Source organism: Microcaecilia unicolor, chromosome 7 (assembly GCF_901765095.1).
Source record: "Microcaecilia unicolor chromosome 7, aMicUni1.1, whole genome shotgun sequence".
Classification (NCBI taxonomy): domain Eukaryota; kingdom Metazoa; phylum Chordata; class Amphibia; order Gymnophiona; family Siphonopidae; genus Microcaecilia; species Microcaecilia unicolor.
The window spans coordinates 258,173,498-258,245,586 of NC_044037.1; the positions used below are offsets into that span (position 1 = coordinate 258,173,498).

At 41.5% G+C, this 72,089-nt stretch overlaps 1 long non-coding RNA gene across 1 annotated transcript; it reads right to left on the reverse strand.

Moving 5' to 3' along the window:
• Window positions 1-29,376: 29,376 nt before the first annotated feature.
• On the reverse strand, window positions 29,377-38,655 carry LOC115474761. Its single transcript, XR_003942903.1, has 3 exons — window positions 38,576-38,655; window positions 34,515-34,517; window positions 29,377-29,386 (listed from the first exon to the last, which is right to left on the reverse strand). It is a non-coding gene; the product is annotated as an uncharacterized LOC115474761 (long non-coding RNA).
• Window positions 38,656-72,089: the final 33,434 nt, after the last annotated feature.

The following is a 72,089-nucleotide window of genomic DNA, read 5'->3' on the forward strand; positions in this document are numbered from 1 at the left end:
CCTGGTGCAGTTGGAACTAATCCTATAGACAGGACCAGGACATCAGGAAATGCAATATCCTCTCGCACCAAGGATGTGTCTCCAGGAGCTACTGCCTAGATGGGAAGGGTTAGGACGGCTGTTGTAGTTGGTGATTCAATTATTAAGCATGTAGATAACTGGGTGGCTGGTGGACATGAGGATCACCTGGTCGCTTACCTGCCTGGTGCAAAGGTGGCAGACCTCACATATCACCTAGATAGGATTTTAGATAGTGCTGGGGAGGTGCCATCTATACATGTGGGAACCAATGACATAGGAAAATGTGGGAGAGAGGTTCTGGAACCCAAATTTAGGCTCTTAGGTAGAAAGCTCAAATCCAGAACATCTAAGGTATCATTTTCTGAAGTGCTACCCGTTCCACACGCAGAGCCCAAGAGACAAGCAGAGCTCCAGAGTCTTAATGCATGGATGAGACATTGGTGCAGGGAGGAGGGTTTTAGATTTGTTAGGAACTGAGCAACATTCTGGGGAAGAGGGCGCCTATTCTGAGAGGATGGGCTCCACCTTATCCAGGGTGGAACCAGGCTGCTGGCATCAGCATGTAAAAAGGAGACAGAACAGCTGTGAGGGTCAAAAATTTACATCCCTAAGTGAAATGGGAAATATATATTTGGATTGTAGGCACACCCTGGACACTCCCTGATGTCTAGACATAGGAAGCATCACCACTTGTGAATGGCCCATGTTCTGAAGTGGCATTTAAATGTGTGGGCCACTCCAAATGATTCACTGCTTCCATTTACACATGGGGATATGTCTGAAATAAGGACCAAAGTCACCCATTTGGGGTATTAGAACACTCCAGTTAAATCCCTTTTTGTGCATCCTTTATTGCATAGGCGAATACTGACCTAAACATTTCAATCTATTTTCAGAGATTATGCTACCTGTTGGGTTTTGCTATTAAAATCAGTAGGCTTTGAAGGAGTACCTAGGAAACTATGATTTTAGCTAGGTTTTTGATTGATATGTCTTTGGCTAGTCTGAGCAGTGAAACTCTATTACCTGCTGTTATTCAGAAGGACTGAATGTGTAAAACATTTTTACAGCAAGAAGATTACATCGGAAAAATGCTGATTCACTTATCACTGTAATGTGCTTTTGGTGACCAGTTGAAGAAGGGTACTTATAAGAATTATGTCACAGAAGACAACAAAAACTGTCTAGGGTAACAAATCATGTCTTACTGGCAGCTATGCTATATGATCTGCAGCTAGGATATATCCTTTGTACTGTGGAAACAAGTCAGACTAGTGGACAGGTTGGTCTTTTTCTATCATTCACTGTTACTATGTTACAGTGCTGGAATAGAGATTCTGAAAGTATAATACAAATGTCCTATAGCTATATGAGGGATAAATGAAAAGTAGTGCCTCCACTTCTATAACTTTGTTTAAATGAAAATAATGTAATATTTAAAAAAAATTAAATGCTTGGAACTCGCTCTTTGCATTTATTTCTCTACATAGCCAATACCATTAGCCACACATTCTGCCAACAACAGCCAAGTTTTTAAAAACTGTCATAAAAGAAATATCTTGAGGCATTTTTTCAAAGCACAGACTTACAAAGTTCCTTAGAGGGGCATAATCGAACGAAAACGTCTATCTCCATGGGCGTTTATCTCCGAGAACGGGTCCGTGAAGGGGCGGACCAAACCGTATTTTCGCAAAAAAATAGACGTCCATGTTTTATTCGACAATTTGTGAGCTGGGTGTTTTTGTTTTTCAGCGATAATGGAAAATGAAAGCGCCCAGCTCAAAAACGAATAAATCCAAGGCATTTGTTCATGGGAGGGGCCAGGATTCGTAGTGCACTGGTCCCCCTCACATGCCAGGACACCAACCGGGCACCCTAGGGGGCACTTTTACAAAAACGAAAAAAAAGGTAAAAGAGCTCCCAGGTGCATAGCACCCTTCCCTTGTGTGTTGAGTCCCCCAAATCCCCCTCAAAACCCACTGCCCACAAGTCTACACCATTACTATAGCCCTAAGGGGTGAAGGGGGGCACCTACATGTGGGTACAGTGGGTTTGGGGGGTTGGACGACTAATAAGCATTAAGCAGCACAATTGTAACAGGTAGGGGGGGATGGGCCTGGGTCCACCTGCCTGAAGTCCACTGCACCCCCTAACAACTGCTCCAGGGACCTGCATACTGCTGCCAGGGAGGTGGGTATGACATTTGAGGGTGAAAATAAAAAGTTGTGAAACATCATTTTTTTTGGTGGGAGGGGGTTAGTGACCACTGGGGGAGTCAGGGGAGGTCATCCCCGATTCCCTCTGGGGGTAATCTGGTCATTTAGGGCACTTTTTGGGGCCTTATTTGTGAAAAAACAGGGTCCAGGAAAAGTGCCCTAAATTCTAGCTACAAACGCATACTTTTTTTCCATTATCGGCGAAAGGCGCCCATCTCTGTTCGGGTGATAACCATGTCCCAGTCCCGCCTTCACCATGCCTCCGACACGCCCCCGTCAACTTTGTACGCTTCCGCGATGGAGTGCAGTTGAAAACGTCCAAGTTCGGCTTTCGATTATACCGCGTTATTCGTTTTGGTGAGATAAACGTCCATCTCCCGATTTAGGTCGGAACTTGGGCGTTTTTCTCGTTCGATTATAAGCAGGATAGTAAGCTGTGAAACATTATAAGTGCTTTGAAAATGAGCCCCCTTGTCTCTTAAACCAGTTGCTCATAGTCCTTTTCACCACTTCATTCGAATCAAACAAATGCCCCTTCAATTTTGGAAAAAAACTAGAACTCACATGGGGCTAAGTCTGGACTGTAAGGAGGATGAGGTAAGACTGTGAGACCCATCTTTGCACATACCTCTGTGCTGTTTGCTGGTGTGTGAGGCCTAGCATTGTCAGGTTACAACAACATTTCCTTCTTGTGCTTCTGAACTCTTCAAAGTTTTCGGGATTGAAAAGTAATGGTTTGAGTGATCCTCCGACTGTCCTTTATGAGTTTATCAACCTTTCTTGTGCGAGACTAATCCACTGCTGTTACAGATCATCTACTTCATTTTTGAACACACAAATCAACCCTTCCCATTCCACAATATTTACATTTTTTGGCCCAGCGGCACACAGTACTCACATCAACAGGGCCATCAATATAAACACCTGCACGCAGCAATGAATTTCAATTGTAGAGAGTTCTTCAACAGTCAAAAATTCTCTCTCAGCATATTGCTTACATTTCACCAAGTTGTCACTGCATGCTTCTATTTCACAAGCAATAGCAAAACTTCCTCTTCACATGGACACTTCTCACCAACTGAGGTGAAGGAAGAAATTTCAAAGAACAAGTGAACACATGTAGTGCATCAGTGTTGCCATCTGTTGATGAATTATGGCGGTAGAGCCATTAGTTTTCATTTAACCTCATAGAAAGCATACTCCAGTCTTCAAGTTACAACTAAGATAAGGCTGCCAACTGGATCCAAATTCACAGGACAGGGCTAATCCAGTCCTGGGTTTACCCTAGTGTGCTGGGACTTGTGGTCTTGCTTTTCATAGGGAATGCAGTGAGGAAATCTACAACCCTGTGCATGCAAAGGGGTATACCCAGAACTGGATCAACCCTGTCCTGTGAATCTGAATCAGTTGGCAGTCTTAAAGTACGGATTAAAATATACAAGAACAAAAGCAGAACATCATAAAGGAAACTATTATGCTGCTGCTATAGATTCATATATTATTGCTGTAGCCAAATATATGTCCAACCAGATAATGACAAAAAAGAAATGAACTTCAAACAGTCCAAAGGTGCTTGAAAAGTGCAAACAGCACAAAATGATAACTACCAAATTACTGTCAGGTGGTGAACTTGACCTTTTACTGCTCTACATTGTTGCATGCTGTGATTTTGTATATTTGCATCAAAGATTTAAAAAGTGTACAATTTTATAATCCTTCATTATGTGGTGGTTAATGGATAGATGTAGCGCTGTGTAACCCTAGTAGCGCTCTAGAAATGTTAAGTAGTAGTAGTAGTAGTAAAGACATCATCAGCACTTGTGGAAAACAAAGTAATAATGAATTCTTGTAAGAAACTCAACTAGATTGCAGGGAATATTAAACATATAGTTACACTGCCTTCTATATTGAAAAAGGATTAATTTAAATCAATTTGTCTACATCTGCTGCAAAGTGTAAGCATTTGAACTGCTGGACAAAATTCTTTTGAATATTTTTCATTAACGATCACTGAATAGTGATCTGGTATTTCAAACACTTCAAGATCAGTCCAGAATCAGACTTATAATAGTCAACTGTTTGAACTGTAATTTCATGTAAAAGGCCATGACTGCAAGTCATACAGAAACAATGAAAAATCTGTGACTTATCAGAGAAATGTACCTTTGTAGCTGCAACAGCTCATTCTTCAATCAGCAACTAGTGCAAACTAGTTCAATAGAGGCAATTAAGAAAAGAAAAGAAAGTGGGCAAATTTATATAATTCAAATGAGAAGTCATATGCATATCTTTATGTTATGGGATTTAAATGATTAACAAGAACTGCAGTTCTAATTGGTCATAATCAGTGACATAGTGCAGTCTGCTAAAAATCTATTGATTTCTGCTGTCAGGTCTAGAGGTGACCATAGGAAACTTCCTACCTTCACACGAATTTGCTTGATCTCCTGCAGGTTTCCACAGACTCTTTGGTCCATACCAAGTAACCCCTGGAGCTATCTTCATATTTATAAAGCACTTTTTATCAGATAAGTGTAGCCTCTTCATATGGAATAGATGATTTTTTTTGCACAACGTTTCATTGAAACATTAACAAAGCTGCATCTAGGTATATTAGGGGTCTTTTTTGCTAAGTTGTGTTAAGCAGAAAAATGAGGTTTACCATGTGGTAGACAGTAGCATGAACTTGCACTACTTTCTTCTGTGCTAATTAGGCAGCCACATTAGCTGCCTAATGTGGAAGTGGGTAGGATCAGGGGTCTGCTATTACTGTAAATGGGAGGCCCAGGTGGTAGCAATTAACCTCCATTGCCACCCAGGTCAACACCGTCATCCAAAATGGCACCCTCCTGTCATGTTTTCCGAAAACAGGAACTAGGTTTGTAAGCCCTTGGGCCACTGCCGAGGAGCGGCAGCGGCAGGCAAAACAACCCCCAAACCAGGGACAGGGCAGAACAGGGCTGGAACCCCGGACTGGAGTGCAGCAGAGGTTGACAAACTGGAACAGGCAAGGCAGGAACCCTAGTCTTCACCTGCGCTTAGCCGCTTTTCCCCAGGAGTTGAGCCCCTGGGTGCAGGCGGCCGGCAGGGTTTTGCAGGACAGGGCAGGGGCAGGATATCAACAGGCAACACACAACAGAGAAGGACTAAAAGCTGTCAGAGCAGCCACTAAACAAGAAACACAAACAGATAAGAAATAGGACTGAAAGCTGCCAGGCAGCCATTAAACAAGACACACAGAGAACCAAGAACAAGACACAGAAATACAAACAAGAATCAAGACTAGGACAGTACAAGCTAAACTACACAAAGACTAAACAAGAATCAGACAGGGAACTTGAACCAGAAACTAGACTAGGCAGAAGTTCCACAAGCACCGACATACCAGGGCCTTGGGCGATGCAAAGGCAAAGCAGAGAGTTTCAAAATGGCTAATAAGCCCAGCAGCAGCTGAGGCTCAGATGCAGCAATCACCAGGCAACTATGGGTGCTGTGCAGGCTGAAGTCTGGAACGGGCAACAGCACACAGACACTCCAGTGCAGCCAGCACACAGAGACAGAGACAGAACTAACACAAGAACAGACAGGAGCCAGCTCAGAAGCCGACCGCCGGAAATACGGTGAGTCTGAGAGGGGTCACAGCCATAGACGTGACACCTCCCCCTAGCAGTAGTCTCTCTGGGTCTTATTCTATAAAGATTATGCTCCTAAATGTATGAGCTTAATTTACCCTCATAAATATATTCTAAATCTATGAGTGTAATAGGCCCAATATCTGGAACATAAATTTAGGAGCATATATTACGCTGGCAATTTAAGAGCATAAATTTAAAAGTGTAAATTTGAGAGTATAAATTTATGCTCCTAATTTATGAGCATAATTTTTGCTCCTAAATTACGAGCATAATCTATTTTACAGAATAGAGTATGCTCATAGTTTAGGAGCATAACCTTTACAGAATAAGGCCTTCTATGTCTAATTTAGTAATAATAATGCAATATTTCAAATTAACTGATCAAGCTAGCACTGAAGCTTTATAGAAATACATATACTAGATATTAGCCTCTCATTTTGTAACAGGGCATCTAAAATTAGGCATTATGGGATGGATTCAGTAAATGGCGCTCAAAATTCGGCACCCATAAAAATTGGTGCTGAACAATATTCTATAATGGGTGTTCTGGGATTGGTGCCCTTTATAGAATAGGAGATCCACACTCAACTTTGGGCATGAGTTATACCAACTGAAACCAGGTGTAAATCCCAGCACACAAGTTGGGCGTGGATCTGCTCTATTCTATAGCACTGCACATGTTTTAAGGGAATGTCCCTGAGCCACCCATGCCCCTCCCATGGACACGGCCCCTCCGCAGGTCTGCACAGAAACACTTAGGTGCTATTCTATAAATGGGTACATAAATGTGTTTTCAGACAGCTCTGCTGTTTCTGCCTTGTTTTGGCACCTTGCATCCATTAGAATGCTTTTCCGCACCAAAAATTTGGCATGGAAGTAGCACCTAACATTCGGCACCATATATAGAATTTCCCCTTATGTGTTCATATATGTTACAGAATACTAGCACATACTGTAGTTATATGTGCAGAAGTGCGAGCTGTGTGGATAGTGATATTCTATAACATATCTGCCTAACTGCAATAGCGGCTGTTTCGCGGCAATGCTGACACAGCCCATTCAAAGTGAATGGGCTGTATCAGCATTAGCGCACAGTTTGGTAAAAGGGGGGTGGGGTTAGTGTGTAGATTCAAGTGAGAAGTGCTGATGAGCGGAGCACAGCAGAACATGGGAGTGTCTCCCACTCATACACACAACAAACATAGTAACATAGTAACATAGTAAATGACGGCAGAAAAAGACCTGCATGGTCCATCCAGTCTGCCCTACAAGATAAACTCATATGTGCTACTTTTTGTGTATACCTTACCTTGATTTGTACCTGTCCTTTTCAGGGCACAGACCATGTAAGTCTGCCCAGCACTGTCCCCGCCTCCCAACCACCAGCCCCGCCTCCCACTACCGGCTCTGGCACAGACCGTATAAGTCTGCCCAGCACTATCCCCGCCTCCTGCCACCAGCTCTGCCACCCAATCTCGGCTAAGCTCCTTAGGATCCATTCCTTTGGAGCTTAGCCGAGATTGGGTGGCAGAGCTGGTGGCAGGAGGCGGGGATAGTGCTGGGCAGACATATACGGTCTGTGCCAGAGCTGGTGGTGGGAGGCGGGGCTGGTGGTTGGGAGGCAGGGACAGTGCTGGGCAGACTTACACGGTCTGTGCCCTGAAAAGGACAGGTACAAATCAAGGTAAGGTATACACAAAAAGTAGCACATATGAGTTTATCTTGTAGGGCAGACTGGATGGACCATGCAGGTCTTTTTCTGCCGTCATTACACACAACAAACAGAATACTTGTGTGCTCATTTTAACCTGACTTAGACCTGGCGTATGTGGGTGTACATTTCTGCTTACTTAACACTAGTTTCTATAATGGAATCTGTGAGCCCAGATGACTTTATAGAATATGCACTCCCCACACTGTATTGGGGTGCTCAAATAGAGGTACCCAGTCATTATGGAGATGATTTCATAAAACATTTTCCATATGTAAAGCATGTTATAGAGATATCAAAGCACTTTCTTTTATAAAAATGCACAGCAGAATACATGCATGTAATAAAACTAAAATTAAAATGAACAAAAAGGGGATAGCCCAGTGAGAATCAAAAAAATGAATAATATACAACCATAGTTTCTTTTGAGTCGATTCCAGACTCTGCAGTTGGCACTTCATTTAAATACCAGTTGTGGCATTCAAATTTACACCTCAATATTCAAGGCTGCCTGCTATTCAAATATTGGTTTTGAAGTTCTGGGTGTAATGGACAAAGCTACAATTATTTGGATAACCATGATGTTCAGCACAGTTACCCCAGATAACCAAATAAGGACAGCTTTTAAGCTGTCTATAGTTATCAGGATACCAGCGCTGAATATCGCCTGTTTCTTGGTAACTCCTGGCTCTACCAAAGACCAATCCAATCCTATCTAGATAGTGCTGAGATGGTCTGCAAAGATTTGTAGTGGCATTGTCTGAATATTGCTGCTGAAAATCCAGGTATAACTCAGTCAACACATTTATCTGAGTAGCAGCACTTGCACTCAGGGTAAGTGCATTTGAATGTTGAGCCATTTATTTCTTTACTTCACAAAATTTCTAGCTCATCAATAAAAAAAGGCAAAAAAATACATAGAAAATATACCTGAGGACACCAGCCTACCGAAATACGCAGTCTTGTAGAGACTAATGGAAAGATTGAGACACCAATCACAAACCTCTGAATTGGAATCTCCTGCACACATAAACGTTTTTCAGCTAACATACGAATTGTGAGCTTGTATTCACATTCACACATGAAGTCCTGATTTAGCGGGCACAGTGCAACAAGTATATCAAATTCAACACCATCAACTGAAAGCGTTTGTGGTGATATGAAGATCATTTAAGAAGAATGTGCCAGTAGTGACTTTTCATGTGAAGGACTCATTTTGGAATGACTGCTAATGAGACATTTTAGAATAGCTTATGTAGATTGTGAACTAGTTAGGGTAATCAACATTGCCAGGATAATCACCATCAGAAGCTTGGATTGGGTGATATGTATTGTTAAATGATTGTTTAGTATATCATTAAATTTTGAATAAGAAAAGATTAGTATATTGTGCCTAAACCTTGCAACACAACAAAACCAAAGCTTGTAACAGACTCTGCATAACTCTTCCGCTTCACGACTCCCCATTATGTTTATAACACATGAACCTTATTCGACCACAACAACTATTTGTTTCTGTACCGGAGTTGGCGAATGCCTCTACGGTACAATGTAAGCCACATTGAGCCTGCAAATAGGTGGGAAAATGTGAGATACAAATGTAACAAATAAATAAATAAAATGAGTACTTAATTTAGCTGTTAAGAGAATCATTGTACTAGGATTATAACCCTATTTTGTAACATAGAAATGGAACGCGATGCCCATGGATTGCATTAGGACTGTTAAGAGACAAAGAACTGTACACCGTCTTGAGTGAATTCTTTCAAAAAGGCGGTAAATAAACCCTAATAAATAAATAAATACATTGAAATGGAGAGAAGCGAGGATGGAGCCTTGTGACCGGGGGATGCTCTAGATGAGGAAGTTATTATGGTGATTATTTTAGAAGTCATATGATAATTTTCTTGTAGAAATACTGGCATTTATCAGGAGAAACAGGTGCCTACTTTTCTTTATAAAACAACACCTATGTTGGTGCTTCTCCATAGGTTCCCGTTATAGAATTACCACCCACATGTCCATATCTGAGAGGATATTAAAATGTTTATTAAATTCTCATGGACACAGTTTGATTTTTCATTTACAATCTGTTTGTCCTCAAGGTATGAATGTGGAAATCAAATGAATGAACCTTGTGTGATGATATTACTTTGCCAAACAGAATATTAGATTTGGTTGATTTTCATTGCTTAAGCTTGATCTAAGTGCATATTTTTATTTTTTTTTAGTTCAAACTAAATTAAGGCCTGATATTCAGTGCCAGCACCTATACAGGTACTAACAATAAATATCTGGGGCTTTCCGGGCATGTGTTGGTTACCAGCTCTTATGCAGCTACTTAAGGGGGTGTCAAGTCCCCATCCTAACCCCCACCATGTTCTGATCCCCTCACATAACAAGCCCTGCCCTCCCATTCTGATCCCCCCAACATAACAAGAACCACCCCTATTTTGACACCTCGATGCTCCAGCTGTAAGATATTGCATCTTCACCTAGCATGAGACTGCTACTAGAGGGAAAGATGGCATTTTCACTGTCAGAACAGCAAGGGGCAGAAGCGAGTGGGCTGTGTTCCTGTCCCAGTGACCCACTGGCTCACCAGGGATGATCAAGTGGGGGTGGCTACTAGAAAGTGGGGAGAGCTTGTTATACTACGGGAGGTCCAGGTGGGCACTTGGAACAGAGAACTGTCATTGCATTTTCAGCTGAAACTGAAACTCTCTCCCTCACCCCCTTTCGATCACTGTCAGCCCCCTATCCCAGCATAAAAGGAGCCCCTTGGTGGCAGCTCTCCCCTCCTAAGTATGCCCCATGGTAGCACCCTCCCAAGCTTGCCCCCACCCCTGGTGGCAGCCCCATCTTGGGTCTACCTTTTCGTTGGTGTGTAATGGATACAGGAGCATCCCCACTCGCTCCTGCTCCTGCACACACACCCAGCCCAAAAAATGGCTTCCAGTATTTCTAGCAGCAGTCTTGAAAGATCCCACAAGCCATCTTGAAAATGGAAATGCCACGGTCAAGATCCTCTGGAAGTCATTTTCTGGGATGGGCATGTGCAGGAGCAAGTGGAGATGCTCCTGCGCCCACTACACACCAACAAAAAAGTAGTACCAGGAAGGGGGCTGCCATGAAGGGAGGGGCTTGAGAGGTAGAAGCTGCTGTCGGGGGGGGGGGTGCTTGGGAGGGGGAATTTTGTTTTCAGCTTTGGTTTCTGCCAAAGTGAGTGGCCAATTTCAGTCGCGGATTTGGTTTCAGCAGAACCTGAAAATCCTGGTTTTGGTCAGTCATTGCTCCTAAATGTTTAGGCTCTAGACACTTGCTTGGTCTGCTTATGCTTGCCTTATTGTACCCTAGAACCAGGAGTCTATGCGAAGTAAAGGATTTCCTGGGGAGAGATACCTCTGTTGCATCAGGTACTAAAGAAGATCCTTGGGAGTCATAGCACTGAGTAAAAGTCCAGAGGGAGCCTCAGTTTCAAAGGAAGTGCCTAAAGGTATTGGATATAGAGAATCTAACTCCTCTACTTAATTGTATGTTTGTTTGCTGTACATTTGTTTTTGGAGTCTGTCACCATTGACTCTTTGCTTTGAAGAAAGGTATCAGACCTGCCAAGTTACCTATTTCCAGAAGGGAGATTCTTTGGTCGGTTCTGTTTTTGAACTTATATCCCATAAAGTACTGTTCAATTGGTAGTCCTGGATTCTACCCTTTCAAATAAGGGTTAAACATCCCATAATACATCACAACAGGGTTGTCACAAATCCTGACTATCATAAAATATCCCTCTAGGAATTGGGTAACTTGGCAGTTCTCTTGTATTTAGTAAATACCTTTATTTTATTTATTTATTTATTTATTTATTTATGACATTTATATCCCACAGAATTCCCACCCAAGGGCAGGCTCAATGTGGCGTACAATAGTTAATAAGCAAACAACAGTACAATATACAAGGTCACCAAAGGAAGAAAGAAATAACAGTGGAGCATCACTACTTTGTCTGGAGTGTTTTCTTAAACTAAAACTAGTACACAGTTGGCCTTGAAGTGGATAATACTACTACTTAACTACTACTACTTAACATTTCTAGAGCGCTACTAGGGTTACGCAGCGCTGTACAAAATAAACAAAGAAGGACAGTCCCTGCTCAAAGGAGCTTACAATCTAATCTCTTCCCCCATTATAAAATCCATCCCGTGTCTTTCCGGGAGTCCATGGGACAGAAACCTGAAGGCCAGTGATCCCTTCTCTCTTATATTTAAACTCATAAGAGAGGCTATAGTAATGATGACTTACTGAGGTAGCCGTGACTGCTCATTCAAGAATGAGGTTGTAAAAACAACAAGAATATAGCTCTTGAACAAAACACAAATGGCAATCCAAGAAGATATGGCAAACAACACAAACATTAGTAAACAGGATTCTTCATTTTAAATGTAATCATTTCTGGAAATGTCAAGTTCTGATGAGGTTGCTGTTTCCTGTAGATTTTTGTGCCACTTTTCTTGGTTTACTAAACTTAAGTTAAAACCAGCATGACTATGCAGAGGAATACCACAACACCACTAAAATTATCCTTCTCTTTCCTTTTTTCTTTGTTCATATCTAGACATGTGTATCCAGCAGCTTTCCTGACCAGCATAAAGGCCAAATTCTGGTGTATAGTGCTGGGCTACATTATTTACTAGGCTCTCTCTTAGTTATCTGCATTAAACTAGAGTTTGGTGAAAGTCAGTCTAAAAGAAGAAAACAAAACAGTTCACATAGTACTTACTGTTCCTATCAGTCGAAAGTCTGCATATTATTATGTAAAAAAACAAGTATCTTCTTAAGATCTAGCCATGAATAGCTATTAAAAATAAAAACTTATTTGTGATTTGATGCACCGGAAAAACTGTTTTCACTTTCAGTGCCTGGCACTGTTGTAAGCTGTGGGAGATTTCAAATACCATGTTGGGAATGAGTCACTGTGGCATTCTAAAAAACATTATAAAAATCAAAAAGTAGGAAAAAATGGAATATGTGTCCTTAGGATGCAGTAGCTACCAACAAGAGATGATGTAGTAGGAACCAGTGGACTGGAGAGGATCATTGAACAGCACTCTCAACAATGCACTATTAGAGATATACGTGTACCATATTTATTTATTGGGCTCTATTAACCGCCTTTATGAAGAGATTTACCCAAGGCGGAAAGTAGAGTAAGCTATACTTACACCGCAAAAATCATATGTCTATACAATTTTCTTTTTGGAATAATGTTGAGTAGGGAATTAAAACAAACAATACTTTTTCTGTCACTATATGGTGTACCAAAAAGATTTCAAAAATAGCCTCTGAATGCACATCATCTTACCAGCTGTCTCATTCATTTCCTCTATCAAATTAGAAGGTATTGTTCTGATTCTGAAATGTAGAATGAACACATATGTATTGCGCTCATGATATGTCTTACAAAAAAAAATACACAGACTAAAGGACCCACTTATTAAAGTGCTTTAAGCAGTTAGCATTTAAATAAGTTTGTGGTAACTATTAATACATGACTGCATTAACCATTATGGCGCTGACATGACTGGATGCACTAAATCATGTGCTAACTGTTATGTGGGAAATGGATGGGTTACGGGCAGAGAATGCACATGGACTGAGCATTAGAAATAGCATAAATCACCTACCCCCTGCAATCTATATAGTGCGACTTAAGTTGCAAGTACAAATCAGGTTGTATTCTGGATTTTCGTGTGCAACTTAATTACTTAACAAGCCAATCAGTGCCAATAATTGCCAATTAACAATCAACATGATGCATGTAAATTCTAAGTTGCATAGTTGAAAAGGAGGCATGGCCATGGGCGTGGAATGGGCATTTTTCAAATCTATGTGCGTTGTTATAGAATACACCTGATCCATGCTTAATTTAGGCGTCGGGAATTACATCAAGTTTTACTTGGCATAACTGCCCATGACTAAATTTAGTTATGTGGATGAGTGCTCAGCGTATTCCATAATCCACATGGAAATTTAGGCTTATTCTAAAAAGTACACCTAAATGTAGGCGCACTTTATAGAAAAAGCGTAGGCTTTTTTTTTGTGTGCAGATTTTTCAGACAACATATATCTAGACCTTAGAGAGAAATTTTATAACTGGATACCTGCTATTAAGCACTGTGACATTCTCTCCTTCTGCCAGGAAGTAACATCTGGGGTTCCTCTGGTCAGGGCCCCAAGGCAGAAACTCCCACAGGTCCCTCCTCCTTTCAATCAGGAGGTGGCCTTGTTAGCTCCTACTCCTTTTCAACAGGTGGTGCTAAGGAGCCAAAACTTCACTCCAACAAAAGAAGTCCATAGGGAGGTTCTCTTTCCAGTGTTTCCTTTCACAATCAATTTTGAGGGCTTTCTTTTACTTCAGGGTATATATATATATAATTATTTGTTGCATTTGTATCCCCATTTTCCCACCTATTTGCAGGCTCAATGTGACTTACAATGTTCTGCCCTGGCTATTGCCATGGCTGAGTAGAGATACAAGTAATAATAACACAAGAATATGAGTAACATAGTGGAATAAAACATTGGGTATAACGAGATTGATAATGAAATACTGTATATATATATTATCTCCCAGTTCACATCCTTCCTTTCTCCTCTCAAGAAGGAAGAAAAAAACCCCCAGAAATAACCTTCATCATAGATTGGGAGAAGCGTTATACAAATTCAACTGCTATGTCCATCACAATCAGACCAGTTTCTCAGCTCATGGTTCTAGGCAGTCTTAACACAGTCTTTCAGGAGTTAGGCTAATCTCCTCTGGGCTTTTCGCATAAACAAGTTTGACCCCCCCCCCACCCCCCCCACACACACATTTGTCTTAAGAAAAGGGCATGTCAGAAATCCAAACACCAAGCAACCCCCCCCCCCCCCCCAAAAAAAAAAAACCCACAATTACAACCCAAGAAAACACCACTCAGTTTAAGCATCAAATGAAAGGCATACTTCCAAAATGGAAGAGTTTGAGCCCCTTTTCTATAAGCCTAGGGCTCAAGCTACTGACAGACCCAAAACCCTTATCAGCCACAATTAAGCAGGCTTAAGCTTCATTGTGTTACCCTCCCCATTTCTGCCAGAAAAACATAAAGAACAAAGGTAAGTTATCTCTTCATATTCTTATTCCCAGAGTTTCTTTACAGAGGCACTATTTGTTTGCCACTACCTTATATGCTGCTATATATACTGGACTTCCATCATGTCATCTAAATCTTGGAGCACAAGTGCAGTTTCCTTGTTAGGCTCCACAGCTCTCGGTTCTTCCTTCCCGTCCATGCTTTCTAGTTTAACCTGAGGCTTTATATAGCTCTTCTCTGTCACAGGAAGCCTCTCCCCTACTGGGCGGTACAACCAGGGTTTCCTGGATCTTTCTTCCTCAATCTGGAGTCCCCTCCCCCACTTGGCTTAACTGAGTTCCAATGCCCTCTGCTGGGGAAACCTTTAGTTGCATCAAAGTTTCTCTGCTTATCTATTTTCTCTGATGAAATAAGAGGGGAAGGTAGTGGGGATAGCGGTGTTCCTCCATTAGCTCCTCTTCAACTCTTACAGCACCCAGAGAGCCCCTAGTAAGAGCCTAGTCAATCAAGGAGCATAGGTGTCAAGGTTTGGGCAAGTACCTAGAGGAAAAGTCCATAGTCTGCTATTAAGATAGACATGGGGGAAGCCACTGCTTGCGCAGCAATTGGTAGTGTGGAATGTTGCTACTCTTTGGGATTCTTTCAGTTATTTGTGACCTGGATTGGCCACTGTTGGAAGCAGGATACTGGACTAGATGGACCATTGGTCTGACCCAGTATGGTTATTCTTATATTCTTATGTTCTTTTATAGAATTCAAGTTTAACTGCTTAAATATATGCATAAAAGTTTGTTTATATGCGCAAGCACTTGTATCAGCCATAGAGTTGGTGACCTAAATGACAGAGATATGCATGAAACTTAAAATATTCTATGTTATATGTAAAAGTGTAAGTTCCTCATATGTTCCAACCAAGTTTTGCCCGTATGTATCCCACCCCATGCAAATATGCAGTATATAAGTTAAGTGAGTAATTACAGAATAACAGATGGAATTTTGGCAGTTACATAATACATGGAATCAGTAAACCTGTGTTTATATGCCTAAGAGTCAGCCATGTCTGCCATACCAGGGGTAGATGTTTAGGCTTTGACTCACTTGCAGGCTTATTTTTGAAAGAGAAGGGCGCCCATCTTTCGACACAAATTGGGAGATGGGCGTCCTTTTCCTAGGGTCGCCCAAATCGGCATAATCGAAAGCCGATTTTGGGCATCCTCAACTGCTTTCTGTCACGGGGACGACCAAAGTTCACGGGGACATGTCGGAAGCATAGCGCAGGTGGGACTGGGGCGTGCCTAACACATGGGTGTCCTCGACCGATAATGGAAAAAAGAAGGGCGTCCCTGACGAGCACTTGGGCGACTTTACTTGGTCCATTTTTTTTTATGACCAAGCCTCAAAAAGATGCCCGAACTGACGAGATGACCACTTGAGGGAATAGGGGATGACCTCCCCTTACTCCACCAGTGGTCACCAACCCCCTCCCACCCTAAAAACTTTTTAAATATTTTTTGCCTGCCTCAAATGTCATACCCAGCTCCATCACAGCAGTATGCAGGTCCCTGGAGCAGTTTTAGTGGGTACTGCAGTGCACTTCAGGCAGGCAGACCCAGGCCCACACCCCCCCACCTGTTAAATTTGTGGTGGTAAATGTGAGCCCTCCAAAACCCACCACAAACCCACTGTACCCACATGTAGGTGCCCCCTTCATCCCTAAGGGCTATGGTAGTGGTGTACAGTTGTGGGGAGTGGGTTTTGAGGGGCTCAGCATCCAAGGTAAGGGAGCTATGCACATGGGAGCTTTTTCTGAAGTCCACTGCAGTGCCCCCTAGGGTGCCCGGTTGGTGTCCTGGCATGTCAGGTGGACCAGTGCACTATGAATGCTGGCTCCTCTCATGACCAAAGGGCTTACATTTGGTCGTTTCTGAGATAGGCGTCCTCGGGTTCCATTATCGCCGAAAATCGGGGACGACCATTTCTAGGGACAACCATCTCTAAGGTCGACCTAAATGTTGAGATTTGGACGTCCCCGACCGTATTATCGAAACGAAAGATGGCCGCCCATCTTGTTTTGATAATACGAGTTTCCTTGCCCCTTCGCCGGGACGTCCTGCGAAGACGCCCTCAGGAAAACTTGGGCGCCCCATTCGATTAAGCCCCTCTCTGTGTAATAAAGGCACTTATTTAACACAGCTCTTACTTCAGAGCGGCCAAGTTACCCATTTCAGGAGGGAGACTTTTTGGCCGGACCTGGAGTTCTGCCAACAACATCCTTGTGCATTATGGGACCTGCAGCACTGATTTCAATGTCTACAATCATGGACTTTGGGATGTAAGTTTAAAACTAGGCCTGGCCAAAAAGTCTCCCTCCTGGAATGGGTAACTTGACAGCTCTGGCTGTGCAACAGTACTTGGTGCTCCACTTCCTGAAAGTCCAGTCCAGCTCCTTCCCTGTATTGATCCCTCATTGCAGGATCCCAGTGTGCCATCAGCAGGGGACAACAATATGTAGATTTAATCAGCTTCTGTGTCCAACTCAAAAATGAAATCAGTATTCTTAATTTGGAAAATTGTTGCCAATATGCATATATAAATTTTGTTAAGTAGCACAGACAAGAAAAAATCAGCTTCCATTCTGTTCACAAATTATTCATAACTTTTCGTTGTGATTTTTTTTTAGTCAGTTTCACATATTCAATGTAATAATTTTTAGTGCATGCTAAATTGATTTAATGCACATTGATGAATAGAGGTGTGATAAGTAGTTTAGTACTTGTTAAATCAGTTTAGCATACACTACAGTTTTTAAGACAGACTAATGAATCAAATGCACTAACAAATGCACACCCTACTGCTTTGAATGGATACCTGAGACCTTGCTAAGTGGTAAGTACAAACTTTTACTGTACATTCCTAAAGGACTCCTAATGACCTTATTCAAAAATAAATTTTTTCTTCTATGTCCACAGAAAAATCTTACATTTCATATTAATTCTGTTTTCATCTGTAATTCCTTACACTGTGAAAGTTCAAAATATTTGCAAAAACTAGAAAATAGTTTATTGCTTCTTAATGATCTTCTGTTTTGATTTTCTTTCTATTCTCTGATTATGTTTCTCTATGATCTGCCTCATTACCCTGCTTTCACTTACTTTTTTTCTCTTTCAAGAGAAATTAGAGGCAGGGTGGAATGAATGCTTAGGCAAAATAAGGCACACATGTTTAGGTTGTAAAGCCAAGAAACGGGTTGTAGACCTGACAAGTCTCCTGCTTGAAACACAGAAGCATAGAAAAATGTAGGCAGATAAAGACCATATGCCCTATCCAATCTGCCAATCCATGCATCTGCTTTCCTTATCACTTCCTTACCGATCATATGTACTTGTCCCAAGAGCTCTTGACTTCAGATACTGTTTTCTTCTCCACCGGGAGGCCATTCCACAATTTCACCACACTTTCCATGACGAACTGTTTCCTCAGGTTACTTCTGAGTCTATCCCCTTTCACATTCATACTATGCCCCCTCATTCCACAGTATCCTTTCAACTGAAAGAGATTCACCTCCTGTCCATTTATGCTGCATAAGTATTTAAATGACTCTATCATATCTCTCTTCTCCTGCTTTTCTTCCAATATTCATATATTGAGACCTTTAAGTCCATCCCCATATACTTTATGATGAAGACCACTGGCCATTTTAATAACTGCCCTCTGGACCAACTCCATCCTGTTTATATCTTTTTGAAGGTGTGGTCTCCGGAATTAGAAGAAACATAGAAACATGATGGCAGATAAAGGCCAAATGACCCATTCAGTCTGCCCATTCTCTGTAACCCCCAATTCTACTTGTTCCTAAGCGATCCCACATGCTTATCCCAAGCCTTTTTAAATACTGGAACAGTCCTAGACTCCACCACCTCCACCGGGAAGCCATTCCACGCCTCCACCACCCTTTCTGTGAAATAAAACTTCCTTAGGTTACTCCTAAGCCTATTCCCTCTTATCTTTGTCATATGACCCCTCATTCCAGAGTTCTCCTTTAATTGAAAAAGGCTCTCTTCCTGTACATAAATGCCCTTGAGATATTTAAACGTTTCAATCATGTCTCCTCTCTCCCTCCTCTCTTCCAGCGTATATATGTTGAGGTTCATAAGCCCGTCCCTATAATGTTTGCATTCAAGACTGTTTACTAATTTCGTAGCCGCCCACTGGACCAACTCCATCTTGTTTATATCAATTGTACACAATATTCTAAATGAGGTCTCACCAGAGTCTTATACAGGGACATCAATTCCTTTTTTCTACTGGCCATTCTTCTCCCTATGCAGTCAGGCATCCTCCTAGATTTTGCTTTCAACTTTTATACCAATTTGGCCATCTTAAAATCATCACATATGATCACTCCCAAGTCCAGCTCCTCTTTCCTGCACAAAAGTTCTTCACCCCCTAAACTGTACTGTTCCCTTGGATTTTTGTAACCCAAATGCATGACCCTGCATTTTTTAGCATTAAATCTTAGCTGCCAAATTCCAGACCATTTCTCTAGCTTCACTAAGTCCTTCCTCATGTTATCCACACTATCAGGGTTGTCTACCCTATTGCTGATTTTTTTTAACATTTGTACCCCGTGCTTTCCCACTCATGGCAGGCTCAATGCGGCTTACATGGGACAATGGAGGGTTAAGTGACTTGCCCAGAGTCACAAGGAGATGCCTGTGCCTGAAGTGGGAATCAAACTCAGTTCCTCAGTTCCCCAGGACCAAAGTCCACCACCCTAACTACCCCAGGACCAAAGTCCACCACCCTAACTACTAGGCCACTCATCCATAAAAAAGTGACCCTTACCAGACAACCCTTCAGCAATATTTCTTTATAAACTGTTGAAAAGAACTTGCCCAAGAACTGAAGCTTGTAGCATACCACTAGCAGCATCCTTTTCCTCAGAATGAGCTCCATTTACTACTACTCCCTGTCACCTTTCATTCAACCAGCTCCCAACCCAGTCAGTCACTTTAGGGCCCATACCAAGGGCACTCAGTTTATGTATTAGTCATCCATGCAGAACCGTATCAAAAGCTTTGCTAAAATCTAAATATACCACATCTAGCACTCTCCTTCGATCCAACTCTTTGGAGACCTAATCAAATTAACCAAATTTGTCTGACAAGACCTACCTCTAGTGAAACCATTTGGGTCCTGTAATCCATTGGATTCCAAAAAACTTTACTATTCTCTGTTTTAAAAGTGTTTCCATTTTATTTACTTGTCACAGAAGTCAGACTTACTGGTTTGTAGTTCCCAACCTCTTCTTTACTTCCACTTTTATAGAAAGGGACCACATCTGCTCTTCTCAAGTCCTCTGGGACCACTCCCAACTCTAGAGAAGCATTGAAAAGGTCAACTAGTGGAGTCGCTAGAACTTTTTAAGTTCCTTCTATACTCTCAGATGTATGCCATCCAACCCCATCGTTTTGTCCACCTTTAGTTTAGCCAGCTCCTCACGAACACAGTCCTCTGAAAATCGTTGAGGGACTACTACCCCTTCATTCCTATTTGTGCTTGTGTTCTGCAGTGCTGTTCCAAGCCATTCAGCAGTGAACACAAAACAGAAATATTTGTTAAGAAATTCTGCCTTGTTTTTATTGGCTTCTATATATTCTTCCCCTTCATCTTTGAGTCTCTCAATACCACTTTTGCACTTCCTTCTATCACCAACATCTCGCACCCATACTGACTTCATTCACTACAAATTCATGCTATCCTCCTTCCAGTCCTCCCTATTCCTCGCCAAACAGGACTACTACACTCACTTGACTAATTCCCTCAGTTCTAACCCTCGTTGTCTCTTCGCCACCCTCAACTCCCTCCTCAAAGTGCCCTCCGCTCCCAACCCCCCCTCACTCTCTCCTCAATCACTAGCTGACTACTTCTGCGACAAGGTCCAGAAGATCAACCTCGAATTCACCACTAAACCTTCTCCTCCTCTTCATCCTATCACCCACTCCCTCAACCAATCAACCCAAGCCTCCTTCTCCTCTTTTCCTGATATCACCGAAGAGGAAACCGCCCATCTTCTCTCCTCCTCAAAATGCACCACCTGTTCCTCAGACCCCATCCCCACCAACTTACTTATCACCATCTCTCCTACTATCACTTCTCCCATCTGTCATATCCTCAACCTCTCTCTCTCCACCGCAACTGTCCCTGACACCTTCAAGCATGCTGTTGTCACACCTCTCCTCAAAAAACCTTCACTTGACCCTACCTGTCCCTCCAACTACCGCCCCATCTCCCTCCTACCCTTCCTCTCCAAAATACTTGAATGCGCCGTTCACAGCCGTTGCATTGATTTTCTCGCCTCTCATACCATCCTCGATCCGCTTCAATCTGGCTTTCACCCACTTCACTCGACAGAAACGGCATTATCCAAAGTCTGTAATGACCTGTTCCCCACCAAATCCAAAGGTCATTACTCCATCCTCATTCTCCTCGACCTATCCACCGCTTTTGACACTGTCAATCACAACTTACTTCTTGACACACTGTCCTCTTTTGGTTTCCAAGGCTCTGTCCTCTCCTGGTTCTCCTCTTATCTCTCCCATCATACCTTCAGAGTACACTCTCATGGCTCTTCCTCCACCCCTACCCGCTCTCTGTTGGAGTCCCTCAGGGTTCTGTCCTTGGACCCCTTCTTTACTCTATCTACACCTCTTCCCTGGGCTCCCTGATCTCATCTCATGGCTTCCAGTATCATCTTTATGCTGACGACACCCAGCTTTATCTCTCCACACCTGACATCACTGCGGAAACCCAGGCCAAAGTATCGGCCTGCTTATCCAACATTGCTGCCTGGATGTCCAACCGCCACCTGAAACTGAACATGGCCAAGACCGAACTTCTTGTCTTCCCACCCAAACCCACTTCTCCTCTACCTCCACTCTCTATCTCAGTTGATAACACCCTCATCGTCCCCGTCTCATCTGCCCGTAACCTCGGTGTCATCTTCAACTCCTCCCTCTCCTTCTCTCCGCACATCCAGCAGATAGCCAAGACCTGTCGCTTCTTCCTCTACAACATTAGCAAAATCCACCCTTTCCTCTCCGAGCACACCACCTGAACTCTCATCCACTCTCTCGTTACCTCTCGCCTTGACTACTGCAACCTACTCCTCACTGGTCTCCCACTTAGCCACCTATCCCCCCTTCAGTCTGTTCAGAACTCTGCTGCACGTCTTATCTTCTGCCTGAACCGATACACTCATATCACCCCTCTCCTCAAGTCACTTCACTGGCTTCCGATCAGGTACCGCATTCAATTCAAGCTTCTGCTACTAACCTACAAATGTACTCGATCTGCAGCCCCTCCTTACCTCTCAACCCTCATCTCCCCTTACGTTCCTACCCGTAACCTCCGCTCTCAAGACAAATCCCTCCTTTCAGTACCCTTCTCCACCACCGCCAACTCCAGGCTCCGCCCTTTCTGCCTCGCCTCACCCCACGCGTGGAACAAACTCCCTGAGCCCATAAGTCAGTCCCCCTCCCTGCCCATCTTCAAATCTCTGCTTAAAGCCCACCTCTTCAATGTCGCCTTCGGCACCTAACCTCTACACCTCTACTCAAGAAATCTAGACTGCCCAACTTGACATTTCGTTCTTTAGATTGTAAGCTCATTTGAGCAGGGACTGTCCTTCTTTGTTTATTTTGTACAGCGCTGCGTAACCCTAGTAGCGCTCTAGAAATGTTAAGTAGTAGTAGTAGTAACATCTAAAAAATGCCTTGTCTACCATTATACCATATTAGCTATTTTTTTTCTTCCATTTGCATCTTTGCTTTCCTGACTTCTCAACCAGGTTCTCTTAGCTTTTTTAGATATTGTAACCTGCCTTCCTCTTTCTATAATCTCTTATAGTTTATAAAGGCTAACCTTTTTCCTTACCTTTTCAGTTACTACTTTTGAGAACCAAAGTGGCCCCCTTTCCTCTTTCTTTTATTTACTTTCCTTTCCTTACAAAAAGGTCTGTTGCCCTTACAATAGGTGCTTTTAGTTTTACTCACTGCTTTCCAGCTTCTTCCAGATGTCTCCATCCAGATAACAATTCCTTGAGGTAATCCCCCATCTGAACAAACTTAGTTTGTTTGTTTTTTCAAGTCTAGAACCTTCTCTTTTGAATGAATCCTTTCCATATCTATCTTAATATTAAACCACACCATCTGGGACATCATGTCTGGTCTGTACATGGACACCACTGTACCCCTCAGAAGAGAATCACCAACCACCATTACCTTTTGCCTCTTAGTTGTCAATGATCCAGGAACTCTGGGGATTACAAGCTCTGATTCCACCTCTCTCTCTGGGATGCTTGAAAATGAAAACCTCTGACTGATGTCAGGATTGGAGAAGTAGCCTAGTGGTTAGTGCAGTGGCCTGAGAACTTGGGGAACTGGTTTCATTTGCCACTGCAGCTCTTTGTGACTCTGAGCAACCCTCCATTGCCCCAATACCTGTATATAATATATATTAATCATTTTGATTGTAACCACAGAAAGGTGGTATATCAAGTCCCATCCCCTTTCCCTTCAGGGATGCCTGGAATGGGAGATGGTGGAGATGAAAATGGAAAGAGGGTAGTAGATACCTGGAATTCCCTTCCCTCAGGAGGTGGTGGAGATGAAAACAGTAACAGAATTCAAAAATGCATGAGATAAATACAAAGGAATCCTGTTTAGAAGGAATGGATCCAAAGAAGCTTAGTAGAGATTAGGTAGCAACACCAGTGTGTCATTGGTCAGTTTCTGACAATATTTCGATCTTCATGGTGTGTTCTGGTGTTTTTTATTGTGTGGTATCATCGAATAGCAATGAAGTATCCCATTATACCTTATGTAATGAGTTTATCTTGTTGGACAGACTAGAAGGACTATACAGGTCTTTTTCTGCCATCATCTACTATGTTACTATATAGGGGCTTATTTTCAAAGCAACTTTGTAAGTCTAAGGGGGTCTTTTACTAAAGCTTAGCTCAAGTTATCTGCAGCAGGGCCCATAGGAATAAAATGGGAACAGTTGCAGATAACGAGAGCTAAGCTTTAGTAAAAGACCCCCTAAGTGCTTTGAAAATACGCTTCCACACTACTTGGAGTCAGAGTAGGGTTGTCATGCAGCATTTGTTAACTAAGGGAGGCCAGTGGCTAGCAAATCCTTTGCATCATCAATATAATTTCCAGTAATTAGCCAATAGTCTCATCTCTAGTAGTAGATAGGCACTGCTCACCTCTTCCACTCTACGGGGACAATTACATACCTGGGTGACTTTGAGTAGGTGTCTGGAGGGTAAAATAGCACAAGTTAGTGGTAAAATAACACATCTTAACTGTAGCCCACATTGATAATTTTCACCCTAAGTTTTTAAAAATAGACTCAAAGAAAATGTGAGTGAGGACAAGGAATAACTGTATGGGCACATCTGTATAATAAACTGGCAATGCTTCATTTGATAGTTTTTTACAATCCTGTAGCCCAAATAAAGAGGTTACAGATCTTCCAACTACTAGCTGGCATGAACCCGGGTTATGATTTTTATAGTTATAATTAAACAGTAATATTGGCTTGTGCTAATTTTGTTCTACAAGTTCAGACATACAAGATAACAACATTGGTTAAAATACATTTAAATATTATTTAACAATTTGTCAATATCACTACATTTAGATATGAAAAATGAAAATTATATTATTCCTTACTTATTTTTATCTTTTCATAATTAAAAATATTCAGGTTTTCATGACTGTCAACTGTTTTTCTTTTAAGGACATAATCAACAAAATAACAGGAGATATTTGTTTCATCTTGAAACAAAAAAATATATAGCAGTATTCACCTAGTGGTTAGAGCAACAGTCTACAGTCAGGGAAGCCAGGTTTCAAATCTCACTGGCACACCATGTAACTTTGGGCGAGTTGCTTGACTCTCTGATACTTCAGTTACAAATTTCCAGCTAGAGTTACTGATGTATGCTAACGCATTTAACAAATATTATTTTACCTCAGATCCCATTTTATGCAATAGAATCTAGTTCAGAGTTGACCAAACTGTTGGTCTGGACCCAAAATGGGGTCATAAAACCCATGGTTAGAGGTCATGAACTGAGGGGCCGCAACCATGAGGTCACAGTCACAAAAGACTGGTAATCACTGACCTAGTAAGAGTGTTAGTGTGTGCAAATGTGATAGGACATATTAGTAACTCAGCCTTCTGGGGACCTAAATGTGGTCTGCCTTGAACTATTATTGAAAAGATATGAGTTAAATTCAAAAACATCTATGCTTTCTATACTGGCCACAGGCACATAGAAATACACATATTCCTTTAATTCAAGTCCTGAAGCCCTTACACAGGAATATATTTACATCTGCTTGAAGCTGGGACAAATCCAATCCAAAGAGCAACCACGACCTCATAGTTTCCATGACTTTCTACAGGAGTGAATTTGACAGCTAGAAACTTTACTATGCCTAGATTTAAAAAAAAAAGGGGGGGGGGAAGCTATATGTTACAAAAGCTTTACCTCTAATACAGTGACCTCTAGAAACATTTTAGCAATCTTCTCCTATTCTTGAGCAAAGGCTAAATCTTTTCGACAAAAAGATGCTTTGAAAAGATTGAAGTATCAAGGGTTGAGAAGGGTAGGAATGGGACTTGATATACTGCCTTTCTGTGTTTTTTTTACAGCTACAATGGAGGGTTAAGTGACTTGCCCAGTCACAAGGAGCTGTGGGGGGAGGGGGGGGGAAATCAAACTCACTTCCTCAGGATCAAGGTCTGCTGTACTAACCACTAGGCTACTCCTCCACTCAATCTTAGTTTCATGTTGAAACAAAAAAATATATAGCAGCATTCACCTAGTGGTTAGAGCAACAACTCTAATCCACAAAAATATTACACAAAAGAAATAGGAAAACAATAACTCAGAGCTTTCCAAACTGTGGATCACAACCCCAGACAGGGTCACGAAACCCACATTTGAGGTCAGAATCTGGACAGGGACTCCATAAGGCATCATTTCCTGCACCAAGTGTCACATGCTTCATGTGGCCACACAAATTGGAGTTGTAACCACTGTTCCCTCTCAGGCCCAGATGCATCAACCAAATGTAAAAAAATCTAAAACGTAAAAGTGCTTACCAAATTTGAAGAAACAAAGAATGCACCAAAAAAACAAGTCACACATGTTCAGTGCGGTATTGTAAAGTACAATGCATTACAGATTCGTAATCCCCGTCGGTAATCGGCTCCTAAAATATGCGCAGAGCCACAAACTTCAACACAAATGTATTAAACCTACTTAGGTTGCTTACGTCAGATGGGGCGTGCGAGGGGGGGATCGGGACATGCGAGCATTTAGCTCTGTGATCCTAGCAGGAGAGTGCAGTTGAAGCGGTCCTCCTCAAGGCTCCAAAAGGACGTCCTTCATAAATCCCCCTTTCTAACAAAAGACCTCTTTCACTGTGATTCCCTTTAGCTCAGCAGAGAGACCTGGGCCCCGCCCCCGGCTGGGGGAAACAGGAAGGGAGGGAGACCTGACATGAGCAGCTTAAAGTTGTTTTCAGAACCGGGGAAATTGGCTTCAGAGGAGAGCAGAGAAGCGGGGAGGTGTTGTTTATCTCACTTTTGTTTTTAAACATGCCAGCTTGGAATTTTAAGGTGCAGGGGGAAGTGGGGAGATGACAGCTCAGGCCTTTACGACTGCTCTGACCATACGTTTAATATGTCCCGGTAAATGATTTGGTGTAATCCTCGGTATTGTTAGTGCATCCCGAATCGTCCACATTACAATGGTAGTTACTCTTTTGTATTCCGTTTTCGTTAGCTGTTTGCTTCATAGGAAAAAGGCCTTTAATGCATGCAACGGTTAGGAATTTCCTTCGTTAAAGGGTTGTTAGAGGGTTGTTAAGGTTTAGTGCATCTGGCCCTCAGTTGGGTAGGAGTCCTCCAACTGCATTGTTGCCAATGAGGGATGGTGCTACAATATTGTGCTGTCAATCATTGTTTCTATCACTGTTTCCCTGGAGTCCTGTTGAGCTTCTTTGTCCTTCACTATTGGAAATGTGATAGTGAAACAGCACCTCCCCCCCCCCAACACACACACACACACAAATATTGTGGAGGACCCCCACTCAGAGGGAGCAGTGGTTGTAACTGCAAAGATTGGTAAGTACTACAATAACTTAAACTGTTGGCAAATTTGTAAACAATATATTATGGACTATGAAGGTCGAAGAAAAGCATAGACTAGACAGAGAAATGACAACTAGATGCCACTTCTCTTTGGCAGTATTGACACCAGGAATCCAGTAGGAGAGGAGTAGCATTAAGCAAAGGACAGAAGCATCACCATTAAAACTGTCCTATGTCTTTTGCACTTTCAATAGAGTACTATTGATTTCTTTTGTTATTATTGTTCTCATAAAACCTCAAATTAATTATTGAAATTCTTGGCATCTGGAAATCCATCTTTTTCATCTAAAGCAGCTGTTTTCAACCCAGTCCTCAGGAATATGCATGAGATAAATTTGCATACAAAGGAGGTAGTGCATGCAAATGTATCTCTTGCATATTCATTGCAGGTATCCTGCAAACCTGTTTAGCTAGGTGTGTCCCAAGGACTGAGTTGAGAACCCCTGATCTAGAGGCTCTTATTCCCTCCTTCAGTGCTTATCGCCTTGTTGGTATCATAAAGGTCAATATTAGTATGGTAATGTGTGTTGTGTATGACATTATTTTTAAACATAAATAAAGTATGATGAAATCCATGCTGCAAAATATTCAAAATATTGAAAATGCATGAAGGAATTTGGACAAATGAACTATCAGGTGAATTAAATTAATATCACAGTATATACCAAGGATGTAAACATTTTCCATACTCTCTCATATTTTCTCATCAATGCTGGAAATACAGTTGATGCACATGTCCCCACTGCAAGTCTGCTCAGGCAAACAGTTTACTAATTTGTGGCACAATAAACCCTTCACTGCACTGAGCACCTTGAGGTTAGCACATCTCTAATCATTATTTGATAACAGAAATCTGTAAGCATCACATCCCTAGTAACAAGAACATTGTATCTTAGCAACGAGCCTTGATATTCAAACAATTTCATTAAAGCGTAGCACCTCTTAGCAGGTGGGTGAGTGCGGGTGTTGATAAACATTTATAACATGATCATCCATTGTGTTTGCCAACACTGCAATCAGCATAGCAAATTTATGAATGTGTTTACAGGGTCTAAGGTAGTCAATCTAAGTAGGTAAGCTACCTAGCATAATTCTTATATATGTATAACTTAGATAATTCAGCAGTATTTACTCTGTAAGAATAAAGTAACATTTACAATTCAGTACATAATTAATCGTCTTTAACCACAAAATTATAGGTTCCAATGTGGAATAAATTCAGTATTCTCATCTAGGGAAATTGTAGCCATTGTAGATTAAAAAAAAAAAATATATATATATATATATATAAAACTATTCCACCACCTTAAATAATTAACAAACAAAATAGAATACTGTTTTCTATAAGCCATCATTCTCTATTTATCTGCATTTTTATAGAAAAATTGTGGAATAAGAGTTTTGCAGTGGTTGATTTAAAATTAAGATCAAAATATAAGCCAAGTCCCATATGGCATCATTTGAAGCACAGGGTCATAGAGAAGGAGTTTATAAAAGACATTCAAATTGGAATTGAGATGTCTAAGTTGGGATATCTCAGATTCCACTAGTATTTTAAAACAGGATCTGTTGATGGAGAGCCTGTGCTAAAATACATGGAGAGATGGGCATTTAGGTGGCAGGAACATCCATTTTAAAATCATAAAATCTAAAATATCAGCGGGTCAAAACAGATACACAGGTCCCGATTTTCAGACCGCAGGAGATAGCCAGGCTGCCTCCCACAGTCAGCGCTGACCAGCGTTGAATATCTGTTTTAAGTTTGGCTGGTCTGACTTTCACCAGCCAAGCATGCTGGTTGGTTAAAGTCAGACCGGCCAAAGATATTCCAGGGTTTCTGGTGGCCAAATGTGCTCACAAAACTTGGCCGGTCTCACTTTAAAAATTGGCAGACAGCCAGTTATATCGCCCAATATAACTGGCTATCTTTTAATCACTAACCAGCAATATTCAGTGTGGGAAAGCCACTGAATGTTGCTGGATAACTGGCTACACGCTGTTTTAGTGGCCAAATCATTCTGAATATCGGCCTGATAATGTTTATTTGCTGGCACATAAACCTTTCTGTTGTGGAAGAGAAACATAAATGTTTATTTGCCTGAACAAAAACTTTAACTTAGCCATTTTAGAAACATAGACATTTATTTTTTTCCAGATGCTGTCACTGCCAGTTTGTCTTTCAGGGAGACATTAAGCACTGGAGGCATAAGGTGGCAACCTCCCCTAATTTCTCTAGGAGAGCACTGTTTAATAGGAGTACATTTCTGAAACTTAGATGTCCTAGGTGGCAGATGTTAATTTTTACATTATTCTGTTAGAACAGTGGTGGGCAACTTCCAGTCTGTGGGCTGAATGCGACCCGCAAAACCTTGGGAAAACATCATTAACAAGAGTTTTGTTGATTTTAAATACTGTATTTTGCAAATAATTACAGAATGCCCACTCTAACAGTATGCTTCCATCATTTTTAGTTACATTTCTAGGTTTTTTTGTCTTCGAAAATCTATAGAAGCTCTCTTAATTTCTGGGTTTTGACGTTATATAATGTTCCAGCCTGCCAGGGATAGTATTGACATTGATGTGGCCTTCTGTGTATAAAGGTTGCTGGTTGCTGGGAAATAGGCCTGCGCTAATATTAAAACTATAGTGTGCCTATTTATGGCTTGAGCCTTTACTGCGATACCCATTGACCTAACGATAAGGGCTCATGTGCTACCCACGCCGTAACCATGTAGCATGCGCTAATGTGGGAAAATCATTTTCTACCATGGGATTCAGTACGCGCCAAAATTGGAATTACCACCAGGCGCACATGCTATCCCAGCTGTAATGCCAATTGGGCGCAGGATACTTACATGTTAGCCCTCCCTTGCCTTTGTAAAATGGTCTCTAGAATAGGTTTGGGGATTTGGGAAGAACTATCAGGTGATGCACATAAAGAAAATTAAACCTAACTATGGGGGATGATTTTATAACAGGGCACCTAGGCTGTAAAGTCCATTTAGGTGCTTATGCTGTCTTTTCAATGAAAACTGTTACATTCTTCTTGCTTTTGCAAGCAAATATTTTAAGAAAGCAGTGTTCCATACAAATTAGTTCAAGGAGTATAAGATCACCTTTTACCTTAAGTGATTAAAATTTATCCAAGGTATGAGTGAGACTGTAGGTAAAAGAAAAACAAAGAACTTTTGCAATCAGTGAAGTTTGTACCTTGTACCTATGGCATCCAAGGTAACACCACCGCATCACTGACTTCAGACTGGACATACTTCAGCAAGCTATTAATCTACCTGAAATACCTGAGTTTTAGTGAAGCATCACCCAATAGGTAACTGAAACTCCCTCCCTAGAAATGAAAACCAACCACTATGAAAAACACTTTTACTTTGTTCCCTGTTTGCATACCTTACCTCCCATGGTAAGCTTTGATAGTTGATTCAACTAGGAGTAAACACACCAATGGGGTAAAGCTTAAATTGAATTAATTGTCTTTTAAACTGTTTCAGTGTTGGTGCACTTATTGTAATACTAATGGATATGAATTTCCAGCTATAAACTCTTAGGGGCCTTTTACTAAGGTGCATCTAGGTTATTAATGCACAATTTAGTTAACATAAGAACGTAAGTGTTGCCATACTGGAACAGACCAAAGATCCATCAAGCCCAGTATCCTGTTTCCAACAATGGTCAATCCAGGTCACAAGTACCTGACAATATCCCAGAACAGTAAAACAGATTTTATGTTGTTTGTCCTAGAAATAAGCAGTGGATTTTCCCAAGTCCATCTTAATAATGGTGTATGAACGTTTATTTTAGGAAATTATCCAAACCTTTTTAAACCCTGCTAAGCTAACTGCATATCACATGCTAAATTGTGCATTAATGGCACTTTCTGCTAAGGGGTGTAACTAGATGGGATATGGGTGGAGAAAGAGCATGGAGAGTGTAGCGCAGTTAACATGCTGCACTTACTGCAAGATAATGAACTCAAACTCTGTTAATGAGGGACCACTTATCTCTTCCTAAATAGGAGGTGCTAAATGCCTCTGCACTGACATTAACTGGAGTAGATGTGCTAATGCCATTGTTAACTTGGGTCCTATATAGGAAAATGCTGGACATCCCCTCCTCCCAATAGTTTCCATATTAGATTTGCAGCTACCGTTTGTTAATTTCCTGTGTTTGCCACGGGAACTGCAAAATCTAATGCAATTTAGTCAAAGGGCCCTCAGTAATCTCCAGCACAACGGAGAAGTGCTGAAGTTTCCTTTTTTTTTTCCTGAGATGTACAGAAACAATATCTAAGATTGGTGAGAGAAGTCAGCCAGCCTCACCTTTAACACCTTGCTGACTCTTTGGAAAAGCTGATACCTTTTAGCTAATGAACAAACATGAAAAAGCAATAATCAGATCACACCAATGCTAATTTGAAACAAGAATATTAAATATCTCTTTTTTAAAAGCCCAGAAGTACTTATAATATTTCATTTATATTAAGTTATGGTTTATACTTGTATATCTTTAAGCATTCTAGTGAAGTTTTCAGTATATTAAACATATCAGGAAAGTTATTTGTGTTCTGCACATTCTGAATTATTCCATATAAAAAAAAGAGAGAATATTCAATCTTTGTTACAGGGGATAGAACACCTTTGATTTTCAGAACATCCTTCTTCCATTTTATTTGCAGACATTGCAGCATAGCTCTGTATTTATTAGAGAAATTCTACATTTATTTTTGTAGCCTATGAAAATACAGGACCAAATATTCAAAGGGGTTTAACCGGGTAAAAAAGGCTCCAGATCGCCATACGCCATTGCAGCAGTAGCCCTACCAAAGTATGATAAAAACATAGTAACATAGTAGATGACGGCAGAAAAAGACCTGCATGGTCCATCCAGTCTGCCCAACAAGATAAACTCATATGTGCTACTTTTTGTGTATACCTTATCTTGATTTGTACCTGTCCTTTTCAGGGCACAGACCGTGTAAGCCTGCCCAGCACTATCCCCGCCTCCCAACCACCAGCCCCGCTTCCCACCACCGGTTCTGGCACAGACCGTATAAGTCTGCCCAGCACTATCCTCGCCTCCCGCCACCGGCTCTGCCACCCAATCTCGGCTAAGCTCCTTAGGATCCATTCCTTCTGAACAGGATTCCTTTATGTTTATCCCACGCGTGCTTGAATTCTGTTACCATTTTCATTTCCACCATCTCCCGCGGGAGGGCATTCCAAGCATCCACTACTCTCTCCGTGAAAAAATACTTCCTGACATTTTTCTTGAATCTGCCCCCCTTCAATCTCATTTCATGTCCTCTCGTTCTACCTCCTTCGCATCTCCGGAAAAGGTTCGTTTGCGGATTAATACTTTTCAAACATTTGAACGTCTGTATCATATTTACTACTACTACTATTTAACATTTCTAAAGCGCTACTAGGGTTACGCAGTGCTGTACAATTTAACATATAAGGACAGTCCCTGCTCAAATAGCTTACAATCTAATGGACAAATGTACAGTCAGTCAAGTAGGGGCAGTCAAATTGGGCAGTCTAGATTTCCTGAAAGGTATAAAGGTTAGGTGCCGAAAGCAACATTGAAGAGGTGGGCTTTGAGCAAGGATTTGAAGATGAGTAGGGAGGGGGCTTGGCGTAGGGGCTCAGGAAGTTTATTCCAAGCATAGGGTGAGGCGAGGCAGAATGGGCGGAGTCTGGAGTTGGCGGTGGTGGAGAAGGGTACTGAGAGGAGGGATTTGTCCTGTGAGCGGAAGTTTCGGGCGGGAACGTAAGGGGAGATGAAGGTAGAGAGGTAACGAGGGGCTGCAGACTGAGTGCATTTGTAGGTAAGAAGGAGAAGCTTGAACTGTATGTGGTATCTGATCGGAAGCCAGTGAAGTGACCTGAGGAGAGGGGTGATATGAGTATATCGGTTCAGGCGGAATATAAGACGTGCAGCAGAGTTCTGAACGGATTGAAGGGGGGATAGATGGTTAAGTGAGAGACCAGTGAGGAGTAGGTTGCAGTAGTCAAGGTGAGAGGTAATGAGAGCGTGGATGAGAGTTCGGGTGGTGTGCTCACCCTGTTTCTCCTTTCTTCCAGAGTATACATGTTCAGGTCATCAAGTCTCTCCTCATACGTCTTGTAATGCAAATCCCTTACCATTCTCGTAGCTTTTCTTTGCACCGCTTCAATTCTTTTTACATCCTTCGCAAGGTACGGCCTCCAAAACTGAACACAATACTATAGGTGGGGCCTCACCAATGACTTATACAGGGGCATCAACACCCCCTTTCTTCTGCTGGTCACACCTCTCTCTATACAGCCTAACAACCTTCTAGCTACGGCCACCACCTTGTCACACTGTTTCGTCGCCTTCAGATCCTCAGATACTATCACCCCAAGATCCCTCTCCCCGTCCGTTCCTATCAGACTTCTATTCCCTAAGTGCATCACTTTGCATTTCTTCGCATTGAATTTTAATTGCCAAACCTTAGACCATTCTTCTAGCTTCCTCAGATCCTTTTTCATGTTTTCCACTCCCTCCCGGGTGTCCACTCTGTTACAGATCTTAGTATCATCCGCAAATAGGCAAACTTTACCTTCTAACCCTTCGGCAATGTCACTCACAAATATATTGAACAGAATCGGTCCCAGCACTGATCCTTGAGGCACACCACTACTCACCTTTCCCTCCTCCGAGCAAATTCCATTCACCACCACCCTCTGGCTTCTGTCCATCAACCAGTTCCTAATCCAGTTCACCACTTCGGGTCCTATCTTCAGTCCATCCAGTTTATTTAAGAGCCTCCTGTGGGGAACCGTGTCAAAAGCTTTGCTGAAATCTAAGTAGATTACATCTATAGCTCGTCCCTGATTCAATTCTCCTGTCACCCAATCAAAGAATTCAATGAGATTCGTTTGGCACAATTTCCCTTTGGTAAAACCATGTTGTCTCGGATCTTGCAACTTATTGGCTTCCATGAAATTCACTATCCTTTCCTTCAGCATCGCTTCCATTACTTTTCCAATAATTGAAATGAGGCTTACCAGCCTGTAGTTTTCAGCTTCTTCCCTATCACCACTTTTGTGAAGAGGAACCACCTCCGCCGTTCTCTAATCCCTCGGAAACTCTCCCGTCTGCAAAAAGTCTCCTTAATGCACATTAGAATTTTCAAATGTGTGCAAATCAATTATGCACACATTATTTTATAACTTAATATGCCCTAAATTATTTTTGTGTTTACCAAAGGGTGTTAAACCCTTAACGTGGGGTTCATGCACAAAAACAGGCTACCGCATGACCATGTTAAGGGGATTTGCAGTATTTTGCCTTTTTCTGCAAGTTAAACTGTGCTTTATTGAATTTTACAAACTTTTTCATTCAAAGGGCATGGCATAGAGTGACAGTGAATGTGGTAGCGATAGCAAGCTAGCATGTTATACTTTTGGTGTGCTTACTAGCTAACCCACTGTTAATGCAGGAACAATTAACACCTCCTAAATAGGAGGCAGTAAGTGCTCCTGCATTAATTCAGAGCAAGTAGTGCATGCTAATTCAAATGTTAACACACAAACTTCAATAAAATGTTGTAGGAATGTCCCTTCTTGATGTAACATTAATTTTGAGCTTTCTACATGTTAAAATTCAGCATTTTAGTAAAAGATCCCCTAAATGTAGTTAGGTATGCTAACATACCAAGGCAGATGTTTACTAAGATTTGCAAAGCAGCTAGAATGGATGTTAGTGTGTGCTAGCCATTAGCATTACCACCTGCTAAAACCAATCAGCACAGTAAAAATCCCAATCTGCTTTGTGGAAACCAGGCAGAACATGGATTGCACTGACAGCTGGCATATCAGATGGTGCCATGTGCCATGGTTTTTTCACTTAAGTTAATTAAAAAATGTTTCCACCCTGTGTGACGTGGTATTAAAAGCAGAGCCTTTTGAGAGCACAGCTTTTCATCCATTTGGATACAGAAAGTGAAAGTGCCTTGGTGCTTTGTAGCTTTTACTACATGAGACGTGGGGACCCCTGAAGCAGGTGCTAGTCACCGAAACACGGCCCGTGTCGGGTCTTTTTGTCAAGGCTCATTCATTAAAGAACTGTGTTCCATTTTTAAAGGCCTGTGGTGCTGTTTTTTTTTTTGTTTGTTTGTTTGGACTTTAGTTTGTACTTCGTTCCCTCTCTTTTGTTATAGCCATGTGCTAACTGTCATGGCTACTGATAGCACAGCCACTGTCCATGATAGGCATCCCTCCAACTTCCACAATATAAAGCCTCATCTTCTGATCCATTCCATCCTACACAAGCACTCCCAATCTGATCCCTGCCTTTGCTATACCCCTTGACGTAAACCCCACCCAATAAAACTCTCTGATAAGCAGATCACCCTCCAAGATAAACCTCCCTAGCTTCTCAACAGGAAGGCCTCTGAGCAGAATCCCACCCCTGCTCCATACCCTGAGGGCTCAGGAGAATGATGTAGGTTTGTGGTATGATGGCAGGGGCAGGGTGGTACTGAGAGTGAGACTTATCTGGAAAGAGTCTGTTGGGGGGGGCTAGATTCAGGGGATCTGGGGGGAATGGCTAGGAAGAAGGGAGCCTGTGAGGAGGCTCATTTGGGATGCAGTGTCAGAAAGAGGATCCAACCAGAGGTGCTTGTTGGGGGGGGGGGGGGGGTGCTTGTGGAGGGATGCTGTTCAGGAGTACAGTTGAGTAGTGTCATCACAGCTTCTTCATTTCATTGTATTTTTACACCAAGGTCCACATTCCATTCTTTAGCTAGAAGCTGTTTGTTTTCTGGCAAAGCATCTAATACAGTTGCTTTTTTGTTTGTTTGTTTATTTATTTTTTTGTAGTGACCTTATTAAGAAGGCATGAGCATATTGCTGTTGGAAATGCAAAAACACTAAGGCACCATGTTGGATATTTAAGCAGGCAGTACTTTTTTTTAAATTCTTTATTTATAATTTTAATTCCTAATAATCAAGGATCCCCTTGTTCAGAAATACAGGTGGAATTAGTGTTACAATACTCCAAATACTCATACAGTTTGAAAAATAAATATAAAAAAAAAATAAAGAGAAAAATCTCTAAAGATTTAGAGTCTAATTACATCAACATAATTATATAAACCTTTCTTAGACCTCAAACTTGAATTGTGTGTGTGTGTGGGGGGGGGGGGGGGGGGGGGGAAGAATCAGAGAAGTTATACAAACACATGAAAGATTAAAGGCAAAAAGCTGCTATAAGTCCAAGTTATACATTATTTAATCTGTTTCGAATCTACAAACGTTTTAAGTGTTCCGGTGAAAAGAAAGTGTATTCAGTTTGACCTAATTTAACTATACACTTGCATGGGTATGCTAGAAAGAAGGAAGCACCTATATCTAAAGTCTTTTGTTTTAACGCAAGAAACATCTTCCTTTTTTGTTGAGTTGATTTAGTGACGTCAGGGAGCCACAAAATAAAGTTTTGGAATTTCTGAAGTACAATCTTAGAATAGTATTATAGTCTTGTTCGAACACCATGGAAACAATCATTGTAGCTCTGTTCATTATGATATCAGAGGATTGTTCTAATATATCAGAAATATTTTGTAAATCAGGAGTATCTTTTTCAAGATCTTGTACGCCTCCTCTGGGTTTAGGAATAAAATATATCTTGTTTACCGGGGGGGAAGGGGGTTGCCTCAGCAGGAATATTCAAAATTTCTGACAAATATCTGCGAAAAGTATCTATTAAAGTTACCCCCGTGATAATCGGAAAATTCAAAAAACGTAAATTAAGGCATTGATTAAAATTCTCAAAGCAGGCAGTACTACTAACATAGTGATCAGCCTCAGGATTCAACATAAGTATTTGTTACATCATGGTTGAGTTTCCCCAGCCCCTGAAACAATGACAGTGAAATGCAGCACGGAGTCAGGTTGTGGGGACCACTTGGTAAATTGCTTCAGACAATTTGGGACATATGAGCTGCATCAGATAAGTTGCTTGTTATGAACTGCTTACAATTGCACTCAATAAGCTGTTTCACAAGGACACAAAAAAAATTATACATATTGCTTTGTTAGCAGAGTAATCATAAAGGGTCCAATATTCAGCCAGTGGCAGAGAGTGTTTTGCTCCTCACCAGCGGCATTACGCCCGAACATTCAAAGCTGGGACCTGTGCAGGCTTTGGCTTTGAATATTTTGAATATCCAGTATTTTTAAGCCAGCTAACACATAGCTGCTTGTCGAAATTCAACACTTAAGCGGCCATTGGTTACCACATAAAAATAGGACAGACTTTTATGTGGTTCCATTTATGCAGTAAACCTGACCACTTAAGGGCTGACTATCAGAACTTAAGTGGCCAAGTGCTGACTTGACTTCTGGAATGCCCCCAACTACCTGGCTCTTACTTCAATGCTATCTGCGATATTCAGAGGCACTTAGCTAGTTAAGTGCTGCTAAATATTAGCAGCTAGCCCCAACCAAATGATTTTACTGGTCAGCAGTCAGCTACATTGCTTTCAATATCAGGCCCACAGTATTTAGTATTAGTTAATTGGTGATTTGCTGAGAATTTATCAACTCTGTGCAATAGTTGTGCAGTTGATTTTAAGTCAAATTAAAATGCCATTGAAGTAGTTAAGTACTATTTAACTACTTTTGCAGAAGTCATCTCATGTAGTGAAACTACTGCAAGAAAAATGTAGTTAACCAGGTAGTTAAACTTATTTTAGTGAAGTAACTATATTAAAGTTAAACTACATTTTAAGTAGTTGGCACACAGCACTGCCTAATAGGCACAAATTAGAGCATTTAAATAACAGATATTATGCTTATAATATCATTATGACACAATTAAACATCTTAATAGGCAGCTGAGCTGGACATAGAGGAAGCTGCTGCTTGCCCTGGGATTGGTAGCATGGAATGTTGCTACTAATTGTGTTTCTGCCAGGTACTTGTGACCTGGATTGGCCACTGTTGGAAGCAGGGTACTAAGCTAGATGGACCATTGGTCTGACCCAGTATGGCTATTCTTATGTTCTTATGTTATGAGCTCCAAGTGCACTTAAGACATGTGTCTCAGTCTTGAAGGTCCAGTTGTGCTTTTTTCTTTGATTTACTATATGAGGAGGGCTTTTTTTGAGGGGGTACTTGGGGGTACTGAGTACCGGCACCTTTTCCAGTATCTGCTAAAATTGACCCATGGTCCCCAAACTTTAATGAAAGAACTCAGGCTCTACAAACAAATTCTGCCTTGTCATAAATTCTGTGACTGGTTGCAGGGGGCCTGGCTATTGTGGAGTTGGTCCCTCAGTGATTATCCCATCCCTGAAGGGGTGACCTGGTGTTTGAGTACCGGCACCTTTTTTGCTAGAAAAAATACACTGTATATGAGTATACTGACTCGCCCTCCCTTTTGTTACCACATATTTTAAAAAAGCCATATAAATGTCCATGTGAAGGAATAGCCTACTGGTTAGAGCAGCTGGGGAGAACCAGGGCAGAAAATCAGAGGTAGCCATTTAAATTCCACTGTAGCTTGTAATTTTATTTTCCTTTTCAATTGTGAGCCACCTCGGTGATATAAAAATATCTACACCTCTAGATTCTATATATGGCACTCAACATTGGGTACCAATATTTGGGCACCAATCCAAGATATATGCCCAATTAAATTGGCTAAGGAGCCAATTAATGCCAGTAATTGGATGCTAATTGGCACCAATTTCAAATTGGGTGCACTTGCTTCATGCTATTCTATAACAATGTGCTCCCCAATCCTATATCGTGCAACCCAAACAGGTGCATGGCCATGGGAGGTGCATGGGAAGGTCAGGGGCATTCCTAAAATTTACACACAGTGTTATAAACACTGGGAATGTTCACCCAAATAGGGTGCCAGGAATTACACCTGGTTTCACAGCCTTTCCTGGCCTCCCACATTCACTGGAATAATCCTCTGTACTTGCCACCACTGCTGTCATAACAGTACAGCCTTAATCTCTCAACACTGGAGCTGAAACTTATTTTACCAATTTCAAGCAACATGCTGAGCACCACAACTCTCATTTGCACAGCCAACCAGAAACTGGTAACTGGCAAAGGTAATAACTCAACCTCCCCCCCCCCCCCCCGCCCGAAACCAAACCAAACCAAACCAAACCAAACCACAAAGCCGCTCAAAGCCCAAAAGCTGCTCACAGACCTCTGGCCCTGACTTCCCACACTTGCTCTCTTGAGTACCTCATCACATTTTTCCCCATCTACCTATCACCTTTCTTCTCCCCTCCCCCAAACCAACTACTAAACCCCTAGCCCTTAAACAAATAGGCTTGAGCTCAGCCATGCTATTGGCCTCTTGATTATGGTTTAACAGCAAAGGGGTCCTGTTATTTCATAAAGGGCCAGATTTAAGGTTTTGTCACCTATTGGCTAGACCAGGCAACAGTTCCCAGAGAACAGAGGGAGGGGAGGTGTCAAAGATCTCAAACGTTGGAAAGCCAGAAGCCAAACAGAGGAGTGCCATAGCTGGACCCCTTTGTAGCAGAATATATGCATGGCCCCAAAACATGAAGGGGCAGGCTCCTCTTTGGCCTGAGTATTTGGTCTCTTCTACATTTAGTGTCTTAGGCAGTTCCATATGTTGTCTATGCCTAAAGCTGAGCCTGATTTCATTTGTTTTATTGGATCCTTCTAAAACCAATTCAGATTGAAGGAATAGAAGTATTTTTAAATAAATGCATACATAAAACAAGATGCGTACAGCATTGTAGGTAGTAAACTATAACATTTGGAGTTTCTAAGTTTCTGATAGGCCTTTAATAGTTTTAACCTCTTATAATAAAGCAGAAACATTTATGTTGGTTGATTTCATTAAGGAGTCTTTTACTAAAGCTTAGCTTATCTGAAGAGCTCATTTTATTCCTATGGGCCCTGCTGCAGATAACTCAAGCTAAGCTTTAGTAAAAGACCCCCTTAGTTCTTATTTCAGAATTCACATTAGGTCTCCAGTGTCATTTATAACTTAATGCAAATATATTTGCACCTATGAACCGTTAATGTTCTAGAAACATCCCCCTTTAACCTCACCTTGAGTATAATCAAGATCAAGCAAGCTTTGCTTTCCTATGTATTGACCAACTGAAGCATAAATTCACTGATCCTCAGTGGTAGAAGTCCATGGTTGGTTAATCAGCCATACAGAGTTTTCCCAACCTATCATCCCAAATGGTATTTCAGAAATTGAACAACATTTTATCTCACAGAGATGCATACAGTATACTACTTTACCTAGATAAAATAATAATTATTATAATAATTCACTTGGTGAAAACATTCTTTACCTTTGTCTAAGCCCACTACATATGAAGAAATGAAATTTTTCTAAATCAAATTTAATAGCATAATAAATTCTTCCCTTTCCGTAATGCTGAGATTTAATTCAGTAGTGTATTCTAGGCTTTAACCCTTAGCATGTGATGGGTCATTAGTCTGTAATCCAGCAGCTAGCTTGTTTGAATGTAAACTCAATCAGCAAGTACCAAGTCAGTAGTTTCTGAAACATGTCCTCCAAAAGACTGCTTGGGGCAAATATAACAGTGACCAGGGCATGATCAGAAGAGAAGTAGCACTGAGTTTGAAGCACAGAGTCACTAAAAGAGGCCACATACATTACAGTTTCTAATTCAGTAGACAGTCCAGGGTCAGTATTTAAAAGGACTTATCCAGTAGCAGCACCCACTACCTGGGTAAGTCCCGAAAACACAGCTATTGAACCGCACTATCCAGATAGTGCCACTGAATCTCTTTGATTTATTATTTTGGATATTTTCAGCCGATGTTAATGCATCCTTATTGTTTCAGTCAATTCAGAATGCAATATACAATAGTATTTCATTCATTCATGTCATTCTTCTTCCTCACAACAGGTAGTTGTACTAGTATGGATTAATGAGCAATATAAAACTAGTGTCGTTAATCTACAAGGAGTATCATGCAATATTAGATAACAGTTTGATTTACTAAGTTTTCCTGATTCTGAGTTTATGAGAAAACAAGCTTATCAAGTCAGTCTCTATACTGTATGCATGGTCTGATTTAGAAACAAAAATCACAAAACAGGAGTTATGGTCATTTTTCATATGTATAGTTCAATCCCCTTTCAATTCCATATCTGACTGGTCAAAGCCGGTGACCAGCTCCAAATACCTGTTGGATCGATTGAAAACAACCTGGACATGCATATACAACAAACAGCGTCTTCATTATTCTTTAACATCTACCCCTTCATAGATAGTAGCGTAGTTCCCCATCCTTGTAGTAATAGGTTCATTTCAAACATGTGGAGGAATGAAAGGAACCTTACGGAGTCTGCAGAACCAGGCAAACAGTAAGGTAAATGGATGAGCTTTAAAAAAAAAAAGCCTGCCTCAGGGGTATTTTGATATGTTAGGTGTAAGTAAAATTTCCAAAAATATCAAACCACAGCAAACTTTAGTGATCAAATGGTATGATGCTCACTCAGTAGTGCTCAAACGTAAGGTTGTTTCTGGCTTAAACAGTTCCCGCCTTTGAGTCAGAAATAGCTCTATCTTTGAGAATACTGAGTGAGCATCAGACCATTCAACCACTGAAGTTTGCTGTGGTTTGATATTTTTGGAGATTCTACTTACATCTAACATATCAAAAGACCCTTCAGGCTGTTATTTTAAAGCCAAAATATGGTTCCTTGTCGGGTCCTTTGTTCTCCAATAAATCTGGTAGGCTAAGGATACACTTTCTCTGAGCACTTTCACTCAATAATTAGTCAACAGTCTCAGTGCTGAACTTCAACTTGCTTTACTAACAGTAACTTGGAAAAACAGTTGATAAGCTTGTCAACTTAGTCTGTACAATTCAGCGTGTTTTTCTTCAGATGGTTAGCACAGCACATCCACATGATATCAGGGCTTTCAAACTCACAGTTCAGTTCTATCATACATCTCCTTTATTTGCAAACCAAAACAAAAATTTTAAAAATCTCCTATATTTGCAATTAGGGCATAAGCATGTGCTAACTTCTGCATGATCCCCATCAGTCCTCAATCATCTCCACATAACCTCTTCAGTTGCTCTCTGCCCCATTAGAACAGTGGTCATTCACACATGCAATGAACGTCCTGCTAGAAGTGAGGCATGCCAGCTCCCACTTCTCCTGCCCTGAGTGTATTATCCCCTAAGCGCTCTTTCTTATTCCCAGTTCAGGAAGTCCCTGAAAGTACCCACTGCTATGTAGCAGAGGCTTCCAGTCACCACACACTGCAAACTTTTCCTGCCTAGCGGTACCCGGGACCCTCGGTGCTATGCGTCTCGGTGGGGATGGGCTATCAAAGACCGGAATTTTCTCCTTGCAAAGCCTTTTATTACTTCTTGGCCCTGCCCCATTATGCTAGACTATACTCCCAATTCTCTCACCAGGCAGTCAATACCAACTCTGTCTCCATAGTGACCACCCTAAAAATCCTCCCACCTTCTCCCTTTTCAGGGACTAAGAAATTCACAACTTAAAAACAAATCCATAATATAAAAATCAAGATTCCACAAATACACAATACAAGACCAATATCATATAATCTGTACGTGAATAAACCAAAAATGTTTTCCATCACTAAAAGATAAAATTAAGGGCAGCACCATTCCAGAATGCACAAGTGAGTAAAGACAACATGCTGTCTCTTAAACAAATTTAGTCAAACAGCCAGTAAAGTTAGTGAAACAATTTTATGCGGTTCTTCTCTCTCTGTAAAGGGCACCCTAATAAAGTTCACATCAAGCTGGATTTATATTCACTTTTGCTGTCCAAGGATATTGGGTATTGTGACAGGCAAGGCCAGTAATGGCTCTGGGACCGAGGAAAGATGAGGGTTAGAATGTGGATGAAACACAGCAGACCCCAAGTTTTCCCAGAAAAATGCAGAAAGAAAAGTAGAAAGATTTTCTTACCTTAACTCCTGATAGTATATGTACTGAGGAAAGCTGTACCGTCAGGCTATGCAGAAGTTTTGGGGGAGGGGAAAGAGGAAGCACATATTAGTGATTTACCTCAGCAGACAGTCCAAGGCAGAAATCATGGCTTCTGGGAGAGGTAGTTCCAGCCCTTTTATCTCTACAGGTGAGCTGCTATCCTTGTTAACTCCTGAGGGAGATGTACATAAGTACATAAGTATTGCCATACTGGGAAAAACCAAAAGGTCCATCAAGCCCAGCATCCTGTTTCCAACAGTGGCCAATCCAGGTCACAAATACCTGGCAAGATCCCAAAAAAGTACAAAACATTTTATACTGCTTATCCCAGAAATAGTGGATTTTCCCCATGTCCATTTAATAATGGTCTATGGACTTTTCCTTTAGGAAGCCGTCCAAACCTTTTTTAAACTCTGCTAAGCTAACTGCCTTTACCACATTCTCTGGCAAAGAATTCCAGAGTTTAATTACATGTTGAGTGAAGAAACTTTTTCTCCAATTCATTTTAAATTTACTATAATGTAGCTTCATCGCATGCCCCCTAGTCCTGGTATTTTTGGAAAGCGTAAACAGATGCTTCACGTCTACCCGTTCAACTCTACTCATTATTTTATAGACCTTTATCATATCTCCCTCAGTCGCCTTTTCTGCAAGCTGAAGACCCCTAGCCGCTTTAGCCTTTCCTCATAGGGAAGTCGTCCCATCCCCTTTATCATTTTCATCGCCCTTCTCTGCACCTTTTCTAATTCCACTATATCTTTTTTGAGATGCGGCGCCCAGAATTGAACACAATATTCGAGGTGCGGTCGCACCATGGAGCGATACAAAGGCATTATAACATCAGTGGTGTGCTGGTAAATGTTTAACAACAGGCTCTCTCCCCCGTCCACCACTGTGCCCCCTCATCCACCTCTGCGCCCCCCCCATCCACCTCTGCGCTCCCCCCAAATTGCAGAGCTGGCTATAGCTGGGCAGAGAACCTTGGGGGGGGGGGGGGGGGGGCAATGCATTACTCCAGGAAAAAAAAATTTAATGATCCCAGGTTCCAATCTAATTCATGTTTAATGTGGGATAAAATGCCATAAATAAGTAAATAAATATAAACTTTTAATGTTGAGCACCTGATTCTCAAAGTGGACATATTCCAAACACTATAATGAAAATAAAATGATTTTTTCTACCTTTGTTGTCTGGTGACTTGTCTGGTGATCATGCTGGCCCAGTATCTGATTCTGCTGCTATCTGTCCTCTTAACTCCGTTTCCAGGGCTTCCTTTCCATTTATTTCTTTACTTTCCGCCTTTCTTCTTCATTTCTTGCCCTACATCCGTAAGTAAAAGCTGGGTCCTACTCCGCAGACATGACTGTCCAGTGGATCCAGCTTCTACCTATTTTCTTCATCCATGTGCAGTTTTTCTCCTCTCTTCCTTTTCCCTCATCTCATCTCCTTCCTCACTCTTCCCTCCTCTCTATCCATGTCCAGCATTTCTTCTCTCTCCCTTCCCTCTCCTCCACCCATGTCCAGCGATTCTTTCCTCTCCCCTGCCCTCCCCTCCAGCCACCCATGTCCAGTGATTCTCTTCTCTCCCCTGCCGTCCCCTCCAGCCACCCATGTCCAGCAATTCTCTCCTCTCCCCTGCCCTCCCTTCCAGCCACCCATACCAGCAATTGTCCTCTCTCCCCTGCCCCCCTCCAGTGATTGTCGGTTCTTCAGTTGATTCTTCGGGGCAGGCAGGAAAGATTCCCCAGTCTTTCCTGCCTGCTGCCGGCGCTGACTCCACAACCGGCTCCAGCACACCACTGGGCTTTTATAGCCCATTTATGTATAAACAAAAGAAATCTGCATGAAACAAAATATTTATTTTGACTAATAAAACCACTTGCCCCTGAAACATGTTAAAAACAGAATAATCCATTTGTGTATCTAAAAGGTAAACTTCTACAAAACAGATGAAGATCTGATTCCATGTTGAAAGGAGAGTTTAATTCTACTTCCATTTAATGTCAATATATTCCATCAACTTTATAACATCAGGCTTCTCATGGTAGATTACAACAACAACAGTTAAGATTAACCCATCAGGAAACAGGATATCCTCACTGATTTTTGGCCATCTGTATTGTATATACCAGTATATTTATTTATTCATTTATTTATTTTATAATGTAGAAAAATGAGCACAAAATACAGAGTTTAAAATTGCTGTTTCTACCAGCTATAATAATTTTTTAAGATGTGTTATTCAATTGTTATTTCATGAAATTTATCTATATGGGAAGCTTTCAAATAAATTAAGCTGTCCAATAAGTAAAAAAAAAAACTTTTGACCTCTACTTTTTAAGGCACTACCTATCCAATTGAAGATGGGCAATAAAGAACTATAAGGTGGATGCAGCAGCTCATAGGTTTGCTTGCTTTGGTTGAGGCCAGGGCACTGTCTAGCAGAGAACAGCCTGTGCGGGGCAGTAAAAACAGAGATTTACCAAAGTGGCTTCCTTACCGTGGAGTAGATCACCGGGCCTTCAAAACAAAGTACCATCTGAAACTGATACAGCCAAGCCTCCTATTTTTCAAGCAGTAACCCTTTTAAGAGCACATGCCTCAATTTTATTTGCACTACTCACCCCAGGTCATGGGCAAAACCAGCGCAGCAGGCTCATCACAGTTTCTTTCAAACCTTCTTGGTCCCGAGTCAGTGTGTCCTTTGGCTGCCGCGTCCTGCCTACGCGGAAACAGCAACTTGAATCAGAGTAGGCGGGACGTGGCAGCAGAAGGACCCCGGGCCGACGCTGAGAAGGACCGCCTATGCAGCTGCAGCCTGCAGGTACGACGATGACGACGACAGGCGGGGGCGGAGAGGCTGAGGGAGGGAGGGAGGCAGGGAGCGGATGCGAGAGGGGAGAGAAACCAAAGATACATGTTGGGGCAGTGGAAAGGGCAGCAGCCAGACAGCTGAACAACCAGCTCGCAGATTTCTTCAAAATTAACAACCGGCTCTGCAGAGCCGGTGCGAGCCGGCTCCAGCACACCACTGTATAACATCCTCATTTTTATTTTCTATTTCTTTCCTAATAATACCTAACATTCTATTTGAATTTTTAGCCGCAGCAGCACACTGAGCAGAAGGTTTCAACGTATCATCAACGACGACACCTACTGTAGATCCCTTTCTTTTTCTGTGACTCCTAACGTGGAACCTTGCATGACGTAACTATAATTCAGGTTCCTCTTTCCCACATGCATCACTTTGCACTTGCTCACATTAAACATCATCTGCCATTTAGACGCCCAGTCTCCCAGTCTCGTACGGTCCTCTTGTAATTTTTCACAATCCTCCCGCGATTTAACGACTTTGAATAACTTTGTGTTGTCAGCAAATTTAATTACCTCACTAGTTACTCCCATCTCTAGGTCATTTATAAATATCTTTAAAAAACAGCAGTCCCAGCACAGAGCCCTGGGGAACCCCACTAACTACCCTTCTCCAAGGAGAATACTGACCATTTAACCCTACTCTCTGTTTTCTATCTTTTAACCAGTTTTTAATCCACTATAGAACACTACCTCCTATCCCATGACTCTCCAATTTCCTTTGGAGTCTTTCATGAGGTACTTTCTCAAACACCTTCTGGAAATCCAGATACATAATATCAACCGGCTCACCTTTATCCACATGTTTGTTCACCTCTTCAAAGAAATGTAGTAGATTGGCGAGGCAAGATTTCCCTTCACTAAATCCATGTTAACTTTGTCTCATTAATCCATGCTTTTGAATATGCTCTGTAATTTTTTTTCTTAATAATAGTCTCTACTATTTTGCCCATCACCAACGTCAGACTCACTGGTCTATAATTTCCTGGATCTCCTCTGGAACCTTTTTAAAAAAATCGGCGTTTCATTGGACACCTCTAATCTTCCGGTACCATGCTCAATTTTAAGGATAAATTACATATTACTAACAATAGCTCCGCAAGCTCATTTTTCAGTTCTACCAGTACTCTGGGATGAATACCATCCGGTCCAGGAGATTTGCTACTCTTCAGTTTGTAGAACTGCCCCATTACATCTTCCAGGTTTACAGAGAATTCATTACGTTTCTCCGACTCGTCAGCTTCGAATACCATTTACGGCACCAGTATCCCACCCAAATCTTCCTTGGTGAAGACCGAAGCAAAGAATTCATTTAATCTCTCCGCTACAGCTTTGTCTTCCCTGATCGCCCCTTTTACTCCTCGGTCATCTAGTGGTCCAACCGATTCTTTTGCTGGCTTCCTGCTTTTAATATACCTAAAAGAAATGTTTACCACGTGTTTTTGCCTTCAACGCAATCTTAGCCTTCCTTATCCGCGCTTTGCATTTGACTTGACATTCCTTATGCTGTTTCTTATAATTTTCAGTCAGTTCCTTCTTCCATTGTCTGAAGGATTTTCTTTTAGCTCTAATAGCTTCCTTCACCTCACTTTTTAACCACGCCGGCTGTCGTTTGGTCTTCTGTCCTCCTTTTTTAATACGCGGAATATATTTGACCTGGGCTTCCAGGATGGTGTTTTTGAACGGCATCCATGCCTGATGTAAATTTTTGACCCTTGCAGCTGCTCTTTTAAGTATTATTTTCACCATTCTTCTCATTTTATCATAGTTTCCTTTTTTAAAGTTAAACACGAAGGTATTTGATTTCCTATGTATACTTACTTCAAATCTAATATCAAATCCGATCATATTATGATCACTGTTATCAAGCGGCCCCAGCACCATTACCTCCTGCACCAGATCATGCTCTCCACTAAGAACTAGGTCTAGAATTTTTCCTTCTCTCATCGGCTCCTGTACCAGCTGCTCCATAAAGCTCTCCTTGATTTCATCAAGGAATTTTACCTCCCTAGCGTGCCCCGATGTTACATTTACCCTGTCAATATCAGGGTAATTGAAATCACCCATTATTATTGTGTTGCCCAGTTTGTTTGCGTCCCTAATTTCCTTTAACATTTCTGCATCCGTCTGTTCATCCTGGCCAGGTGGATAGTAGTCCACTCCTATCACTATCCTTTTCCCCTTTACACATGGAATTTCAATCCACAGTGATTCCAAGAAGTGTTTTGTTTCCTGAAGAATTTTCAATCTATTTGATTGAAGGCTCTCGTTAATATACAATGCTACCCCTCCACCAATTCAATCCACCCTATCACTACGATATAATTTGTATCCTGGTATGAGAGTGTCCCACTGCTTATCCTCCTTCCACCAGGTCTCAGAGATGCCTATTATATCTAATTTTTCATTTAGTGCAATATATTCAGCTCTCCCATCTTATTTCTTAGGCTCCTGGCATTCGCATATAGACATTTCAAACTATGTTTGTTATTCCTATTTACATCATGCTTAGTACTTGACAGTATTAATTTACAATCTTTTGTCTGATTTTTATTTTTATTTAAGGACACCTGATCTACTACGGTCTCTTTTGCAACCTCACTATCAGGATACCCTATCTTCCTTGTTTTGATGATATCTTTGAAAGATACCTTATCCCGAAGCATGCGCTTTTGAGCAACTGTCGGCCTTCCCCCCATTTCTACTTGAAAAACTGCCCTATCTCCTTTTTAAATGCCGATGCCAGCAGCCTGGTCCTACCCTGTAGCAAGGTACAGACAGAAGAGAGAGCCTGGTAAATGAATAATTAGCTTGTCAGCATGAGGCTGCTCTTCCCAGAGAAAGTGGGAGATTCTGAATCCTGTCAGACCCTTTGTGGGAGTAAAGTGAGAGCATACAAAGAGGAAGGCTCTTAGTAGAGAATGACATGATTACCTTTACCGCAAGTATACCACAACAAACCGCAGTAAATCTGCGGTAATGGCAACACTCTAAAATAATTACCACAGATGTGGGAACAAAACTTTTTACCTCACCATGGGAATGGTAAAAAGTCTTCTTCCCGTGGTAAACAAGTTTCCTTTCCTCCCCACAGGTGCCACTCAGGATTGGAGTCACTCGCACTTTCCTGCAGTGAGCCTGCAGCATTAGTGATTCACACAGGCCAGCTCCATGGCCTTCCTCCTGTCAAGTCCTGCCCTCTCTACTGCAACTTCCTACTTAGCATCAAACAGGAAGTTGTAATAGAGAGGGTGGCAATTGGCAGGAAGAAGGCCATGGAGTCAGCAGAAAAGTGTGTGTAACACCAGGGATGGTGTTGGGGGGGGGGGGGGGGGAATGGAAGCGGGAGAAAAGTGCTGGCTGGTGTTTGTTTTCAATTAAGAAAAAGGGAAATATAGGGAGAGCTGATATGTTTGGTTGATGCTGCCAAGAGGAGAATCTATCAAAACATAGCACTAAATCTTAAATGTGCTCAAAACCCACTTCATTCCCATTTCTTGTAAGCTCCATACCATTAAAATTAGTATCAATACTTGACAAGGGAAGAAGAAAGTAATGATAACATGTCTTTGGGCCCATAAAGAAGGATAGTTGGATGGCTTGATGAACATTGACGCGTTTTCCAATTATGATCCAATTGTATGCTGAGATCCATAGACACATTTTCTTAATGAGAAAAGTAATGTGGTAGCCATATTAGTCCACTTTTAAAGGTAATAAATAGAAATAAAACAAAATATTGAAAAGAAAATAAGATGATACCTTTTTTATTGGACTAACAATACATTTTTGATTAGCTTTCGAAGGTAACCCTTCTTCTTCAGATCAGAAATAAACAAATGTTGATAAATAACAGTATATATAAGTGATACATCAAAGCATGCCAATGACAGTCTCAAAGGAAGAGGGTGGGGTAGGTAAAGTGAAAAACATGGGAGCTGGGTGGATGAGATAGAGAGAGAGAGATGAATGGTAGATAAGAGGGTGACACAGCAGTAGAATTTTATGGTTTATAATGGGCTAGAAAACTGAAATCTTTGTTACGTCCTGCCTGGTGGGTGTCAAAATATTTAATCATTCTGACTTCAAAGGTCTTATACTCCTGGATTGTCTTAAAGTTTCCTTTTAGTGTTTTCACCATAAAATTATTGATACAGTGTTCTGGTTTTGTAAAGTGCTGTCCCACAGAGTAAAAACAAAGTAAAAGAACCAACAAGCATACAACATCAACAAAATGAAAAGAAAGGTCATAAAAAATCCACACAAACCAAAAAACGACAACTAACAAAAGTCCACATAACACCGAATGCAAAAGACCCATACCAAAAAATTCAAATAGATTATGTCAACCGCAGATCCATAGTAAACAAAACAACAATAATAACAGACTGGATCACGTCAGAGAAACTTGATCTACTGTTCATCACCAAAACCTGGATCCATGATCAGAAGGACCCTATCATCTTAAACCTATGTCCTCCAGGATACAGTCCTGCTTATAATCGAACGAGAAAAACGCCCAAGTTCCGACCTAAATCGGGAGATGGACGTTTATCTCACAAAAACGAATAAAGCGGTATAATCGAAAGCCGATTTTTGGACGTTTTCAACTGCACTCCGTCGCGGATGCGGACAAAGTTGATGGGGGCGTGTCAGAGGTGTGGCGAAGGCGGAACTGGGGCGTGGTTATCTGCCGAACAAAGATGGGCGCATTTCACCGATAATGGGAAAAAAGTATGCGTTTTTAGCTAGAATTTAGGACACTTTTCCTGGACCCTGTTTTTTCACGAATAAGGCCCCAAAAAGTGCCCTAAATGACCAGATGACCACTGGAGGGAATCGGGGATGACCTCCCCTGACTCCCCCAGTGATCACTAACCCCCTCCCACCACAAAAAAATGATGTTTCACAACTTTTTATTTTCACCCTCAAATGTCATACCCAGCTCCCTGGCAGCAGTATGCAGGTCACTGGAGGAGTTGTTAGGGGGTGCAGTGGACTTCAGGCAGGTGGACCCAGGCCCATCCCCCCTACCTGTTACAATTGTACTGCTTAATGCTTATTAGTCGTCTAACCCCCCCAAACCCACTGTACCCACATGTAGGTGCCCCCCTTCACCCCTTAGGGCTATAGTAATGGCGTAGACTTGTGGGCAGTGGGTTTTGAGGGGGATTTGGGGGGCTCAACACACAAGGGAAGGGTGCTATGCACCTGGGAGCTCTTTTACCTGTTTTTTTGGTTTTGTAAAAGTGCCCCCTAGGGTGCCCGGTTGATGTCCTGGCATGTGAGGGGGACCAGTGCACTACGAATCCTGGCCCCTCCCACGAATAACTGTCTTGGATTTATTCGTTTTTGAGCTGGGCGCTTTCATTTTCCATTATCGCTGAAAAACAAAAACGCCCAGCTCACACATTGTTGAATAAAACATGGGCGTCTATTTTTTCCCAAAATACGGTTCGGTCCACCCCTTCACGGACCCGTTCTCGGAGATAAACGCCTATGGAGATAGGCGTTTTCGTTCAATTATGCCCCTCATAATCACCCACTGGACCAGAAAAGAAAAAAGGGGAGGGGGCATAGTGCTTATATACCAATCTCATCTCACGATTGAAACCACCATGGAATCTATAACAACCCACCTCGAAATAGCCTCAATTAGAATTCAACACAATACCCTGCTCAACCACCTAAATTGCGTCCTATTCTACATGTAACTGGAATGATAGCCAGGAGGACTTTATGGACTTCGTTTCAAATATATGTGTATCCAACTCCAATACACTAGTATTAGGAGACATCAGCCTTCACCTTGAAGACCTAAACTCTACCAATGCACAAGAATGCAAGGACTTCCTTCATCTATGTGATCTTACATTGCTACACATGCAAACAACCCACAGGAAGGGTCATACACTTGACCTCATCTCATACAAAATGTCCGCTGATCAGAACCTAACTATAACACAAACTAGATGGACAGAAACACTATGGACTGACCATTACAAACTAAACCTATCCCTAAAATGGCAAAAAAGGGGTTCTCTCCATACAAGAGAACACACGATTCACACCACGAGAGGCCAAATAGACCCAGATATTTTCTGGCAACAAATATACAACAATGATTGGACAGCACAAATGGAATCCATATATTGCCTCTCAGAATGGGACAAAAGATGCAGACACATACTAGATGAAATAGCACCCTTACAAACAAGAACTTCATGTAGACACAACTCAATACCGTGGTTCAACGAAGAACTGAAAAAACTAAAAACACAATCTAGGAAACTGGAACGTGCATGGAAAAATATAAAAAATGGACACACACTCAACGCATGGAAACAACTACAAAGGAAATACAAATATGCAATAAGACAGACCAAAAGGTCGTACTACAAAACTAAAATTTGGCCAGACTACAAAAACATGAAGAAACTATACAACCTCGTGAACAAACATTTAGACACAACACCGATCACCACAACCAACACGGACATCCCATCTGCAGACAACTCGCTAAATATTTCAACGAAAAAATCGCAAAACTCTACATCAGAATAACATGGACCTAGAAAACGTCATTAATGGTCTAGACCCAACCCCTGGTGAACACCCTGCTGACCAAATATGGTCAAATTGTGATCTCCTCAGCACCGACACAGTTACTCAGGCGATAAAAAAATACTCCAACAGCCACTGTCAACTAGACACCTGCCCCAGCTACCTAATACAATCTGCCCCCCACCGCTTCATAACAGATCTCACATCCCACTTAAACTTCATGCTTCAACAGGGTATCTACCCTAAAGAAAAATGCAACATCCTGCTCACCCCAATACCAAAAGACAACAAGAAAAAAACAAATGACAATATCAACTATCACCCAGTAACATCTATCCCCATTAGTAGTAAAACTAATGGAAGGACTGGTGACCAAACAACTCAACGACTACATAAAAAAATTTACTATATTACATGAGTCACAATCAGGATTTTGACCCCTACATGGCACTGAAACAGTACTACTCACTCTCCTAACCAAATTCAAGCAGGAAATAGCACTAGGCAAGAGCATTCTCCTCCTCCAATTCGACATGTCAAGTGTGTTCAACATGGTTAATCATAACATACTGCTAAGACTCTTAGACTACTTCGGAATCAGTGGTGGCACTCTCAATTGGATCAAGGGTTTTCTAACCACAAGAACATATCAAGTGAAATCAAAAACAAACATATTGTCACCATGGAAACCAGGCTGCGGAGTACCGCAAGTTTCACCATTATCACCGATCCTTTTCAATCTCATGATGACTCCACTAGCCAAGACCTCATCCACCCAAGGACTTAACCCATTTATCTATGCTGACGACATAACATTATACATCCCCTACAAACATGACCTGGCAGAAATTACCAATGAAATCAAGCTCAGCTTAAACATCATGAACTCATGGGCAAATTCATTCCAACTAAAACTCAATACAGAAAAAAACACATTGTCTCATCATCTCATCGCAATACAATACATACAAACCCACAGACATCAACACCCCAGGATACACCCTCCCAATCTCAGACAGCCTGAAAATTCTTGGAGTAACAATCGACCGTAACCTATCACTAGAGACCCAAGTGAAATCCACCATAAAGAAAATGTTTTTCTCAATGTGGAAACTAAAACGTGTGAAACCATTCTTCCCGAGGGAAATATTTCGTAACATGATACAGTCAATGGTACTAAGCCACGCAGACTACTGTAATGGAATCTATGCGGGATGCAAAGATCAAATCATAAAGAAACTTCAGACCGCCCAAAACACAGCAGCCAGGCTTATATTTGGAAAAACGTGTTTTGACAGTGCCAAACCACTCCGAGAAAAACTGCATTGGTTACCAATCAAAGAACATATCACTTTCAAAATCTACACGACTGTTCACAAAATTATTTATGACAGACCTCATAGACTTGCCAACCAGAAACACCACAAAATCTGCACGATCATACCTAAATCTCCACTACCCAAGCAACAAAGGATTCAAATACAAATCCACCTATGCATCCAGTTTTCATACTTAAGCGCACAACTGTGTAACGTACTGCCAAAAGCAGTAAAAACTACGCTCGACCACCTAACTTTCCGGAAAGCACTAAAGACAGAACTGTTCAAAAGAGCATACCCCACCGACCCAACATAAAATACCTGGACACTTGTGACACAATGTAACCAAAGACTGTAATGGACATGGACATTACCTGACTCTTCCTCCCCTCTCCCTATCTAAGTTCCCCCCAACTGTACCTACCATATATGTACCTCATTCTACCACAATATCGCTTTGAATTAATCCAAACCATGTATTTATTCAGACCGGAATCGGCTAACGCCATTAACGCTAATATGCAAGCCACATTGAGCCTGCAAAAAGGTGGGGAAATGTGGGATACAAATGCAACAAACAATCAGTTCTGTCTGGTGGGTGTCAAAATATTTAATCATTCTGACTTCAAAGGTCTTATACTCCTGGATTGTCTTAAAGTTTCCTTTTAGTATTTTCACCATAAAATTATTGATACAGTGTTCTGGTTTTATAAAGTGCTGTCCCACAGAGATGACATCCTGGTTAGCACTGGCATTTTTCATATGATGTCTATGTAAATTAAATCTTGTCTTTAACATCTGTCTTGTTTCTCCAATATAGCACCGTTCTTCACACTTTTTACATTGAATGATATATACCACATTGGAAGATGAGCATGTGAAGGATTCCTTTATGTTGAATATTTTTCATTTGCGAATGATTGTGGGATCCTATGAAATGTGTTGGCATGATTTGCAGCTGAATATATTGCAAGGATATGTGCCACTCTCTTCTTTTTGAGTTCAATCGGGAGCTTGCTTTTCACTAGTTTGAGTTTTAAGTTGGGTGGATGACAAAAGGTCAGTACTGGTGGGGATGGGAATATCTCTTTCAGTAGTTCATCCTCCTGGAGTTGTGGCTGTAGATTTTTTATGACTCTTCTCAATTTTTCTAGCTCTGGGTTGTATATCACTACAAGGGGGATTCTGTCTGTGGCTTTCTTTTCTTTATACTTCAATACGTTTTCCCTGGGTATTTTAAGGGAGGAGGCAACAACTCATCGTCAGAGTATGCGTGCTAACAATTACCTCCTGGTTAACGTGTGAGAACTTACTGCTAAGTCAATGGGTGGCGGTAATGTTTCACACCCAAAATGTATGCGCACCAAGTCTTATTTTGCTGCACATCCAAAACAAAAAGCTTTTTTATAGGCAAGCTAAAAAATGGGTCTTCGCGCGTCCAAAACACGCGCCTACACTAGTGCAGGCCATTTTTCAGCGCATCTTAGTAAATGGACCCTTGAGTGATTAATCCTTCTGAGGGCTTTCATTTATCCAAATATTGAATGTATATGGATAATTAGTTAACTGGTGCATATATTAATGCTCTAATCCTATCGAGACACTGGCATAGAATATCTGCAGTGCCCAAATAACTTCCTGACTCTGCCCTGGACTTCCCCTGCACTAACTAGATACTGCCATGGTGCTCAGTTAAGTGCTGCAGAATATTAGTAGTTGGGCCAATGTAATTTAACTGAACAGGATGCTCTCCTGCTCGTTGAATCATTTTCAATATCAGTCCCATGGTTCTTACGTCACTGGTAGCACATCCTGAGATGGGATAGACACTAGTGTATCTTTGGCACTAACCCTGAGCTCAATAATTTGATTAATATGAGAATTCTCCTGTCTAGATATGAATAATAAACCCTGATGAACCACATATTATTTTCCCCAAAGAACACGAAGGATGTTCAGGACTGAATATTTCTCAACTCAAGAAGGGATGGGGCATGAACTCATTTGAGCACATGTCCTGTCCTTCATACCAATTGCTCTTACTCTTCCTATAGGTATTCCCAGCTGTTTCCCCATGTGATTTCCATTTCTGCAATTCTTTCCAACCAAATCACAACAGAATGGCCACCTGCCAGACCACCAGGAAATCTCAGTATCTGAACAGGATAAGTACCTCATGAATGGAAGTGAAAGTGTCGAACAGCTAACACATAGTTTCATTGGACTTTTTTTTTTTTTGCATCTTTACACACTAGGTAGGAATTCGATAGAAAGAAGCTCTTGTGTTGAAATGCAAAATTAAAAAAACAAACAAACATCCAAACCTTTTGCATCTGAAATATTTTTTTGTGTATATCCACAAACTGCCTACTGTCTCCAAATGAACCTTATCCAGTCAAAAATACAAGTTCTGCTAACCTCTACCACTGATGCAAACATAGCCCCATGTAAGTTATGTGAGTGGTTCCCATGATGCTGCATATGTACTAAATGCCAAATAGTCTATAAGGGGCGAGAATATTGCTTTAAAAGCTGGCACATGCACTGAGGTGTGAAATTACATATCCTGGGGACTACAGGCAAATTAGAAATAACTTAAAATATCCCATTTCACCAAGTAATGCCATAGCTAAATCATTCTCTCTCTCTCTCTCTGTTTTTTTAGAACATAGGTTGTGTAAGAGAGTCACAATTCACAAAAATCAAATCATGAACAGCATGTTTGTTTTTCAGGAGGGGGGGGGGGGGGTTGGATGTTTTAAAAAACAGGAATTATTCTAGTGAACCAGACATACTTACTGATGGCAGTATTACCCCAAAAACTAGTAAGTCTAATTTCAAAGTACCCACATATTAAAATTATGTTATGTTAGAGGAAAAACTCATTTTAAATAGTCTAAATTATGGCAAATGGAATGATGTTATCTCAGCTGTACACTCCAACCACCCCTTGTATGCTAGGGGGGGGGGGCATCCATCCAACATCTGAGGACTCCTCTCTTCACATTCTGCAATGCTATCAGTATAAATTTACTAGTTCCCAGCCCCAGCTTATCAGTATGTAGGGGTCTGTCATCCCCCAAAATGAGTATTGCTTCAGGCCATTATCAGAAAGACTGCGCCAAAAGTTGGATGGTTTTTAGCACGCTTGTCCAAACAAGGGCAGCATACAATAGTGTTTTGTGGAATTTAGTCAGTTGTACCATCGTAATCTAGATGACTGCATTGTTACTCTTTTGATTGTTGAACTGCTTGAAGTTACATTTTAAAAAATCAGTTACAAAAAAAAAAAATTGGAACGATGCTCTCACATATCATTACAGCTGTTTTGGTAGAGATGCTAGGCACTGTTGCGAATACCCATGTCCTCAATCTAAAACAATACAAAAAAAAAAGAAACTGCCACCCAATGAAAGGAAAAATGAAGCTAATTATATAATACTAGAAATCCTTATTTAAGTAGTGTTCTTGGTGTGCAAAAAGCTATGCAATGTTTTTCTACATCTCAGACATAACTTCAGGGAGGTGGAATGGTTTTCTCAAGGTTAAAGGGTGGTGACTACTGAAATCAAATCAGGGTCCACAGGCTTGCAATTTTATGCTGTAATCACTGTGCTACATTGCCTTGTTAAGCCACCTCTCCCCTTTCTTTCATCCCAGTAAGCAATGATGATTAAATGTACTGTGTATCTGAGGCAGTCGGATATCTACATCTGAATCTTGTTACAGATATCCTCAAATACTCTGTGTGTTATTTTCATATTCTGTACTTTTTGAAGATAACCATTGTTTTAGCAATAGCTCATGGTGCCCTAGGTTAGTACTGAAGCATCTTATTTCTATTCATATCTTTTCTCAGCACTAGCTGGTAAGAAGTAGGAATATATGGTCACTATCATGCATTAAATCAATGTAAGGCACCTTAACCTACGAATTAAGGTGTGTTAAGTTTCTTAGCACATATTTTAAAACGTTCTATTACATGTGTTTGCTTACCGCGGCTTAAAATGGGATGCACTCGAGGGGTCCTATGGTAAGTTTCAAATCAGTATGCACTAGCCATGTGCAAAAAAAAAATCCAGATTTTTTATTGGAGGGGAGTGTCCGTGGGCAAAGAGTAGGCATTCCTGTGCTAATCAGTTAGCATACTTCATTATTGTGCGCTAACTGGTTAGTGCAGTATTACTGTGTGAGCCCTTACCGCATTCAAAATAGGTGTTCACGTGATAATTCTTTTTAATGGCTGCATGCTAATGGCTCAACTTATAAATACAGAATCAGTTATTCAAAAAGTAAGTCAAAGATTATCTCTTATAAAGAGGAAATCGCCTCAAGAATAAGCTCCTCCCAATAAATTTCAACATGGGATAAAAGCTACACTTTCTTCATCATGGGCGTTTTGCTCAAATTCCTCTTATTTTTTGAAAATCGTTTTCTAATATTTTCTAATATTCAAAATAAGCCACTCTGCCAAATCTAATATATCTAATAGTTCAACTTAGCTTTGGCTGGCTGTAGGCTTTTTTCTCTCTTAAAACCGTGACCACAGTTAAACCACGGTTTTAAGAGAGAAAAAAGCCTACAGCCAGCCAAAGCTAAGTTGAACTATTAGATATATTAGATTTGGCAGAGTGGCTTATTTTGAATATTAGAAAATATTAGAAAACGATTTTCAAAAAATAAGAGGAATTTGAGCAAAACGCCCATGATGAAGAAAGTGTAGCTTTTATCCCATGTTGAAATTTATTGGGAGGAGCTTATTCTTGAGGCGATTTCCTCTTTATAAGAGATAATCTTTGACTTACTTTTTGAATAACTGATTCTGTATTTATAAGTTGAGTTAAAAGGAATTGGAACCAGTGCCCCTGTGTTTATATATTTTTAGTTTGTGCATGCTAATGGCAACATTAGCACATGGCCAATAATAGGAAAAATAGAAAATCAGCTATTTTCTGTCTGTAGTTAAAATGATCTTAGCATGCAGGAGATTCCTATATAAAGTGGCGCTAAGTCCACTTTTTATTGCAGCTTGGTAAGCAATTTTTGGTGCGGTAAGCAAATGCAGCTTAGTAAAAGGGACCTGTGAAGCCCCGAACAAGAGTTGAGAGTGGGCCTATGAAATAACACAGCCGAACAAAGGGATATAAATGAGTGTTTATTGAATTGAATCCTGAGGCCTGTTACATCACAAGGCTTCAGGTTCACAAGGCCTGAACACAGTTTGTGGCTGGTAGGACGGCCCCACCCCAAACACAGTCTGTGAGTCTTTCTCAGTTCTTCTCCAAGTACTAGGGTCTGGTTCCAGCCTACCTCAAAACATGGTTTGTCAGTTTCAAACAAGAAGCAAAGCGGAATACTTTAGCCAGGTCACAATTCTTAACCATAGGTGGTGGTGGCATACACTGGGGCTTTGATTCCTTTTCTCTATGGACCCCCTTAACCTCACTCAGGCCTTGTCTTTTATACTTTCTAGTTTTGGCTCCACCCCTCCTCCCAGCTCACTTCTTCCCAGCAGGACTAGTGCTCTTCAGATGGCTCAGGCCGTCTAAGGGACTGTTCTTAAGGGTGAGGGGCAGAGTTCTATAAACCCCCTCACAGGGTTAGTATCTAAGGCAATGGAGGGTTAATTGTCTTGTCCAAGATCACAAGAGTTGCAGTGAGATTTTCAAATGAGCTCCACTGGTTTTGAGCCCACTGCTTTAAGTTTTAAGCTACTTCTCCATGTGGAGTTTGCTTTTAAGCATGGGGAAAATGAAAGCCACTGCACTAACCATTAGGCTACTCCTCCAGCTGCCTGAAAGAGGAATCCTCTTGATCCTAGTACTACCCTATGGGGCTCTTTTACTAAACAGCATTAAGAAATGGGCTTAGCGTGTTTTAACATGGAACTTTCCCAAGCATTAAGCACATTTATAATGTGACCACAAAATAAGGCTTGTTATTTTCTTTTTTACAGATCCTGCACTAATTTTTCCTTCAGAAGCACTTACTGTCTTCTATTTAGGAGGATCTAAATGCTCCGACTTTTCAGTCTGTGTTATCCAGTTAGTGCATGGTAATGCAAATGTGCTAGCTAGATATAACATTTCCCCACCTATGACACGTCCCTTTAGAAAAAAAAAATAACTAACATGTTAGCTTGCAATTAGCACTGATACCATTTAACAAGCCAGCAGCAATTCTCAAAAATAGTTTCCCAAGCACCTTTAGTGCAGGAAACTCTATGCCAGGTCTGAGGCAGTATAGAAAGTTGGTTAAGAGGATTGGGTGTCTAGCTGCACCCTTATCTCCCTCCACCCATCTGTGGCCTCCCAACCATAGTTAAAAAAAACACAAGCCCTGGTGGCCTGTTAATGGTGCCCCCCCCCCCCCCAACAACCATATCCCTGTTGTCTAGCAGCACCCACCCCACCCCATCCCCAAATCTTAAAAAAAAAACCTTGGTGGTCTAGTGGCACCCACTGGCTCCAGTTCCTTCCTTCCAATCCAAAAATGCCCTGGTAGTCCACTGCCCCCCCCCTCCCCCAGCTAGGCTAGGTCAGCCCTCAAACCTCCAACACAATTGAAGGTACTAAATAAAGATCTGGTTACAGATATCCAAAAGTTGGGAAAGAAAAGAGAGGTGCTGTTGATGGGAGATTTCAACCTGCCAGATGTGGATTGGAAAGTTCCATCTGCGGAACTGAAAATAAGTAGAGTGATCATAGATGCCTTACAAAGTGCTCTGGTCAGACAAATTGTGACGGAACCCATGAGGGAAGAAGTGATGCTGAATCTGGTGTTCATAAATGGGGAAAGTGTGTCCGAGTGGGTGCCCACCTGTGCCGCAGTGATCATTAAAACAGTTTGGTTTGATGTAACAGCTAAAGTGGAGGGCAGTCACTCAAAACTCAAAGTCCTAGATTTCAAACATGCTGACTTTAGCAAAATGACGGAATACCTGACGAAAGAGCTGACAGGCTAGGAGGACATATGAAGTGGAAAGGCAGTGGTCCAGGCTGAAAGGAGCTATAAATATGGCTACTAACCTTCATGTAAGGTGTAAATAAAAGCAAACAAAAAAGCAAGCCAATATGGTTCTCCAAGCAAGTGACTGAGAAAATAAAAGCTAAGGAGTTGGTGTTCATGAAAAACAGAAAAACTCAAGAAGGGGAACACAGAGAGGAATACCGGATGAAACTGAAAGAAGCCAAGACAGAGAGATACGTCTGGCAAAAGCTCAAACAGAAGAACATGTATGATGGACCTAGTGACCAACGTTCCACTCATGTGCTCTGCTTAGAGAGAACATTGGTCACTAGGCCCTGCCCAGTACAGTGTGCCACCAATTTTAAGATAACCACCCAGAGGCAGAAGCAAGTAAGCATCGCTCATGTTCCCATGAGGTTTGGAGAATCTAGGGGGTGGGAGGACTCCACTAGATTACCAGGGCATTTTTAGATTGGAGGGAGGGAATGAGGGGCTAGAGGGCCACTGGACCACAAGAAATTTTTAAGGTTTGGGGGAAGGGGGGTCAGATCAGGGTAGGTGCTGACAGACACCCATATGTTTGCAGGTGAGAGGGGGTAGGAAGAGGTGTTGGGTCAGGGGAGTAAAGGGCTTATTGCCATGGTATGCTTTTTTTTAAAAAAGTTGACATTTCTTGCACTGAGCTGCAGATTTGTTGTGATTTTCATGTTGCATCAGTTTGCATGCTTATTATTTTTAACATACCACAGCAATTTTTCTACACTGCATTCACAATGGAGTTTCTCTTTACCACAAAGCTTTCAGCATTGGCTCTGGATAGTGTGGAAGGTGGCAGGTGTATTCCAGGAACAGCCCAGAAAGGATGTGCATTTTCAGAACCTGCCTTGGTGCCTTCTTTGAAAGTATTCTTATGTCCCTTAATTAGAAACAAAACAGAACATTTAAACGAATTCCACTGTATATTTTCCTTTCAACTTTAACATAAAACAGAAGTTGAAAATAGTTTTGTTCATGTTTTTTTTTTTTTTTTCTTTTTAAATCTTCATGCCATTCTCTACCATGTTAAAAAACATAGCTTGGGAGAGTGAGGTAGAGAGGGCCTAGAGAGAGTGGTGAGATGAAACTTATCTCCTACGGCTGAAGTAGGTACAGGATTACCACAGAATCAGAGGTGGACCCCAGAAGCAGTAGCAGTAATGTTGGAGTAGAAAGAAGACCAAGACAAAATTTCAAGGGTCATTGAAAAATGTGTTCAGGCTCAGCTTATTAACATGTGATAACCAAAAGAACAGGGTGGAGGTAAAGAATCAACCAAGTCCACAATTTCCCCAACTATTACTGGTTCTATGATCACTCTGAGTAAGGAGATAAAGTTTTTGGGTGCTCTTGTAGATTCCCATGTCATAGACCAACACCAACTACAAACTGTACTTCAAGTGGCTATTATGTCTACTTTGGACTATTATTATAGTGTCCTGCTGGGACTACCTGAGGTTCAATTGATCAGACTTCAGATTTTGCAAAATGTGGCAGCTAAAATTATCTTGGGAGGTTCCAGATGGGACAGATCAACACAATTTTTAATTAAGGGTGGGCATTTAGGGTTAGATTCTATATATGGCATCTGAAAAATCCACACCAAACAAAAATACTCCTATATTCCATAAAGTACACCTAAATTTCCAGCCTTGTAACTTTAGCAAGAAAATGTCTTGGAATGCCAACAACTGTGCCCTGCAAACATCTATTTTCTGTGGCCAGTCACATTATAGACAAATGCAGGACAACCCTTACTTCGGAAAATGCTAATGAACTGCTATATTTGAATAACTGGTTGAACCGTGAATAAAATAGATACTGCTATTTTTAGTTTAGTATTAGTATATATATTTTTAAGCAGCACATTTATTTAGATTTATCAACTGCCTATGATGGAAGGGAGGCAGAAGGATGAAGGTGTGATGGGAGGGAAAGAGATGGAAAAGGGTATGGCTGGAGATGTGCTGGGAGAGAGGAGAACATGAAAAACATGAATCTGTGATGCACTGTTCTTTCATCGCAATAATTAGCCAATAATCATCCAGCTCTATTCTGACCTTCATGATAAGAAGCTTGTTCTTTCAACTTTAGAAACCCAACTCTCTCTGACAACAGTGTATTATACTTAAATTTGAGTTTCTATAACATAGGGGCTCCGAGGGTTGGGTCAAGTATAATGTCTCCAGACTTTTAATCTCACTCTCAAAATCCAAGAGTGTCTATGAATCCTATTCTTATGAGCACTATATTTTATCATTTCTCCCCTCAAATGTGCTTTAAAAGCATCTCAAACAATGTAATATGGTAGGTCATCTGATTCATTCGAGCTAAAATACTCCCTAGCCCAGTCAGCTACCTCTTCCAAAAAGACCAGATCGGTCAATAGGGAGGCCGTGTTTCGCCCAACAATAGGGCTGCGTCAGGGGCTATAATAAATAACAAACATATAAAATTAGAAACATATGAAATTATAAATGTCCAATGTTATTTTATGAAATTTTCAAATAGAAATTTTTAAATGTTTTTGAATTAAAAAAGAACTCTTAGTGTTTATAATTCATGTCTATGTTTTACACGTACATAATAATTCATGTTTTATATTTTATATATATATATATATATATATATATATATATATATATATATATATATATATATATATAATGTAATTTTATGTTTTATAATTTCATATGTTTCTAATTTTATATGTTTGTTATTTATTATAGCCCCTGATGCAGCTCTATTGTTGGGCGAAGCACGGCCTGTGTCTGGCATTTGTTTCATACACGGTATCCTCAATAAAGTCTTTTTGGATATTATACTGATCTGCTGGTTTGTTTTCCACGTTGGATTTTGCAGATCGTTTGCCTTGTTGTTTTCTGGCCCACTAAAGGTAACTGTTCATGATTATGCAAACCAAGAACTTCTTTGAAGTATTTCTAAAGTAGAATTTCTGGAGACAAATAGGGCTAGATTTTATACATCATGCCTAAAAAAATCGCAACCTAGGCAGATTCTATAAAGTGCGCCTAAACTTAAGTGTACTGTATAGAATACACCTTGCTTCCATCCACATGACTTAATTTAGCTGTGGACAGTTACGCCAAATAGGGCTAGATTTTATACATCATGCCTAAAAAATCGCAACCTAGGCAGATTCTATACAGTGCGCCTAAACTTAAGTGTACTGTATAGAATACACCTTGCTTCCATCCACATGACTTAATTTAGCTGTGGACAGTTACGCCAAATAGGGCTAGATTTTATACATCATGCCTAAAAAATCGCAACCTAGGCAGATTCTATAAAGTGCGCCTAAACTTAAGTGTACTGTATAGAATACACCTTGCTTCCATCCACATGACTTAATTTAGCTGTGGACAGTTACGCCAAGTAAACTTTCCATTGGGCCTCTAGAAGTACAAGTAAGAAGAGAAGTGTAAGCCAATTTCCCCTTCTTTTTTTGTCCCCTAAGCAACGTACTCACAGTTCCAAAGAAATAAGGGTACTCCACTGTATGACAAAGGCCCACCTCTCCTTCAGTGCTCTTAAGGGGCTCTCAAAGGGCAGGGCGAGGGGAAAGAAATGTAAAGTTGGAAGATATAACCTTGGTACAGGGTAAACCCAAGGTATTTAACACCCTAGACAAATCTTCAACAGTGTGGCCCCACCACTACCAAGGGTCAGCTCAAGGTCCTCCCCTCCAAGTTGAACATCTCCTCGTCCACCTCCCCTCTGAAGTCCTGCAGCTCTTCTCCTTTAATCCCACTCCCAAGGTGATAGGCATCTTTTCCCCAAAGCTGTCCAATATATCTACCTTTCTCTGCCCCAGTGTATCTAGCATCTCTCTCCTTCCCTATCGCCCCTTCCTTACCCCCCCCCCCCGTCACACATACACACACACACTCTGAGGTGTTCATAAGTTTCTCTTCCCTCCCACACATCTTCCAGAGTATCACTGGCAGTCTGTCAGAATGTCTAAAGAAGAATTGGAGTGGCTGGCATAGGGCCTTGAGCATCTGCACATGCTCAAAGCCTACTGGCTACCAGGGGTGTAGCCAGACAGTAGATTTTGGGTGGGCCTAGGCAAGAAGTGGGTGGGCACCAAATGTTCTCTCCCCCCACTCCCACATCAAAAAAATATCTCAGCTGGTGGGAAAATGCTTCTTTCCAGTCTCCACCTTGGTAGTCTGCAGCAGGCATGCGCTGAAAACTGAGCATGCAAAGGTGCCAGTATTGTGGAGAGCAGCATTTTCATTACCATGTGCTGCTGTTGGATGGCCCTGAGCCCTAAGTGGGTGGGCCCCGGCCCACCCACGCCCACCTGTGGCTACGCCACTGCTGGCTACCTTACTACATAACATAAGAACATACAAATAGCCATACTGGGTCACACCAGTGGTCCATTAAGCCCAGTATCCTGTTTCCAGCAGTGGCCAATCCAGGTCACAAGTACCTGGCAGAAGACCAAATAGTAGCAAGATTCCATGCTACCAATCCCAGGACAAGCAGTGGTTTCCCCATATCTGTCTCAATAGCAGAATATAGACCTTTTTTCCAGGAACTTGTCCAAAAACGTTTTTAACCCAGATATGCTAACTGCTGTTACCACAACCTCTAGCAATGAGTTCTAGAGCTTAACTATTCGTTGAGTGGTGAAATATTTCCTCCTATTTGTTTTAAAAGTATTTCCATTAAGCTGCATTGAATGTCCCCTAATCTTTGTACTTTTTGAAAGAATAAAAAATCAGTTCACTTCTGCTCATTCTACACCATTCAGGATTTTGTAGATCTCAATCATATCTCCCCTCAGCCATCTCTTTTTCAAGCTGAAGAGGACTAACCTCTTTAGCATTTCCTCATATGAGAGGAGTTCCATCTCTTTTACCATTTTGGACACTCTTCTTTGAACTTTTTCTAATTCTGCTATATCTTTTTTGAGCTATGGTGACCAGAATTGAATGCAATACTTAAGGTGAGGTCGCACCATGGAGTGATGCAGAAGCATTACGGTATTCTTTGTCTTATTTACCATCCCTTTCCTAATAATTCCTAGCATCCTGTTTGCTTTTTAGGCTGTTGCAGCCACATACAGGGCAGAAGATTTCAGCATATTGTCTATAATGACACCTAGATCTTTTTCTTGGGTGCTAACCTCCAAGGTGGACCCTAGCATCAGGTAACTATGATTTGGGTCATTCTTCCTAATGTTGCATTTGTCAATATTAAATTTCATCTGCTAATTGGATGCCCAGTCTTCCAATTTCCTAAGGTCTGCATGTATTTTAACAACCTTGAATATTTTTTTGTCATCTGCAAATTTAATCATCTCACTTATTGTTCTAATTTCTAGATTATTTATAAATATGTTAAATAGGAGCGGTCCCAGTGCAGATCTTTGTGACACCACACTATTCATCCTCCTCCATTTAGAGAAATTGCCATTTAACCCTACCCTCTGTTTTCTCTCCAATAACCAGCTCCTAATCTACAACAGAACATTGCCTACCTTCCCCTTCAAACTTCAAGTTTTAGAGGGTGTGGGAGATATGCAGATACTCAAGATCTCATACCAGTTGCACTGAGTCTTCTTTAGACATGCTGATTGCCAAGTCAATGCCATACCCTCCCTCCCCAAATAGAAGTACCCTAGGCAAACACCTAGTCCACCCAGTGGTCGAGACAGCCCTGTCTGAGTTATTGAAATGAAGGATCATTGTGCCATATTCCACCAGTAGCTAGTTCCGGTAAAAGCTGAAAGCCCAAAGCAACTGAAAGAAACTGCTAGGCCAAAAAAAAAAAACATATTTACCACATATATTACCCTGTACTTTGAAAAGTAACAAATTGTTTTAATATGAAGTGAAAATTTGGTTGATAATAAAATTCAAGTGGAACCTCATAAAACTTTATGGAAGGATTAGCTTAGTTAGCTGAGAGCTGAGCAGAGTTCCAGTCAGTAGAGAGCAGTAATTATGAAAAGAGTTTTAGCAAAGACAAAATAGACGCCCTAAATTAAGCTTAACATGTATTTATTCTCAATTTATGCAACCAAGATAGTTTCAGATTCTTGAACAACCAGAAATTATACCATAAATTGTTTTTAAACTCTTATTTTATCTCTTAACAGCTCTCCTTGCAATAAAACTAGCTGCTGAGTTTATAATATTCCATCACTATTATGCTTGCATCATATTATATCTCTGTTATTTGAATTTCAGTGCCATTAAATGTGTATATTTTTGATCCTGTTTCATAGTAGTCTTATGATTAGGTTTCAATTTGCTGTTTTCAAGTTTTCCTCTTTCATTGTATTTATGTTTATACTTGTACATTTTACTATTGTTATGCTGTTAACAAAGTGGTAAGTTTGATGTTAAACTGTACCTACTGTACACTACCTTGGGTGAATCTCTTTATAAAGGTGTGTAATAAATCCCAAGAAATAAATAATGTTGTTGCACTGCATTTTCTTTATCACTCCAGAATACAGGAAACAAGCCACTGAAGCAAACTTGATCATGAAGCCAATCCTACAGCGAAAGTAAACAAATAAAAGGAAGGGCCTTCCAGTATATATCTCTCTGCCAGGATAGGTGAAGGTCATAGTGATGGAATAATGATGTGAAATCATGTACTTCAAATTATAAAAACATAAACTTTCAGATCTTTGTCAGATACAGAAAAGAATGATATCTACTTAGAACCTAAGTTTTAAGCCATCTGTGACAGGCACCTTGAGACCATGGGATTTATGTTGCAGAGCACTGTGTACACCAACATCACTATAAAAATAATAAATACATTACTAACAAATCAAAAGTAGGATTTGTAAAATTCAGCTACCTCTTTCTACAGAACAATATATAGCTTTTTTTTTTTTTAAACCATCAATGTTTATAGTACACTGAAGTAAATAGTGTTTTGTGACATCACTCAGGAAAGTAATAGCAGATAATGGGCCTGACATACACTAAGCTAGAAAAAAATCCATGGCTTAGCAGCCATTTTTTTGCAAAACTTAGCTATGGGATCTAACTAAGTTCCTGACTTATTTAAATTTATTAGTGAAACTTTATGAGAAATGTTTCACATATTGCCATAGCTGGCAACTTAGAAAAATTTCATCTAAAAATATGAATTCTCACCCAGTGGCAGAACCTTTTAAGGGCCATTAGCCCTAGTATCTGAGGTTTACCCAGTGGCATAGCTAGGGTAGTTGACACCCGGGGCCGGTCATTTTTTAACCCCCCCCCCCCCCCCCCCAAATCCAGTACTAGGCATACTGAGAATACAAAACACTCAGGACCTATAGAGCAATTCTACCATACCATAAGCAGTAATTTGTACGAGTCACACAAGGAAAAGGAAAGCATCTTAAATACTACAGTGAGCACTAGAACATCAATTCACCTATTGTAAAACAAAAGCAGAGATTAGTACAAATCGTCAATTCTGCACAGTCAATGCCAACCGAAAGCCATGTCTTTTTCACAAACACAGATACACCCTAATCCACTATAGAATAAGTAATCATAAACTTTCTATTTAGACAAAAATTAAACTAAACCCCCGAAGCCAGACTCTGCATACAATGCAACACCACAGAAACAGAAAATGTCCCCTAGTACTGTGCAAAATATAAAGACAACAGATGTAAATTTGAAAAAAACTAATAAATACCAATCACCACTTTACAAATTAACAAATAGAAATAAAACAAATACAGAAAATAAAATAATACCATTTTATTGGACTAATATATTTAGCTTCCAGAGGCCAAAATCTCCTTCCTCAGGTCAATACAGTATAGTACTGTTACAGTATCCTATCCTGACCTAAGGAAGGGGGTTTTGTTCTCTGAAAGTTAAGTCAAAATGTATTAAAATTAGTCCAATAAAAAGATTACCTTATTTACATGTTCTATTTATAAACATTTATTAACACAGCTACAATACTATATCCTAAAGCAAAAAAATAAAAATATATATTTTATTTACAGTTTGTTGTCTCTGGTTTCTGCTTTCCTCATCTTCTTTTCACTGTCTTCCTTCCATCCAGCATCTGTCTTCGCCCTCTCTCTGCCATCCAGTGTCTGCCCTCTCTAATGTCCCTTCCATCCACTGTCTGCCCTCTCTCTCTGCCCCTTCCATCTACTGTCTGCCCTCTATCTCTCCCTTCCATCCACATCTGTCCTCTATCTCTGCTCCTTCCATCCGTCTGCCCTCCCTCTCCCATCCATCCAGGATCTGCCCTCCCTCATGCTCCCCCCTTCCATCCAGGGTCTGTCCCCTCTCTCTCTCTGCCCCCTCTTTTCAGCCCCCAGTTCCAGCCCCCTTCATCCACCACATGCCTTGCATTCCCCCCCCCCTTTTCAGCCCCAGACCCATTCTCCCACCTGCCCCAGGCATGGACACATTTTCCCTCCTACCCCCTTGTCAGACCCCCAGTTCCAGCTTCAGACCCCTTCTCCCCTCTGAGCACTCCCCTCCCCCATTCCCTTCTCCCCTCTGAACTCCCCCGCCCCTCCCCAATCCCCTTCTCCCCTCTGAGCACCCCTCTGAGCACCCCTCTGAGCTCCCCCACCCCTCCCCAATCCCCTTCTCCCCTCTGAGCACCCCTCTGAGCTCCCCACCCTCTTCTCCCCTCTGAGTACCCCTCTGAGCTCCCCCCCCCCTCCCCAATCCCCTTCTCCCCTCTGAGCACCCCTTTGAGCTCCCCCACCCTCCCCAATCCCTTTCTCCTCTCTGAGCACCCATCTGAGCTCCCCCACCCCTCCCCAATCCCCTTTTCCCTTCTGAGCACCCCTCTAAGCTCCCCACCCTCCCCAATCCCCTTCTCCCCTCTGAGCACCCCTCTGAGCTCCCCCACCCCTCCCCAATCCCCTTCTCCCCTCTGAGCACCCCTCTGAGCTCCCCACCCTCTTCTCCCCTCTGAGTACCCCTCTGAGCTCCCCCACCCCTCCCCAATCCCCTTCTCCCCTCTGAGCACCCCTTTGAGCTCCCCCACCCTCCCCAATCCCCTTCTCCTCTCTGAGCACCCATCTGAGCTCCCCCACCCCTCCCCAATCCCCTTTTCCCTTCTGAGCACCCCTCTAAGCTCCCCCACCCTCCCCAATCCCCTTCTCCCCTCTGAGCACCCCTCTGAGCTCCCCCACCCCTCCCCAATCCCCTTCTCCCCTCTGAGCACCCCTTTGAGCTCCCCCACCCTCCCCAATCCCCTTCTCCCCTCTGAGCACCCATCTAAGCTCCCCCACCCTCCCAATCCCCTTCTCCCCTCTGAGCTCTCCCTCTCCCATCTGACCCCTCCCCCCTCGAGCCGGTCCCGTCCCTCCTCCGTCAAGAGCTGACAGAGCCCTCTTCTCCTGCCATCACCCTGCCTTTTTTTTAAATCCATGCAGCGACGCAGGCAGCATCTCGCGTCTGCCCTGCGTGTGCTATGAAAAGAGAAAATCGCGTCGCTAGCGTCGGGCCTTCCCTCGCTGTGTCCCGCCCTCGAGGAAATAGGAAGTTACCTCAGAAGAGGGCGGAACACAGCGAGGGAAGACCCGATGCCAGCGACGTGATTTTCTCCTTCACAGCACACGCAGGGCAGACGCGAAGCGCTGCCTGCGTCGCTGCATGGATTAAAAAAAAAAGGCAGGGTGGTGGCAGGAGACGAGAGCTGTCGGCTCTCAATGGAGCACCCCCCATCCGCTGACACCCGGGGCGGACCGCCCCCACTGTCCCGCCCTTGCTACACCACTGTGTTTACCACCCCCAGGTGAAACTCAAGACCCTGGTGACCCAATAGTTCCTCCTTACTGTACCCCTCCTCAACTTAGAGCCATAATTTCAAAAACCATGGCATTCCACAAAGGATAACTTTGTATACCTAGCCCCACCTCTGTTACATGTGGACACAACCCCTCTCTTGTCCAATATCCCACTCACTGTTAGGGTGTTAATTCCCTTTAGGGGATGGGAGTGATCCATCAATTGCATCTACCCTGGTACCTTCATTGTGAAAAATGGTGGTGCCTGACCACTAGGGGTTAATATTCCAGTGTTGACATTTTGCACAATGGCAGTACCAAAATAGTAAGAAGTGGCGGTTGCCTCATACCCATGGTAATTTGTGGGACCTATCCAGTTAGTTTTTTCTATCAAAAAAGGTGCCGGTACTCACTGAGGGATCCACTCCATAATAGCCAGGCACCCTGAAACCAATCACAGAATCTATGCCAAGGCAGTATTAGTGTGTAGAGCCTGAGCTCTTTCATTAAAACTTGGGGTCCATGGGTCAATTTTAGCAAACAACTGGAAAAGGTGCCGGTACTAAGTACCCCCTCAAAAAAAGCCCTTGACCTATCAGGGAGGTGAGCTCCCTGTATACTCGGGTAAACGCATAAAGTATCGCATACCATGTAAAATGAGTTTATCTTGTTGACTAGACTGGATGGACAGTACAGGTCTTTATCTGTCATCATTTACTATGTAATATGGCGGGGTATTGTAAAGAGACAGTGTTAGACACATGGGAGGGGTCTTTAGCAAGGGGATATGAAATTTTAGTATCAGATTAGTACAAATGAAACACTGCTTTAACTGCAGATATGCCTTCAAGAATTGCCTTCAGTAGCAATAAGAACTTTGAGTAGTTCAGAAAATATCCAATATAGAATGCATGGCTGCACAGATGGTATGATGAATACATGGCTGTGCGGAAGGTGTCATCAAGAATGTTTCGGCTTCTTGGATTATGGGATAATTTTCCAAGGGCTACTGAGTAGAGATGGTGCCTATCTATCAAAGAAAGACTGGATTTTCGTCTGCAGCAGACTGGCTAACTTACTGAAGACAACTTTAAACTAGAATCATTGGGGATAAGTGAACACAAACTGAAGGTAAATGAAAGCCATCAGGCAAGTAAAAAAAATAAGGTGCCCTTTTACTAACTTAAAAGCTATTACTATATTTGCCCCAAAAGATATTTGATCCATTAACCAAATATATTATAGACTATCCAATATAATAATTCTCACCTCCAGCATTTAGTCCCTGCCTGGTACCGTGGTCTGCTAGGTGCTGTAGATCAAACTGACGTCATGAATCCCACTGATTGGCTGCGCCTCAGGTGACGTCACAAAGCAAGCAAACCTATGAGATGCTGCAGGACGTTTAATAGACAGGAGTGGAAGTGAGCAAAGCAAGTCTATGGTAAGCAAGGAAGCCCATTGGTTAATCTCTGTTTCCACTCCCCTATGCAGCCATCATTGGTATACACTCAAAAACAAGCAAACCTAGGAGCTGCTGCTTCACATTGTCATTTTTAAATTGTTGTTCCATCTGAAACAAGTCTAAAGCTGTTTCAACTGGATAGACAGTGCCTTAAAAT